The following is a 72089-nucleotide window of genomic DNA, read 5'->3' as shown; positions in this document are numbered from 1 at the left end:
TAGTCTTTCTTAGTCTGCTCCTATCTGTTATGGTACTACTAACTCCGCTAGTACTATCTTCTCTAGTACTATCCCACGCAATCACTCTTTTATGCACCTTATTCATCTTTTCTACTCCTATATGCTGGTGCCAATCCCCCTGCCAAGGTCGTTTAAACCCTCCCCAACAGCACGAACAAACCGTCCCGTGAGAATATTGATCTCAGCTCTGTTGAGGTGTAAACCTTCCGGCTTGTACAGGTACCACCTTCCCCAGAAACGGTCCCAATGCCTCAGGAATCAAAAGCCCTCCCTCTTGCACCATATCTCCAGCCATGCATTCATCTGTTCTATCCTCCTATTCCTGTACTCACCAGCACATGGAACCGTGAGTAATCCGGAGATTACTACCATTGAGGTCCTGCTTTTTAATCCCTGTCCTAGATCCCTAAGCTCTGCCTGCAGGACCTCATCCCTCTTTCTGCCTATGTCGTTGGTACTGATATGGACAAGGACCTCTGGTTGTTCACCCTCCCCCTCAGTGTGTCATGCAGCCACTCAGTGACATCCTTAAACCTGGCACCAGGGAGTCAACATACCAACCTGGAGTCACGTCTATGTCCACAGAATCCTCTATCTGCTCCCCTAACGTTTGAATCCCCTATCACTATTGCTCTTCCACACTTTTTCCTCCCACCCCCACCCCCGTGCAGCTAAGCCACCCGTGGTGCCATGGACTTGACTCTGGCTGCACTCCCCAGCGTAACCATCACCCTCACCAGTACTCAGAGCAGAACACTGGTTGGAGAGCACGATGCACTCTGGGGACTCCTGCACTACCTGCCTGGTCCTCCTCTTCTGTCTGGTGGTCACCCATTCCCTCTCTGCCTGCATACTCTCAAGCTGTGGTGTGAACACCTCGAGAAATGTGCTGTCCACATAACACTCAGCTTCGCAGATGTACCACAGTGACTCCAGCCGCCAATCAAGCTCCGAAACACGGAGCTCAAGTTGCTGTAGCTGGCGAGATTCCCCCACATATGGTCATCCAGGCTATGAGAAGCATCCAGGACTTCCTAGATGGCACAAGATGTGCACTCCACGGGACTGAGCTGCCCTGTCATGCCTCTGTTTAATAGACTAAGAACTAACCCAGCAGAAATAAACTTAAAACTTAACAAAAAACACTCCCCAGCTACTCACCAATCGGCTCGTTCCCTCTATTTAATAGGCTATTAACTAGCTTAGCAGAAATAAACTTATAAACTTAAAAAAATACACTCATGAGCTGCTCACCAATCAGCTCCTTCCCTTGTGCTGACGTCACTTTTTTTTTTACTTTGACCTCACTTTTTCCAAAAACTGCCTCTGTTGAGTTGCTGCTACTGGGGACTGCTCCTTTTAACTGTTCGGTCTCACTGTGCACCCACCAGGTCTGCTCCTTCTGGTGCTGATCCCGCTCTGGGCGCTCTGTCTGCCATTGCTCCCGCTCTGGGCGCTCTTTATACCGCTGCACCCGCTATTGGCGCCCTTTATGCCGCTGTTCCCGCTTTCGGCACTCCTTCTGCTGCTGCTTCCGCTCTCTGCCCTTTTTCTGCCTCTGCTCCTCCTCTCGGCGCTCTTTGTGAGAACCAGGCAGTTCAGTAAAGAAGTTATGAAACAGTTCTTCAAGCAAAGGGTGATAGAGATATGAAATTCTCCCCAACAAAAAGCAGTAGATGCTAGCTCAATTAATAATATTAAATCTGAGATCAATAGATCTTTGCTAGCCAAGGGAATAACGAGGATTTGGTGCCAAGGCGGGTGGATGGAATTAAGCTACAGATCAGTCATGATCTTATTGAATAGCGGAGCAGGCTCGACGGGATGAATGGCATATTCCTGTCCCCATGTTCCTGTGGGGCCTTCCTCATTTATGTGGCTCAGTACCACACCGGGCGAGATAAGCCAACTCAGCACAGGTCAAGTATCTGGATCCTTCCTTCTCCGTGTGGGCTCAGTATCATACTGAGTCCGATCAGCTAACTGAGGATGTAACCTTGGCGCTTCCTGCTCTGTGTGGGGCTCAGTACCATACTGGGCGCTTTTAAATAAATCACCATAGGCCGGAGGTGGATCCTGGTCTCTTCTTGCTCTGTGCGGGGCTCAGTTCTAAACCGGGTCAGATCAGCTAACTGAGCACAGGCCGGGGATGAACTCTCGGCCCTTCCTGCAATGTGTGGGGCGTAGAAACACACCGGATGAGATGAGATAACTTAGCACAGGCTAAGACTGGGACGTTGGCCCTTCTTGCTCCATGTTGAGCTCAGTACCACACCAGTTCAGATTATGGGAACTGAGCACAGGCCAAGGATCGAACCTGCGTCCTTCTTGCACTATGTGGCGCTTAGTATCACAGCCGATAACATCAGCTACAACAGCAAATTCCAGAGATGGAATCTGGGCTCATCCTGCTCTGTGTGGGGTCCAGTACATCTTTAAGTTTAGGGAACCAACATACCACAGGTCGGTGATGTAACCTGGGCCCTTTCTGCTTCGTCTGGTGCTCAGTACCATATTGGGTCAGATAAGCTGACTCAGCACAGGCTGCGGATGGAACCTGGGTCATTCCTGCAAGGCGTGGGACTCAGTATTTTACCGTTAAGATCAGCTAACTCAGCACAGGCCGCAGATGTTACTGGAAATCTGGAACTCTCTCCCCAAAAGGCTGCTGAGAATAGGTCAATTGAGAATTTCAAAACTGAGATTGATCGATTTTTGTTAGACAAGGGTATAAAGGAAAATGGAACCAAGATGGATAGATGGAGTTGAGAAAGCGATCAGCAATGATCTATTTGAATGGAGGAACAGGCTCGAGGGCTGATTGGTCTACTTTTGTTGAAATGTTCTTACGTACACGGTTCTCCATTAGCTTTTATTTCTTCGGGGACGGTTTAACGAATATTTTATTTACAGAAGGTCTCTGGCAGTGTTGTGAAATGCAAAGCGTGTGGTGGAGAGTATTTCAATATCTACAGGGTTTCTTTATCAGTTTGTTATTGTATAGTACAGTTTGTGTGAATCATTCTTTGTAACAGGAGTTCAGTGGCAGTATTCTAGTATGCAGCATTGTGTTTGTGTTTGAGCTGTTATTCATTATGGATCCCTGAGTGTTTGTTATATTTGAAAAGCGGCCTGTCAGTACTTTGGTTTGGAGGAGAAGACAATACTGAATCATAAATCCAATCTCTATCTCCAACATTAAACACCCATCTTTTTCATTACGTTCCTGATCAACTTTCCGATGCCTCCTACCGTAGTTCGTTGGCCATTATTTTACCATTTTATGCATTTATTTAACATCTTCTCAGTAAAGCGCCATGACATGTTTACTTTGGTAAAGGTTTTATAAGTAGAAACTATTGCTCTTGTTCAGCCGCCAATTCCAGGATGGGAGGAGAGCAGGAGGGAGCTGTGGTCACTGTATTAGAGCGTTCAGGTTGGAATTCTGATTCCACGGTCGTTCTGTCCCATTATTCAAAAAGCCAAATCCGTCACGAGTGGGGAAACTTCCGTGGGGTCAAGATTGGAGGTGGTAAAGGCAGGATAAACTTCCTTACAGACCGTCGTGAGGCTGTGCAATTCATTTACATGGTTAGAGACAGAGATTGGACAATTAGAAAAAGGAAAATGGGGGTGAAGAGATTTGGGAACAGAGCGGTTAACTGTGATTATACTTACTTGCTCAAGGGAAGGGTAAATGCTGACACAGACTGGTTGGACCGAAAGGCCTGCTTCCGTGTTGTAAATTCTAGGCATTTCTTGTGCTACCCCTCCATACACACATCTTCCAATTATGTGGGACCAGGGTACAGGGGTGTACTTGTGTACCAGGAACATATATTCGCAGCAGTGTGGTCTAAGTATGGCATTAACCAAAAACAATTGGGAATGTAGAAAGTTGAACATTGAAAATATTTTAAACATCTTTGCTTGGAATTGTCGCTGCTTAAATGTTACCATGGGCACCCGCTCTCACATTCCTGCCCAGTCCCCGCAATGGGATATAGAACCCAGTAACGCCACAGGTGATGCTGGCTCTCAACCAACTGTGCCAATGGTCATCCTGGGTATTGGGCTGGGGTCAGGGCTGCAACAGACTGCTCCAACTATGATTGTGTCCCAGATATGAAGGAGTGTGGGTCAGACAGGATGGACGTCACAGGCTGGACACGTTCAAGTTATTATAACAACAACAATAATAACAACTTGAATGTATATAGTGCCTTTAATGTAGCAAAACGTCCAAGGAGCGCTTAACAAGAGCATTATCAATTAAAATTTGACAACGAGCCACAGGGGAGATATCTGAACAGATGACCAAAAGCTACGTCAAAGTGATAGGTTTTAAGGAGTATTTTAAAGGATGAGAAAGAGGTAGAGAGGCGGAGAGGTTTCGGCAGGTAATTCCAGAGCTTAGGGCCAAGGCAGCTGCAATCCTGAATGCCACTGGTGGAGCAATTAATATCGGGGATAGCTAAGAGGTCAGAACTGGAATAGCACAGCTATCTCGAAGGCTTGTTGGGCTGGAGGAGATTACAAAGTTGAGGCGGGACAAGGTCATGGAGGGATTTGTAAACAAGAATGAACATTTAAAAATTGAAGCATTGTCCAACCGAGAGCCATTGTAGGTCAGCGAGCACAGGAGTGATGGGTGAACAGGACTTGATGCGAGTTAAGAAACATGCTGCAGAGTTTTGGATGCGCACACGTTTATGTAGGGTGCAAGATGGATGGCCAGCCAGGAGAGCGGTTTAACTATATGACTATTTTAACTATTAAAGTAAAGAGATATTTCACCACATTCTTCAACTTCTCTCTGCAATTAGTCTGGGTCACGGCATAAGATCATAATAAGATCATAAGACGTAGGAGCCGGAGAAGGTCATTTGGCCCCTTGAGCCTGCTCTGCCATTCAATAAGACCATGGCTGATCTGATATTGGTCGCAACTCAACTTCCCTGCCCACTCGTCCTCACCCTTCACTCCCTTACCTTTCAAAAACCTGTCTAACTCCACCTTAAATATATTCAATGACCCAGCCTCCACAGCTCTCTGGGGAAGAGAATTCCAAAGATTCACGACCCTCTGAGAGAAGAAATTCCTCCTCATCTCCGATTAAAATGGGTGCCCCGTTATACTGAAATTATGCCCCCTAGTTCTAGATTCCCCCACGAAGGGAAACATCCTCTCTGCATCTACCCTGTCAAGCACCTTAAGAATCTTATATGTTTGAAAATATCCCCTCTCATTCTCCTAAACTCCAATGCGTATAGGCCCAACCTGCTCAACCTTTCTTCATAAGACAACCCCTTCATCTCCAGAATCAACCTCGTGAACCCTCTCTGAATTTCCTCCAATGCAAGTATATCCTTCCTGAAATAAGGAGACCAAAACTGTACGCAGTACTCCAGGTGTGGTCTCACCAACGCCCTGTACAGTTGTAACAGGACTTCCCTACTTTTATACTCCATTCCCTTTGCAATAAAGGCCAACACTCCATTTGCTTTCCTAATTACTTGCTGTACCAGCATGCTACCTTTTTGTGATTCATGTACAAGGGCCCCCAGATCCTTCTGTATCTCAGCATTTTGTAATCTCTCCCCACTTAAATAATAATTTGCTTTTTTATTTTTCCGATCAAAGTGGATAACCTCGCATTTTCCCACATTAAGCCCCATCTGCCAGACACCTGCCCACTCACTTGGCCTATCCATATCCCTTTGGAGATTCTTTGCGTCCTCCACACAATTTACTTTCCCACCTATCTTTGGCTCATCAGCAAATTTGGCTACATTACATTCGGGCCCTTCATCCAAGTCATTAATATAGATTGTAAATAGTTGAGACCCCAGCACTGATCACTGCGGCACCCCACTAGTTACAGTTTGCCAACCTGAAAATGACCCATTTATCCCGACTCTCTGTTTTCTGTTAGTTAGCCAATCCTCTATCCATGCTAATATATTACCCCAACCACATGATCTCTTATCTTGTGTAGTAACCTTTTTTGTGACGCCTTATCGAATGCCTTCTGGAAATCCAAATACACGACATCTACTGGTTCCCCTTTATCCACACTGCTCAATACATCCTCAAAGACCTCCAGCAAATTTGTCAAACATGACTTCCCTTTCATAAAGCCATGCTGACTCTACTTGACTAGGTTATGATTTTTCTATATGTCCTGCTACCACTTCCTTAATGATGGGCTCCAGCATTGCTCCAATGACAAATGTTAGGATAACAGCTCGATAGTTGCCTGCTTTCTGTCTCCGTCCTTTCTTAAATAGGGGCGTTACATTTGCTGTCTTACAGTCCGCTGGGACCTCTCCAGAATCCAATGAATTTTGGTATATTACAACCAATGCATCCACTATCTCTGCAGCCACCTCTTTTAAGATGCTAGGATGCAGGCCATCTGGTCCAGGGGACTTGTCCAACTTTCGTCCCATTATTTTGTGTAGTACTTTCTCTCTAGTGAAAGTGATTGTTTTAAGTCCCCCCCCCCCGACCCCAGTAGCCCCTTGATTGTCCATTATTGGGATGCTTTTAGTGTCTTCTACCATGAAGACCGATACAAAATATTTGTTCAAAGTCTCCACCATTTCCCTCTTTCCCATTACTAATTCCCCAGACTCATCCTCTAGGGAATTAACGTTTACTTTAGCTACTCGCTTGCTTTTTATATACCTGTAGAAGCTCTTACTGTCTGTTTTTATGTTTCTTGCTAGCTTACTCTCATAAGCAATCTTCTCTCTCTTTATCATATTTTTAGTCGTCCTTTGCTGGTTTTTAATAATTTCCCAAACCCTCTGGCCTTCCACTATTCTTTGCAACATTGTATGCTTTTGTTTTCAATATGATACCATCCTTTACTTCCTTAGTTACAACGGATTGTTCATCCTTCTCTTAGTGTCTTTCTTTCTCACTGGAATATATCTTTGCTGAGTGTTATGAAATATCTCCTTAAATGTTTGCCACTGCTTTTCTACAGTATTACCCTATAATATATTTTCCAAGCTACATTAACCAAGTCTGCCTTCATAACATTGTAAATCCCTTTGTTTAAGTTCAGGACAATAGTTTGAGACCTTGCTTTCTCTCACTCAAACTGAATTTGAAATTCTCCCATGCTATGATCACTCTTCCCAAGAGGATCCTTTACTTCCAGGTCATTAATTAATCCAGCCTCATTACACATTACCAGATCTAAAAAAGTCTTCTCCCTGGTTGGTTCCACAATGTATTGTTCCAAGAAACCATCCTGTATACACTCTAAGAACTCTTCCTCAAGTCAACATTTGTCAATTTGCTTTGTCCAATCAGTATGAAGATTATAATCGCCCATGATTATAGCCATACCTTTCTTACATGCCTCTATTATTTCTTGATTTATACTCTGTCCTACAGTGTGGCTACTGTTTGGGGGCCTGTAAACTGCTCCCACCAGTGACTTTTTACCCTTATTATTTCTTACCTCCACCCAAAATGATTCTACGTCTTGATCTTCTAGGCCAATATTATTTCACATTACTGCACTGATCTCATCCCTCATTAACAGAGCTACACCACCTCCTTTTCCTTTCTGCTTATATTTACGAAATGGCAAATACCCCTGAATATTCAGTTCCCAGCATTGGTCAACTTGCAACCACGTCTCTGTAATGGCTTTCAGATCATACCCATTTATTTCTATTTGTGCTGCCAACTCATCTATCTTGTTAGGAATGTTGCATGCATTCAGATGTACAGCTTTTAATTTTGTCTTTTTACCATTGTTCTCTATTCTGACCCTTCTTTCTGATGCACTCTTATGTGTATAAATCCTGTCCCTTCCTGTCACACTCTCGTTACCCATATTGCTATCCTGCACTTTTGTCTTCTCATATTTCTTTTACTTTTGAAATTTCCACTCCGTGTAGCCCTCCAACACACACCCCTCCCCCCCTCCCCCCACCCCACACACTATGTAGTTTAAAGCACGGTAAGTACAAGTGCTTCTGCAGCAACTCAGGAACTGGAGCATGAATCCAATTTCTTTGGTAAAGTCGAATGGAAATACAGGACTAAATCCTAAATCCCATATTCAGTTCCATATAGGATGCATTGCAAACACCGTCCACAACAATATAAAGTTTCCTGATATACAAAACAGTAAAATGATGGATTTCCTGTGGCTCTGCATCAGTGGGTCACTGGGATTCGTCCCACTGCTGTGGCCCCGAAGTCTCCTGCGGACACTACTGACCACTAAAATGTGTCTGGCGATGAAAGCATTGAGCAGCAGAATCACAACAAATGGAACCCCTGGTATTAGAAAATGATGGACTATTTCCATTCCTGCCCACACAGGTGACATCTGAACACAGAATGTTGTATAAAAAACCAAGGTAAATTGCCCAGTACATATTCCCCTTTGAACATGAAGTACCATAAAGTGTTCTTCGAACAGCTCAGCACAATCACTATACCGAGAACTACAGTTGCAGATTTCTTGGTGCAATATTTAGTTTTCAGCTTCTGGCAACAAATGGTCATAAATCAATTAAAGGTGAAAGTGACTATGAACCAGACAGAGCCGTCTGTGGCTGCATAAATCAGGATGGCGTGGATATTGCACATGGGATTAGAGTACAGGAAAAGGAATTGTCACCGATAAACAATTGGAATCTGCCTCAATATCAGATCGGTGATAATGACCAGTAGATCCACCACTGCCATGGCCACTAGGTAGCGAGTGACAAATTTGGAGAGGCCGCACTTTCCTCGAGACAGGGTCACAATCGACACTATGTTAACTGAAAGGAGGGAAATAAATGTGGAAATTACACATCAGGCTGGGAGCAAAAGCAGCAGTTTGATGGAGTTCGATAGTGAAATTTGCAGCTTTATTGTTACTGCATCCAGTGATGGCTTTGATTATTGTACATGTGGCTGGGCTTTCTGCTGGAGATAGGGTTCAATACGTCGTGATATAATTAACTAAACCAGATGAAAATGAAACACGAGATATCAGAGAAGAACCAACAATTAAACGGGAGCTCCCATTATGCCTTAGTGACTCAAAGTTGCTCGGTTCAAGCCCTTCCCTCTGCTACACTGGCAAGTGAGATGTTGTAGTTCACCTCAGAGAGACTGGAAAGGGGATGTAAAATGAAGCTTGGGTTCCATTGCTGAACATTATCATTAAAAGTATTTTGCGGGTGAACTTGAGTTGAGCTCATTGTCTAGGCTTGAACACTGGAAATGTCATTGGTTGTGGTAATGGAGGGTGAGTGAATCCTTAAATTGAACCGCAGACATTGTCAGCACCTCGCAATAGAATGAGGTATAAGAGGATGGGAAAGTGATCAGTGTACCCCAGTGAGATTCTGGGTTGAAGCTACGGAGTGAAATAGTGGATAGGAAATGGGGATCTATATTGAGGATAGGATGAGATCAGGATTGGCAAAGAGAAAACATTTCTGAAAGCAGAATGATCACATGGAACCATAACTCAAGAGAGGCAGAGAGATGAAATGAAATGAGATGACAAAAACGAGTTGAGACGAGAGGCAGTTGGCAAGGATAGATGAATACATTGTACGTTAATAACCTCCTTCTCTAGCTCTCCGTCCCTCTCTCAACTCCCACTTCCTCTGTGCTGTCAGATGACGTGCGCTGCAGTTTAACATTGGGAAGATCAAAACCACTATCTTTGGCTGCCATAAGCTCTATATTCTTGTCTTCATCCCTGTCTGTGGCCTCTTTCGTAAGTTGAACCTAATTGTTTGCAACCCTGGATTTGTGCTTGTACCTGTGCTGACATTGCAACCCCATTGCCTCTCCATCACGAAGTCCACCTACTTTAATCTCCATAACTTTGTCCAGCTCCTCCCAGCCTCAGCCCATCTGTTGCTGAAACTTGCTTTTGTCACGTCCATACTTGACTATTCCAATGTTGTCCTGGCCGACCTCCCGTCGTCTACACTCTGCAAACCCCAGCTAATCCAAATCACTGCTGCCCATATCCTATCCCACACTAAGTCCCGACCACACATCATTCCTGTGCATTCTAAGGAGAGGTGAAAGGTGAGGAAGTGAGGAGTGGGGAGGATGCTTGAAGAATTAAATACATTTAGCATTTATTTCCAATATTTATCATTGCTTCAGAATTTAATTCTGTTTCGAAATGAGAATAAAATGAGAGAAGAGCCTAGAGGAGGGTCTAGAAGGGCTGAGAAATTAGAGGAGGCATGGGACAAGAGAGAAGAGAAGAAGAACAGAGAGTGAGAGGAGAGGAGCGAAGAACATCGTAGAATAGAATGCAGAAAAGAAGAGGAGAGGAGATGAGAGAGTAGAAGATATTTGAAGAATTGAATAAGTAATGGAAAAAGGTAACACATTTATCCTTATTTATGAATTGAATTCTGTTTTAATTGGGAATGATTAAACCTTTTGCAATAGGACCCTAACAACCAGTGAATCTGATTATAAAATAGAGTTCTTCAAAGGGAGACTCCATTAAAAATAACCTGTTAGACTCCCATATTTATTGATCTACTACTATGACGAAATGTAACATGTAGCTCCTGGGTTTCATATGTTGTCCACACACAACTGGAACAGTTACCCTGGTGCATTTCACTTCTTAGTGTGACTTGAAATGGATTCCATTGATACATGGAATAAGAGGCAGTAAAATATCTGAACGTTCACTATTATTGGAACACCAAGTGCAAACAACTGGAATCATTTACTGCAGATGATCGAAAGTTAGAGTTGACGTCATGGAGGGATCCCTTGAACTGTGTCAGAAGGTCCTAGATATAATCGTTAGTTGAAAACAGTCATTAGAAATCAATATATTCAAATATAAATAAATAAACATTTCATACTTGCAATCCTATCCTAATCATCTGGAAACAGTTTCACTGACGCACATCAGGAGATGGGGCGAAGTGATACCGCTGACTGGAGCTAAATTGGTTACCGACTCTTCTGCCAGTGGAAACACTTTCTCCTTATTTCCTCTATTAAAACCATTCATGATTTGAACACCTCTCTCAAATTTCCACTGAACCTGCTCTACCTTTTTCACAGCCTTCTCAACTTGTCCTGATACTTTCAAAGATTTGTGTACATACACCCCTTTGTCCCTCTGCTCCTGCACTCCCTTTAAAATTGTACCGTTTAGTTCATATTGCAGCTCCTTATTCTTCCAAACAAAATGTATCACTTCACACATCACTACGTTAATTTCATCTGTCATGTATCTGTCTATTTCACCAGTCTGTCTGCGTCCTCCTGGCATCTGTTACTATCCTCATCATTGTTTATTACATTACCGAGTTCGTTGTCATCTGCAAACTATGAAATTATGCCCCGTGTACCCAAGACCTGGTAATTAATATAAATCAAAAACCAGTGGTCCTAATATCGATCGTTGGGGAACAGCAGTGTGGACCACCCTCCAGTCTGAAATTCAACCATTCCCCATTACTCTCTGCTCTCTTTCCCTTAGACAATTTTGTATCCATGATTTCACTGCTCCTTGATCGATTTAGTCAAACACGATTTGCCTTTAATAAATCTGATCTGACTTTCATTTATTAGCCCACGTTGTTCCATATTCCAATTAACTTTCTCCAGGATTAGTTTCTCTAAAAGCTTCCCACTACCGAAGTTAGGCTGACTCGTCGATAATTGTCGGGTTTATCCCTGTCCGCTTTTTTAAAACAGCGCTGTAACATTTGCGATTTTGCTGCTGAATAACTGAAATATTTAGCGTTTAGAATAAAAATCCAAAAAAAGTGTGGCCATGAAATTCTGATCAGATTCTCCTGGTCTTCTGCCAGACTCCAGAAATAGGTGTAAAACAACATTGTGCTGTATCTAGGAATTGGTGTATGTTTAGTAACTGGGATATAATAAAGACATTAGCATTCACAAAGGCACACTTTCCAACTAAAATATTTAATAAATGGATTTTTTAAAACTCTATTTACATTGTACATCACCAGTTGTATTATGAGACTGCAGCAGTCTCTGTCCATCGATTACATGACGATGGAGGGATCAGTTACAATAAAGGGAGATAAAACAGACAGACCATTCATTTGACCCCCTGCTGGTTCTAAACCTTCTTTAATTGGATATCAACAAGTGAAGCGGTTACAAAATGACGTTCCTATAAAACCTTCATCAATAAACATAGGTTCTTAATCTCTGTTACAGAGTTGGTTCCTTCATGCAGAGCAGTGTATTCCAGTATTAATATAGTCAGAGCAATGATCCAAAATACATTCTTTCTGTTTTACAATTTTTAATTAAACACAACACAGACACTTTCAGGCAAAATATGGAGGAAAGCTAAATCTAGTTATTTAAACGCAAAGTAATATGGCGATCAATTAAAATAAAGTGATGTTTATATCGTGAAGAAAAGCACTTTAGCTTATTCACATTGTTGGAAAAGTAAATGGACATTCTTTCAGATTTAACACAGAACATTTCCGGCTAGTCTGTGACACGCCTTGGGACAACACATCCTGTATTTGACTTTTACCTGAAAGGAGAAAAAAAACACATTAAGAGAGAGAGGATGAAACAATTCCCACCAACACACGATAAAATACATGTAGTCTTTTATCACTGGTCAGAATATTCTCTCTGATATTTCACGACAACTAGCCTTATATTTAAATAATTAATACACAACATGTTCTCTCTGATACTTTCAGTATCTCTAACCGTTGAACACACTCCCCAGTATCACACAGCAGAAACCACCCGGATCTGGACATTCCCCCAGCACTGGGGCACATACAATGGAACGGATAATACAACATTGCTCTTACCGGCTTGATGTCGATGTTGTAAGATTTTGAGGCACGTTGCCCATCGGTCGAGGGATGTCCGGGGTTGCGAACAGGTCACAACGAATTCGTCGTTATTGGAAGGAGTGGAAGGGACCGGTAAACTGCGATCAGTGCAGGTCTGATAGCTGTATACTGTGGGGAGAGACAGATGATGTATTAAGGATGGCATTAAAACCGGGATCAGTGCGAGCCATCTATATGTGTGTCAATAGCTGAACTTTGGTGAATTCTGAGTGCAAGAGAATTGTTTCCAACTCCCACCGCCGTGCTCTGTTTACCGTTGGGTGAAAGCAGATGAGATGCATCGAAATTCGGGTCTCCACGGGTGAGTACGCAGGAGGTACTCACCCGTAAGCCCAATGGAAGTGCCGGTTTCGTGCATGCACTGCGCATGCACGGGAAACCAGCACTTCTGTTTCCCTGAAAGAAGGGGTTCAGAAGTCGAACGCGTGCGCAGAAGAGGCAGCGCGTGCACATCGAACTTACGTTTTTTTTGCAGGTTTTCCCGGGAGGGTAAGTCTCCAGGAGTTAGACCTGTAAAAAGCAGTCGCAAGGCCTGCTTTTTACAAGGTAAATGGTGAATTAATTAAAATTAAAACATTTTTTCCACAGGTTTATTATTTTTAAATACTTTAAAGAAAGGTAAGTTTATTTTTAGCCCCGTTAAAATAGTTACTTCATGTCATTTATAGTTTATTTTAAAATGTGATTTTAAAAAAAAACTTATTTGGAGATGTAGTGATGTTTTGGGGCTTATAGTATTTACAGGTTTGACAGGTTCCTGTCAAACTTATGAATGAAGCATTCCCTGCTACCATTGGCTTTCCATGGCCCACGTGATCCCAGGGGACGCATTGAACTAACTGCGCCCCTGGGATACGCAAGCACTGCGCGCCGGCAGTTGGAGGAGGCCCAGGATCGGAATCCCACGCAGGCCCACAGCACAACGGCCGCTGCAGAATGTAAGTGCAGGTCGGGGGCTTGCACCCGCGGGAAGCCCCCGACCCGAATTTCTGGGCCAGTATCCGATAATCAGGCAGTTCGGACGGAGTGCTGAAAGGATTCCCGGTGGAATTGTTAACAAGTAAAATATTACACACAGAACACCATCAGGATCTCTTTACCAGAAGAGCTAGAGCTTTGTTTAATGCATGTTTTTGTACCCTCAACATTCACTGCCTGTTGCAATGGAATTCAAAACAGCGCCAGTACATTCCTACACAGAGGGTTGATGACTGTGGGAATATCAGAGATTCAACTCACCGAGAGTGGAGAGATCACCGTCGGCACTTGTGAATGTGAGGAGATCATCAGGACCACCGTCCAGCAGCAAGTGACCGCCCTGAGTGTCGATGGCTCCAGTCTCAATGTCGCCATAATTGCTCGGAACCGGACCTGGGAGGTTATAATGAATTCCACTGAAACCAAGTAGAAACATAGAAGATAGGAGCAGGAGTCGGCCATTCGGCCCCTCGAGCCTGCTCCGCCATTTAATGAGATCATGGCTGATCATCCAAATTCAGTACCCTGTCCCTGCTTTCTCCCCATATCCCTTGATCCCTTTAGCCTTAAGAAATATATCCAACTCCTTCTTGAATATATTTAATGAATTGGCGTCAATTGCCTTGTGTGGTAGAGAATTCCACAGGTTCACCACTCTCTGGGTGAAGAAATTCCTCCTCATCTCAGTCCTAAATGGCTTACCCCTTATCCTTAGACTGTGACCCCTGGTTCTGGACTCCTCCGCCAACGGGAACATCCTTCCTGCATCTAGTCTGTCTAGTCCTGTTAGAATGTTATAAGTTTCAATGAGATCCCCTCTTATTCTTCCAAACTCTCGTGAGTATAAGCATAATAATAATAATTCAACTTTATTGTCATTGCACAAGTACATGAACAACGAAATGTGATCTTGCAAGCTCCCATGACTGGGAGAAGCAAAGCCGCTGCGTGCCGCCATTCCATTTCCACCATTCCTCCTGTCCGACAATCTTCAGCCCAACGCCTGGGCCTGCTCACCAGCCGCTCCTCCTTCTGTGACCTTCTCACCAACCACCCCTCCTCAGGGCTCTTTCCATGACCTTCTGCACCTGGTCTTCCCTGATGGTCACCCCTCCAGGCTACTAACCAGGCCTGGCCCTGCTTAGCTTCCGAAGCCTTGATCCAGTGACCCTGTCCCTAGTCCCAGGAACGACCCAATCTCTCCTCATATGTCACTCCTGCCATCCCAGGTATCAGTCTGGTGAATCTTCGCTGCACTCTCGCCATGACAAGAACATCCTTCCTCAGATAAGGCGACCAAAACTGCGCACAACACTCAAGGTGTGGTCTCACCAAGGCCCTGTACAACTGCAGCAAGACATCCTTGCTCTGGTACTCGAATCCTCTTGCTATGAAGGCCAACATACCATTCCCCTTCTTAACCGCCTGCCACAACTGCGTGCTTACCTTCAGCGACTGGTGCACAAAGACAACCAGGTCTCGCTGCACTTCCCCTTTTCCCAATCTATTGCCGTTCAGATAATAATCTGCCTTCCTGTTTTTGCCACCGAAGTAGATAACCTCGCATTTATCCACATTATACTGCATCTGACATGTATCTGCCCAATCAGCCAACCTGTCCAAATTATACTGGATTTTCTCTGCATCCTCCTCACAGTACACATGCCCACCCAGCTTTGTGTCGTCTGCAAACTTGGAGACATTACATCTAGTTTACTCGTCTCGATCATTTACATATATTGTGAATAGCTGGGGTCCTAGCACCGATCCCTGCGGTACCCCACTAGTCACTACCTGCCATTTGGAAAAAGACCCATTTATTCCAAATCCTTGCTTCCTGTCTGCCAACCAGTTCTCTATCCAAGACAGTACCTTACCCTCAATCCCATGTGCTTTAACTTTGCACGCTAATCTCTTATGCAGGACCTTATCGAAAGCCTTCTGAAAGTCCAAATACACCACATCCACTGATTCTCCCTTATCTATTCTACCTGTTACGTCCTCAAAAAATTCCAGTAGATTAGTCAAGCATGATTTACCTTTTGTAAATCCATGTTGACTTTGTCCGATCCTGTCACTGTTTTCCAAGTGCTCTGCTATTAAATCTTTTATAATGGACTCTAGCATTTTCCCCACTACCGATGTCAGACTTACAGGTCTATAATTCCCTGTTTTCTCTCTATCACCTTTTTTAAATAGTGCAGTTACATTAGCTACCCTCCAATCCATGGGAACTGTTCCAGAGTCTATAGAATTTTGGAAGATGACCAGCAATGCATCTACTATTTCTAGGGCCACTTGCTTAGTACCCTAGGATGTAGATGATCAGGCCCTGGGGATTTATCGTCCTTCAATCCCATCAATTTTCCTAACACCATTTCCCTACAAATAATGATTTATTTCAATTCCTCCCTCTCATTAGACCCTATGTTCCCCGACATCTCTGGGAGGTTATTTGTGCCCTCATTTATGAAGACAGAACCAAAGTATGTATTTAATTGGTAAGCCAGTTCTTTGTTCCCAATTATAAATTCACCTGATTCTGACTGCAAGGGACCTACGCTTGACTTCACCAATCTTTTTTTCTTCAAATATCTATAGAAGCTTTTAAAGTCAGTTTTTATGTTCCCTGCAAGCTTACTTTCATAATCTATTTTCCTCATCTTAATGAATCCCTTTGTCCTCCTTTGCTGAATATTAAACTGCTCCCAATCCTCAGGTGTGCTGCTTTTTCTGGCCAAATTATATGTCCTCTCCTTGGATCTTATGCTATCCCTAATTTCCCTTGTTAGCCATGTTGAGTCACCTTTTTGTTTCATTTTTATGCTAAACTGGGATGAACAAATTCTGTAGTTCATCCATACGATCTTTAAATGTTTGCCATTGCCTATCCACCATCAACCCTTTAAGTAACATTCCCCAATCTATTCTAGCCAACTCGTGCCTCATACCATCGTAGTTTCATTTATCTAATTTCAGGACCCTAGCCTCTGAGTCAACTAATTCACTCTCCATCTTAATGAAGAATTCCATCATATTATGATCGCTCCTCCCCAAGGGGCCTCGCACAAAATGATTGCCAATTAATCCTTTCTCATTTCATAATACCAAGTCTAAGATGGCCTGATCTCTAGTTGGTTCCTTGACATATTGGTTTAGGAAACCATCCCGTATACACTCCAGGAATTCATCCTCCACAGTATTGTTACTAATTTGGTTAGCCCAATCTATATGTAGATTAAAGTCACCCATGATAACTGTTGTGCCCTTATTGCACGCATCTCTAATTTCTCATTTAATGCCATCCCCAACCTCAGCATTACTGTTTGGGGGTCTGTCTACAGCTCTCACTAACGTTTTCTGCCCCTTGGTATTTCTCAGCTCTACCCATACAGATTCCACATCATCAGAGCTAATATCCTTCCTTACTATTGTGTTAATTTCCTCTTTAACCAGCAATGCTACCCCACCTCCTTTTCCTTTTTTCCTGTCCTTCCAGAATATTGAATACCCCTGGATGTTGAATTCCCAGTCTTGGTCACCCTGTAGCTATGTCTCCATAACCCCAATTATATCATATCTGTTTACATCTATTTGCACAGCTAATTCATCCACCTTATTATGAATGCTCCTCACATTAAGAAACAAAGTCTTTAGGCTTGATTTTTTAACACTCCTGGACCTTTTAGAATTATTATTTACTGTGGCCCTGTTTGATTTACACCCTTGATTTCTCTGCCTTCCACTTTTGCTTTTCTCCTTCCTGTCTTTTGTTTCTATCCTTGTTTCCCTTTCCTCTGTCTCCCTGCACAGGTTCCCAACCCCCTGCCATTTTAGTTTAAACCCTCCCCAACAGCACTAGCAAATACTACCAACTAGGACATCGGTACTGGTCCCGCCCAGGTGCAAACCATCCAGTTTGTACTGGTCCCACCTCCCCCAGAACCGGTTCCAATGCCCCAGGAATTTGAATCTCTCCCCCTTGCACCATTCCTCTAGCCACGTATTCATCTGAAATATCCTTCTATTTCTACTCTGACTAGCACGTGGCACTGGTAGCAATCCTGAGATTACAACTTTTGAGGTCCAATTTTTTAATTTACCTCCTAACACCCTATATTCAGCTTTTAGGACCTCATCCCGGTTTTTACCTATATCGTTGGTACCTATATGCACCATGACAACTGGCTGTTCACCCTCCCCCTCCAGAATGCCCTGCAGCTGCTCAGAGACATCCTTGACCCTTGCACCAGGAAGGCAACATACCATCCTGGAGTCTCGTTTGCAGCCGCAGAAACTCCTATCTATTCCCCTTACAATAGAATCCCCTATCACTATAGCTCTCCTGCTCTTTTTCCTCCAGTCCTGTGCAGCAGGACCACCCATGATGCCACGAAGTTGATGCTGCTGCCTTCCCCCGATAAGCCATCTCCCTTAACAATATCCAAAATGGTATATCTGTTTGAAAGGGGGATGGCCACAGGGGACCCCTGCACTACCTGCCTGCGCCTACTACTCTGCTTGGCGATCTCCCATTCCCTTCCTGCCTGTGCAGCCTTTACCTGTGGTGTGACCAACTCCCTAAACATGCTATCGAGGATGTCCTCAGCATGGCAAATGCTCCAGTATGTATCCATTCACAGCCCCAGCAGTGCAATGTGGTCTGCCAGTAGCTGCAGCTGGATACACTTCCCGCACACATGGTCATCAGGGGCACAAGAAATGTCCCTGATTTCCCACATAATGCAGGAGGAGCATGCCACGGGGCCGAGCTGTGAGTTCTCAGAATTATATTATTATAAGTCAATCTACCTGATACTTGCAGGATGGGTGAGTGGAATAATTGTGGTCTTCAGGTGAACTGGGGTTAGGTGGCAGGAAATGATTGGAAAATATTGGGCTAGTTTTTCGGGGAGCCATCAGGCGGGGTTTCAGGCATGTGGGGTGGGGGGTAATCCCAAATTTGGGAGTCCCGACACCATCCCGCAAATAACCCCGCCCCACGAAAGTTTCAGGGGTGGCGGGTACCCGCCCCGCACTGGGACCCGCTGAAACCAGGCAGGAAGGGATTAGTGCCAATTAACTGCCTGTTAACAGTTTTTAGCCTAATCCCTATTTTGAGGGGTTTCGTGTGGGTTTCCAGACGGCTCCAAACCACGCCAGGTTGGAGGGGCGGGCCGTCGGATTGAAGGAGTTGGAGGGGTCGCGATGTCAGTGTGCAGGTGAGTGATGGGTGCATGAGTGTAAAGGTAAGTGTGTTTGGTGTGTTTAAAGTGTGTAAAGAACTTTTACTTACCTGTACTTACCTTAACAGCCTTTCTTCCTGTAGCTGTCGGGAGCCCATCACTCAGCCGGAACTTAAAGCTGAACGGCTGCGATCTCTCAAAAGTGACAGCCTTCAGCTTTGAGTGCCGGTGGCAGTTCTAACTGAGTCTGTGCAGAATGACTCATGTTAGAAATCAGATTGTCAGTGTTTCACAGCTTCAAACAGCTGTGAGACACTGATATTTCATCTGACAGATGAAATTGCAATCTGTGACGTCACCTGTTGCCTAGTGGCCCTTAATTGGCCTGCTGTGCCCGCTGGTCAATCAAGGGAACATCGTGCGGATTGGCCAGACGTCGAAGTAGGCGGGTCAAGATCCCGAAAGTCCCGCCTTCTTCCCAACAGGTTCGGCAAAATCTACCCCATCGTGTCAAGATAGTTTAGCTTCCGTCTTAAAGTCAAACATATCCCAGCCAACCTGCACACGCATTTCACATTTTACGGCCCATAGAGCCGTGTGGGGAACTGAGTTTCTTTCCATTATACTGCTGGGTGCAATCGATATGATTTTGTTTCAAATCCAAAGTATTTCTACAATATTTTGTAATTAAATCACAGTCCAGTACGGCGGATGCTTGGCATTGTCATTTTTCGCCGAGTAAGCTCTGATATCTTTAATTATTGGTTTTTGGATGTAGGGAGTGTGATGTCCAAACAAGAGATTGTTGCAAGTAAAACAGTACCCACCCTGAATACTGGAGGAGTTCCCTTCAGGATTTCCTGATCCCGGATCAGTGTTACGCCCAATGTCACTGGTGTAATATTTAACCTGATTGAGGGACTCAATGGAATCAGAAACTGTCAAACACAAAAATAGATCGTTATTGGACACAATGATTGGGACATGGGAGCAGACAACATAATACCTTCATCGTCCCTGTGACAATACCCTGGAATTTGGTAACTGACACTATTGTGGGAGATCATTCACTACAAGGATTCCAGTGGGTCAAGCGGAAGTCCCACCACTAACTCATCAAGGCAACTAGGAAGGGACCAGAAATGCCACGACCCCTCCCTTCGTCAGCGAGCGGACATAATAAAACGCAGTACTGCCCGTTAGTACAGGTAATATCTCAGGTATCAGAGCAGAGAAGAGAGCATATAAAATAGGCGCTTAGTACAGAGAGATTGAGCGGGGTTTCCTGATCCAGATTACCTCCCCTCCTCTCCCCCATCTCCTTCATTTCAGAGCCTCTAAAAGCGCCGGCTGTCAGTGCCGAATCAAGCCCCCGCCCCACGTCCCCCGCCGCTCTATGTGCCAGAACAGAGTGTAAGGAGGAGAATATCAGATTGTTTCATCCGTCTGTTTTCGTAACCGACAGATGGCTGTTAACGGTTAAATCCCTCCTTAAAAATAGTGCAAGACAAAGGTTATATCAATTCGATTAAATTGGTTGCCCTAATATCGTAAAATACAACTTTTAGAATAATTTTAAATATAAGAATAAAAACAGTTAGAATAAGTCGGATAGAAGCAACCAATCGTAGGTGAGGATTTCCTGATAGGGACATGTTTCCAGATACAGGAATCCAGTCACCTCAAGAAATAGAATCTGGGACAAGGCGGCTGTCGCCTCATAAAAGCAGCGAGTAGGTTTGGGCTTGTTTAATTGGAATAAAATGAAATGCTAGTGACAGAAAGTCCAAGGTCATCAAACACAGAAAATATTATAAAGGGTAAGCGATAGCGAAGGAATGAAGATGGTTTCAGTCAGCTTGTGACTTCAGCGACTCTGTTCGCTATTTAAAACCAACCGGAAAAGTCGATCTTTGAGCAATACCGTCCAAAGGGAATCATCCCAAACCCATTGCTCGTCTCACTTTACACATGAACAGATAGTCTCACTGTGATAGGACACCTTCACATCAGGACAGTGAGCCGACTGCTGATCATGCCCAGTCGGTACATTGACAATCACAAGGGGTATTAAGGGGAGGTAACGTTTGTGCAGTGAAGTTTCGGTATCAAACGAAAAATACAGACCTGAGCCCTGGGACTGAACGGAATCCTCGCCGGGTGGAATATTCTCAATCTCTTCATAAATTGCTTGGTGCAAACCAGCAGGTGAATTCCTGCCGCGAGTGACGCCAGCTGTTGGAGGGAGGGCGGAGAGAATAACATTTTCTTTCACTCCACGCGAGTTTAACAGGAATTCTTCTGCGAATAAATCAAATCATAGAGATGGCGATAGTGAAGGGACGAAGTCAATTAGCGTGAAAGTGGAGGCGTTTAGTTCTGTGAGTGTTTCCGTGTGTGTCCGTGTCTCAGTATAGACACATGTTCACCTCCAGTAGACCAGGACCAATTGTATTGACCTCAGGAAAGACGAAAAGAGGTGGTACCAGGAGAAATGAATTGCAACTGATCGCTCGGTTACGGGGCCACATGGGGAATTCAGTTCAAGAGGGGCTGGGTGAAGTTGGCGAATCCTTGGAGAAAGCATAAGTTTGGAACCGCGAGTGAGCAGCTCAGGTATTTGGCACATCCCGTCAGTGTGAGGAGTGACGGGCTGTGCACACAGAGCAGGAGTGTGTTAGGTGGGTGAGATAGGAGTCGAATAGTTGTGTTGGGATGTAGAATAATCACTGGCGAATGCGGAAAATCCTGTGAAAGTGTCACCTCTCAAAATAACGGACAGACCTCGATCAGAGAGTTTGGCCATCCGGATCCAGAAACTGAAGGGGTGAACCAGAAATCCAGTCGCTAAAGTAAGAGTAATAGACCAATAAATAACTGAACGCACAGCCCAAAAAGTTTACTTAAACTTACTGGTTCATTGTTGCAACAAGTAAATTCATCTGAAATCTCGTGTACCGGCTGACGTACTGGGACCGTAAACGTGGACACTTTAAATAAGTCGGCATTTTAAATGTCCCATTTTACTATTTCGGGTAGCACATGGAATGGAAGAAAACGCCAAAAGCGGGTTAGTATTTATTTCTTACGAGAGCACCTGTCTCTCTAAGGAAAAGTGCAATAAACTGGAGACTCGCCAGGATATGAAGCAATATGAGATCAAATGTTAGTTCAGTGGTAAGATTTGAGCCTCACCTCTTCTTGTTGAATTTCTCTGTATTACCGCCATCAGTGCGATCAGCTTGCAGGTTAGAAGGACTCCGAGGGTTATGCAGACGGCAACAGGGATGGAGGTGGTTTTACATCGCTGTCCTAATCACAAGATAACAGAAAGATTTAACACAGACACAGCCCGCCTTGTATTTTTAAAAATGTTTCAGTCAATTTGAAACCCCTCACATTACCTTCAGAGATCGTCAAAACCAAAAAAATGTCAATAACACCAATACCACCAATACAAACGCTAACACTGATACTACTAATAGTACTAATAATGGTAAGTACCTGCAGGTGTGGACGGAGAAGCAGTAGGAGGCAAATCGAGTCATGTGGAATATATTCTACAAACATTTCATGAACTTCCAACATTAGGACTTTACATTAAAATGATAAACGTCGTTCTTAATTTCCGAAATCACTGAGTCAATTTAACAGAACGAGGAAACACCCGCTGCGACCCTTACCGGAACAAATCACACCGGCATCTTCCTTGTGATCACAGTTATGTTGACCTGGTGGTGAGGAACGACAGTCGGACAGAAAGGATTCACTTCCGGTGCACTTCACCTCATCCAGCCAGATAAGACCGTCACCCTGGGCAAATGCGGCCCCTCCTGCGGTCAATAGAGCGGAGCCGCAACCCAGCTGTCTGCAGACAACATTGGCATCGGCCATATCCCAGGAGTCATCACACACCGTGCCCCAGCTGTTATTGGACAATATCTCCACTCTCCCGGAGCAGTTGGTGTTACCTCCAACCAGGCGCAACGGTTGTCCCGAGTCTATCAAAGAGAATCATTTATTGTTATTTATTTAGTACAAGCCTGGAATACAAGTCAGATAGTTGGTATAATGAAGAGGAAGAAGCACCTGGTGAATGTTCATGCTCAGAACCAGATTTTCGAAGGCAGACCCTTGAACTGTAGAACTTCTCCAGCATTTTGGCTTCTGTTGAGATGAAAAACTTGCTGACTGTATTAAACATCAATGTTTGAAATGACACCCGCACATTGAGAGGTTCGTTGTGTTACCTGAACAAACAACACCTGCATCCTCCATGTGATGACAGTTGTGTTCACCCCACGGATCTGACTGACACTGCCAAAGTGTCGACTCGTGTGATTTACACTCCATCTCATCGAGCCAAATGGGTCCGGATCCCGCTCCGAATAACCGAGTGTTATGCTCAATAGATATGAGGGGGCCGCACTGTAACTGTTTACAGATCACTTCTGCATCATGTCGATCCAGTTTCTCCAAGCACACTGTTCCCCAGGCCCCATTGTAGAACACTTCCACTCTTCCCTCACAGCGATGCTTCCCTTTCAACAGCCGCAACTTGTTCTGCTCTGTCAATTGAACAAGAAATATCCTTGTGTGTTCATACTGTACAGCACATATTGCACCGGTCGTGTTCACTGGTTGTCAGCAATTATTTCAGAATTGTAATAGAAAACATCTATAAATGGAACATACAATAAAGAATATAAAGAGAAAATGCTGGAAAATCTTAGGAGATCAGGCAACATCTGCGGTGAGAGAAACAGATTTACCGTTTGAGGTCGATGACCTTTCATCAGAACTGGAATTAAGTTAGAGATGTAACAGGTTTTAAGCAAGTACATAAGTGGGAAAGCGGGAAGGGGAGGAAAGAAGAAAAGGGAAGCTCTGTGGTAAGGTGGAAGGCAAGGAAAATTTATTGACAAATTGGATGATGGTGCAAGGCAAAAGGGATGGTAATGGGCCAAGTAAAGAAAGAAAAGATGAGTCTAGAGGAAGTGTTAATGGGAATAGCAGAATCAGTAGCAGCAGCTGCCATCCGAAAAAATGGGGAGAGGTTATGATCTGAAATTGGTGAACTCAATTTTGAGTCAAAAAGGCTGTAAAGTGCCTAATGAGAAGATGAAGTGCTGTTCCTTGAGCTTTCTTTGGGCTTCATTTAACAGTGTAGGAGGCTGGAGACAGGGAGCTCTGTGTGGGAGTGGGGCAGAGAATGTAAATGACAGGTGAACGGAAGCTCGGGGTCTTGCTTGTGGACTGAAAAGAGGTATTCAGCAAAACGGTCTCCCAAACTACATTTGGTCTCCCCAATGTAGAGGAGATTGCATCGTGAGCATCGAATATGGTATACTAAATTGAAAGAAGAACAAGTAAATTGAAGTTTCGCTTGGAAGGAGTTCCTGGGGCACTGGATGGTGGGAAGGGAGGAGGTAAAAGGGCAGCTGCTGCTTCTCCTGTGCTTGCATGGGAAGATGTTGTGGAAAGTGGAGTGATGTTGGTGTGGATTGAGGAGTGAACCAGTGAGTTGCAGAAGGAACGGTCCCATTGGAATGCTGAAAGGAGGGGGGGAAAGATGTGTTTGGTGGTGGGATTATGCTGGAAGTGGCAGAAATGTCAGAGCATGATCCTTTGAATGTGGAAGCTGGTGGGGTCGAGCTGAGGACAAGGGGATGCCTATACTGGTTCTCGGAGGGAGGGGATGGGGTGAGAGCAGAAGTGCAGGAAATTTAATAGACATGGTCGAGGATCCTGTCAAACACGGTGAAGGGGAATCCTCGGTTGACGAAAAAGTTAGGCATATTGGAAGCATGGGTATTGTAGGTGGAATCATCAGAAGAGATACGATGGACTTGGAGAACCTGGAAAATGGAACAAACTCCTTACAAGAAGCGGGGTGGGATTAAGTGTAGTCAAGTTAGCTGTGGGAGTCTGTGGGCATATAGTGGATATTGGTCGATAGCCGATCCCCAGAAATGGAGAAAGAGAAGTCGAGGGATGGAAAGGAAGAGTCAGAGATGGACCAGGGAAGGGTGGAAATTGTAAGAAAAGTTGATGACATTTTCCAGTTCAGGGCAAGTGGAGGAAACCAATACAGTCATCAATTTGCCAGAAACCAGTGAGGGAGGAGACCTGAGCAGGATTGGAACGAAGAATGTTCCACTGATCCCACGAAAAGGCAGGTAAAGCTAGGACCCATATGGATTCCCATAGCAAAACCTTTTATTTGGAGGAAGTGACTGGAGTCAAAGGAAAAGTTGTTCGACGTGAGAACAATTTCAGCCAGGAGGAGCAGAGTAATGGTGGATGGGGATTGGTTGGGCGTCCATTCAGTGAACAAGTGGAGAGCCTTCAGGCCGTCCTGGTGGGGGATGGACATGTAGAGGGATTGGAGGTCCATGGTGAAAATGACATGGTTAGGGCCAGGAAACTGGAAACCATTAAAGTGTCAGAGGGAATAAAAACAGAAAATGCTGGAAATACTCAGTAGGTCAGGCAGCATCTGTGGAGAGAGAAACAGAGTTAACGTTTCAGGTCGATGACCCTTCATCAGAACTGGCGAAGGGTCATCCAGCTGAAACGTTAACTCTGTTTCTCTCTCCACAGATTCTGCCTGACCTGCTGAGTATTTCCAGCATTTCTGTTTTATTTCAGATTTCCAGCATCCGCAGTATTTTGCTTTTGTAAAGTACCGGAGGGCATTCGAAGAGTCGCAGATGTAGGTGGGAAGAGACTGGATGGGGGGGGGGGGGGGGGAAATAGAATTCAGATAGGAAGAGATCAGTTCCGTGGGCCAGAACAGGTTGAAACGATGGGTCTACCAAGGCAGTCCTGTCTGTGGATCTTGGGAATGAGGTAGAAGTGAACTGTGGTTCGTTGGTGGTGTCGTGGTCCAGGGAGGTGTAGGAGGAGGTGTCAGACTGTTGGCGTTCAGCCTCTGCAAGGTGGAGGCCAGTTCACCAAACAACAGTGCCACTCTTGTCAGCAGCTTCACCGGCAATGTTAGGGTTAGATCTGAGAGAACGGAGTACTGTAAATTCAGAAGGAGGTAGGTTAGAGTGAGTGAGGGGAACAGGGAAATTGAGATGATCGATGTCACGATGACAGTTTCTCAATGAAAAGACCTAGAAAAGGTAAGAGGCCAGTGGGAGTGGTCCAGGTAGAACGAGAATTCTGAAGACGGGAGAAAGGTTCCACTGTGCGTGTGGAAGACTTCTGGCCTAAGAAGTGGGCACGGAACTGAACGCCACAGAAGAAGAGCTCAGCTTCATGCCAACCACGAATTTCATTGAGGTGGGAGGGTAAGGGGACGAAGCTGAGGTGTTTGCTGAGGGCTGATCGTTCTGGGTCAGAGCAGGGAAGGTCAGATGGGATAATTAATACACAGCAATGGGTGAGATTGGAAGCTCAACATAAGCTCGAGGAGCAGTACCTTATATTTTGTTTAGGCACTTTTCAGCCTTCTGGACTCTACATTGAGTTCAATAATTTGAGATCATAAGCTCTGCCTACATTTCTTCAGATGGCAGCCGTTGCTGATGATTCTGCTATTTCCAATTACACCTTCTCTAGACCGATCTTGTGTTTCTCTACTTGTCCCATTACCATCCCATTTTGCCTTGCACCATCATCCATTTTGTCATTTAATCTCTCCTGCCTTCCCTTTTGTTCTTTCCTCCCCTCCCGCTTTCCAACCTGTGGTGATTATTTCCTATGTTTAATAAGAAGTATTGTGATTGGTGAATGGGGTGGTTGTTCTCTGTGTTAGTAAGAAGTATTGTAATTGGTTGTTTGTTTCTACCTTGAGATATATGCTGTAAACTCATTGGTAGTGGATGTCAGGTGATTTGTGGTGGCCATCTTAAATTCAGTTCTCTCCAGTCATGGTTGGAGACTGGTGTTGAAAGATGTGCTACTGGATTTTTACAGTTAATAAAGCCTAGATTAGAAAGGCAAATCTATTCTTTATTTCAATTTATTAACTTTTTATCAGAATGGAGCGATATCTTCAACCAGAACGATTCAATGCTGACCCTAATTCTGCAGGAGTGGATGATAAATGGAAACATTGGTATTGTACATTTACAAACTTTTTGGGTGTGTTGGAACAAGAGTCTCTGAATGAGCTGAATATGCTGATCAACTACATTGCTCCGGATGTGTATAAGTATATTTTGGACTGTAAAACTTACGAATTGGCTATTTCTACATTGGAGAAGATTTTTGTTAAACGAAAGAATGAGGTATTTGCACGTTATCTTCTATCTGCCCGTAGGCAGCAGGCGGGAGAATCTTTGGATACTTATTTACAAGCACTTCGACACCTTAGTGCTAACTGTAATTATAAAGCCGTGACGGCCGAAGAATATAAGGAAGAATCGGTACGGGATGCTTTTATTAATGGACTACTGTCTAGATCAATTCGTCAGCGGTTGTTAGAAAATAAGACTTTGGATCTCAAGAGTGCTTTTGAGCAAGCTTCTACATTGGATATGGCTCAGAGAAGTTCGGATTCTTATGCTCTTTCTAATCGACCTGCGACTGTGGTTTCGGCAGTTCCGGACAAAAAAGAATTAGGTGGACTTAATGGGAGTGGTTTACTAGATTCTGAAACAGTTTCTACTTCGGCGGCTGTTGCCTCTAGGATTCAGAAGTGTTATTTTTGTGGGAACGTCCGGCATCCTCGTTTGAAGTGTCCTGCCTGGGAGGCTGTGTGTAGTAAATATGGAAAGAGAGGTCATTATGCACGTGTCTGTAAATCATTAGGTTCAATTACCTCCTCTTCTGCGACTATTCAACCTGTAGAGAGGGCGTTTATTGCATCAATTTCTGCTGCATTTGCTCATGGCCTAAACAAAGCTATAGTTATGGCCCAAGTTAATGGGTTAGAAGTGAAGGCTCTCATAGATATGGGCAGTACCGAGAGTTTTATAAGTCTTCACTTTGCGAAGGAAAAGTGTTTGAAAATCTTGCCTGTTACTTATCAGGTGTGTATGGCTCAGACGACCCTTACTTCACAAGTAGCTGGTTGTTGCCTTGTGAAAATGATTCTTCTAGGTAATACGTATACTGATATATGCCTATCTGTTTTGCCTAATCTTTGTGCAGATATTTTGATTGGTCATGATGTGCTTAAATTACACGAGTCTCTCAGTCTTTCGTTTGGAGGGACTAAGCCACCCTTATCCATTTGTGGATTAACTTCTTTATCCATTTCTCCATTATCTTTTTTTTCCAATTTGATGCCGGATTGTAAGCCAATTGCTACCAAGTCAAGAAGGTATAGCAGTCAGGATAGAGAATTTATTAATTCTGAAGTCCAACGTCTTTTATTGGAAGGAATCATTGAACCTAGTTGTTCGCCTTGGCGGGCTCAGGTAGTTGTCACCACTAACGAGAGACATAAGAAACGAATGGTGATAGACTACTCTCAAACTATTAATAGGTATACTCAATTAGATGCGTACCCTTTGCCTAAGATTGATGAGCTTATCAACAAAGTATCTCAGTATAAGTTTTTTAGCACTATTGATTTAAAGAGTGCTTATCATCAGATTCCTATTGTTAAGAGGGATCAACCATATACAGCCTTTGAGGCTGGTGGAAAGCTGTATCAGTTTTGCCGAATACCATTTGGTGTTACTAATGGTGTTGCTTGTTTTCAACGGGCAATGGATGCTTTTATAAGTGATAACTCTCTCTCTGACACCTTTTCATATTTAGATGATATCACGGTGTGTGGTAAATCAAGGGTGGAGCATGATTCTAATTTAGAAAGATTCCTTCAAGCTGCGGAAAAAGTTGGTTTAACTTTTAATAAAGAGAAGTGTATCTTTTCGACTACTGAGGTAAATCTACTGGGGTATATTATCTCGGGAAATAAGATTAAACCAGATCCAGAATGTTTGCGACCATTGATCGATTTACCTTATCCTACTAATTCTAAGGCTTTGCAACGAGTTGTTGGACTGTTTTCTTACTATTCTAATTGGATTGCAAACTTTTCACAGAAGATCCGGCCCCTTATTCGGGTTACGACATATCCTCTATCATCGGAGGCCAGGACATGTTGTGATAATTTTAAAAAGGATATCTTAGGAGCAGTTGTGCATTCTATTGATGAGCAGGTTCCCTTTGTGATTGAGACGGATGCTTCTGATTTTGCAATTGGGGCTACTCTGAACCAGGATGGAAGGCCTGTGGCCTTTTTCTCACGTACCTTGAACAATAGTGAAAAAAGACATTCTTCAATAGAAGAAGAGGCATATGCAATAGTAGAAGCACTGCGTAAATGGAGACATTATTTATCGGGGTGACATTTCACGTTGGTAACAGATCAAAAATCTGTGTCCTTTATGTTTGATGTTAAACATTTTGGAAAGATCAAAAATGATAAAATAATGAGGTGGAGGATTGAGTTGGCATGTTACCATTTTGATATAGTTTATCATCCGGGGAAGGATAATGTTGCTGCTGATGCGCTGTCGAGGGCTTATTGTTCTGTGATTCACGGAGATACGCTTATTAATCTTCACAATGCCTTATGCCATCCTGGGGTTACGAGGATGATACACTTCGTACGCAGTAAGAATTTGCCCTTTTCAGTTGAAGACGTCAAGCGGATGACTTCATCATGTTCTATCTGTGCTCGGTGTAAACCGAATTTCTTTAAGCCTCAACGAGCTCATCTTATAAAGGCTACTTCTCCTTTTGAATGCCTGAGCGTTGATTTTAAGGGGCCTCTTCCTTCAACGACTCAAAATCGATACATATTTACTGTTGTGGATGAGTTTTCAAGGTTTCCTTTTGCTTTTCCTTGCGCAGATGTATCAGCTGCTACAGTTATCAAATGTCTGACTCAACTTTCTGTCATCTTTGGGATGCCTGCGTATATCCATTCGGATCAGGGAAGTTCTTTTATGTCTTCCCAGTTGAAGGAATACCTTCAGAGTCGGGGAATTTCTACTAGTAGAACTACCCCGTATAACCCCCAGGGTAATGGACAGTGCGAACGATACAATGGGGTGATCTGGAAGGCAGTTATGTTGGCTTTGACATCCCGGAACCTTAAGAATACACAGTGGGAAATGGTACTGCCTGATGCCCTGCATTCCATTAGATCATTGCTTTCAACGGCTACTAATGTGACCCCCCATGAAAGGCTCTTTAATTACCCGCGGAGATCTACTATGGGATATTCGGTACCTTCATGGTTTACTATGCAGGGACCTGTGCTGCTTCGACGCCATGTTAGACTGTCAAAATATGATCCTTTAGTGGAGGAGGTGGAGCTGTTGGAGGCAAATTCCCAATATGCTCATATTCGATTCCAAGATGGGAAAGAAAGTACTGTTTCAATTAAAGATTTGGCTCCTTGTGGTGGCCAGCCCTCTTCTGAGGATATTAATAATAGTCACGATTCAGATAATGTGGATGTTGTTATAGATACTACAAATATTTCCAATCCTACTGCAGATAATTATACTTCTATTAGTCAGCCTTTGATGGGTGTTCATGACCGTCCTAGTTTACTTCCTGATGGGATTTCCAATCCGGAAACCGTTGATAATCGGGATATGGATAGCCTTCCTGCAGTAGATACTTCGGTGTCTCCGGGTGTGGGAGGGCAAGGAATTTCACCAAGGATAAGAAGGTCAACATGAACAAGATATCGGTCGACTGATTGAAAATGGACTTTTAAATTGATAGTAATGTTTTAAAATTGTTGAAATATTATATTTGTATTTTAGTTGTAAATAAATTAATTATAAATTGTAAAGGTTGTTTTAGGTTGGAGCATGTTTTAAAACGAGGGGTGAATGTGGTGATTATTTCCTATGTTTAATAAGAAGTATTGTGATTGGCGAATGGGGTGGTTGTTCTCTGTGTTAGTAAGAAGTATTGTAATTGGTTGTTTGTTTCTACCTTGAGATATATGCTGTAAACTCATTGGTAGTGGATGTCAGGTGATTTGTGGTGGCCATCTTAAATTCAGTTCTCTCCAGTCATGGTTGGAGACTGGTGTTGAAAGATGTGCTACTGGATTTTTAAAGTTAATAAAGCCTAGATTAGAAAGGCAAATCTATTCTTTATTTCACAACCTCTGTACTTGCTTAAATCTTGTTACATTTCTAACTTTTTCCAGTTCTGACAAAAGGTCATTGTCCTGAAACGTTAACTCTTTTTCTCTCTCCACAGATGCTGCCTGATCTGCTGAGTATTTCCAACATTTCCTGTTTTATTTCAGATTTCCAGCATCCACTGTATTTTGCTTTTACATATAATAAAGAATAATCAATGCAGATTTCAAAGGGAAGTTCATGCTTGACCAAGCTAATTCAGTTATTTGAAGAAGTTACAGATATTGTAGACAAGGGTAATGTAGTAGATGTAATATACGTGGATTTTAAAAAGGCCTTCGATAAGGTACCACTTAGTAGAATCGTGACTTATGTCAGAGGCTGAGGAGTCAGAGGACAAGTGGCAGAAGAGATTGCTAGCTGGCTACAAAACAGAAAACAGAGTGTAGTGGTTAAAGGTAATTACTCAGACTAGTGGAACGTGGGAAGTGGTATTCTGCATGGATCGGTGCTGGGACCACGGCTGTTCATTATTTACATTGTACGAGTCGCTGGAAATCAACAGACTGTGAGACTTTCGTAGCAGCAAAGAAAAACACGTGTTAGCTTTATTAACTCTCCGCATGGACTGAGGGACTCGGCCTCATCGCAGGGCTATGACGTCATCACACAATCGATGACTCTTAAAGGGACCCTGCCCCGATAACCCAACCAAGTTCTGTACATAACGTGGAGCGATAACAACATTGGCTATACATAGTGAATTGTGTTACTGTCCCTATGTGGTCTCCGCCACAACATAAACAATTTGGACTTGGGATCGGAAATACAATTTCAAAATGTATGGATGACACTACATTCGGGGCTATAGTTGACAGCGAGGAATATGATTAGGCAGAATCTACATGATTTTATGAAAGGGAATTTATTTTTAACACATTTATTAGAGATTTTATGGATGTAACTAGCAGGGTAGATAAAAGTGAATCAGTGAGTGTAGTTTATTTGAATGACCAAAAAGCACACAATAAGTGCCACATAAAAGATTGATACACCAGATAAGGGGGTTGGGCGCAATATATTAGCATGGATAGAGGATTGGTTCATGGATAGAAAACAGAGAGTAGCGATAAACGGCTCGTTTTCAGATTGGTAGGCTGTAGGTAGCGGGGTGCCACAAGGATCAGTGCTTGGACCTCAGCTATTTACAATTTATATTAATGAATCAGATGAAGGGACTGAGTGCAATGTGTCTAAGTTGGTTGATGATATAAAGCTAGGTGGGAAAGTAAGCTGCGAGGAGGATAAAAAGGGATATAAACTGGATAAGTCAGTGGACAATAAGGTGGAAGATGGACTAAAATGTGGGGAAATGTGAAGTTATTCACTTTGGTAGGAACTAGAAAAACAGAATAGTTTTTAAATGGTGAGAAGCTTTAAATGTTGTTGCTCAGAGAGATTTAGGTGTCCTACAGGAAACACGGAGTGTTAGCATGTACGTACAGCAAACAATTAGGAAGGCAAATGGCATCTTGGCATTTATTGCAAAGGGGTTGGAGTACAAGAGTAAAGAAGTCTTACTACAATTGTACAGACCTTTGGTGAGACCACTCCTGGAATACTGTGCACAGTTGTGTTCTCCTTATCTGAGGATAGACTTGCCTTAGAGGTGGTGTAACGATGGTTTACTACATTCATAGGATGTGGGCGTCGCTGGCAAGGCCAGCATTTATTGCCCATCCCTGATTGCCCTTGAGGAGGTGGTGGTGAGCTACCTTCTTGAACCGCTGCAGTCCATCTGGTGAAGGTTCTCCCACCGTGCTGCTAGGAAGGGGATTCCAGGACTTTGACTCAATGATGATAAAGGACCGGCCATATACTTCCAAGTTAAGATGGTGCGTGACTTGGAGGGGAACTTCCAGGTGGCGGTATTCCCATGTGGCTACATTGTCCTTGTCTTTCTAGATGGTAGAGGTCGTGGGTTTGGATGTGCTGTTCAAGAAGTTTGCGTGGATTGGGCCTATACTCTCTGGCGTTTCGAAGAATGAGAGGTGATCTAATTAAAACGTATAACATTCTGAGAGGGCTTGACAGGGTAGATGCTGAGAAGTTGTTTCCATTGGAAGGGGGGCCTAGAACTAGGGGCCATAGTCTCAGGATAAGGGGTCGGCCATTTCAGACTGAGTTGAGGAGGGATGTCTTCACTCAGAGGGTTGTGAATATTTGGGATTCTCGACCCAAAAGGGCTGTGGATGCTGAATCTTTGAGTATATTCAAGCCTGAGATAGATAGATTTTTGGAATCCAGGGCAATCAAGGGATATGTGGATTAGGCAGGAAAGTGGAGTTGTGGCCGGAGATCAGCCATGATCTTATTGAATGGTGGAGCAGGCTCGATGGGCCGAATAGCCTATTCCTGCTCCTAATTGTTATGGTCTTATTGCGACAAAATAAAACTGACATTAATAAAATTGCAGAATGGGCGTGTAAATGGCAAATGAATTTAAATTTAGGTAAGTGTTATGTAATGCATAAAGAGGCCACATACTTATTGGAAAATCAAATTTTAAATGGGATAGAGGAGCAAAGGGATCTAGTGGTACACTTTAACAAATCATTAAAAGTAGCAACGGAAGTAAACAAGGCCATAGAAATGCAAACAGTGAACTGGGGTTCAATTCTAGAGGATTATAATTGAAAAGCAGGGAAATTATCTTAAACTTATTTGGAACCTTGGTTAGAACACACTTAGAGTACTGTGCACTTTTATGGTCACCATATTACAAAAAGGATAGAGAAGCACTGGAGAATGTGCAAAAAAATGATTTACAAGGAAAATGTCAGAAGGTTACAACTATCATTTAAGACTGAACAGGCTGCGGCTATGTTCTGTAGAAAAGAGAAGGCTGAAGGGTGACCTAATAGAGATCTTTAAATTTATGAAGGAGACAGATAGGGTAGACATAGATAAGATGTTTCCATTTGTGGGCAGTCCAAAACTAGGTGTCATATACATAAAGTAGTCACTAATAAATCCAATAAGGAATTGAGGAGAAACCTCTTTACCCAGAGAGTGGTTAGAATGTGGAACTTGCTACAACATAGAGTAGTTGAGGCGAATAGCGTAGCTGCCCTTTAGGTGAAGCTATATAAGTACACGAGGCAGAAATTAACAGAAGGATATGGAGAAAGGGTTAGATGAAGTACGGGGGGACGAGGCTTGTGCCAAGCATAAACATTAATGGCCGAATGGCCTGTTTCTGTGCTGTAGGTTCTATAAGAAATCTCCCGAGTAAAGCCTCGCGTATAACACTGAAGCAAATGAGCAAATTGAAAGCGCCCTGACCTGAACAGACAACCCTCACATCTTCTTTATGAGCACAGTCGTGCTGCCCCCACTGTGCTGAGGGACAGTCCCAGATAAACGATTCGTTACCCGTACAGTTCAGTTCATCCAACCAAACCGGGCCTGAGTTTTCTCCACAAGAAGCATGAAGAGCCGCCTCCAAAGCATTTCCGCAACCGAGCTGCCTGTAAACCACATCAGCGTCGGCCAGGTCCCAGGAATCATCACAAATTGAGCCCCAGGTCCCACCGTAATAAACCTCCACTCGCCCAGCACACGCGCTTCCACCGTCGGACAGCCGTAATTGCATCTGTTCTGTTGGACAACAATACAGGAGGATTATACTTGCAATACACATTTATCTCATCAGTCAACACCCAATTGCTGCTTCTCCAGTTAAAACAAACCTTGTTTTTAATGGGCCTGTGACATATCCCAGAACGTCTGTCTGCACTTAAATATTACATAGAATTACGTAGAATGATATGGCACAGAATCAGCCTACTCGGCCCAAATGGTCCAATCGGTATTTATGCTCCACACGAGCCTCCTCCCATCCCAAGTTTATGGTGGGGGTTTCAACGATAGTTTGCCGCTGAATGTCAAGGGGCGGTGGTTAGACTCTTGTTGGAGATAGTCATTGCCTGGCACTTCACTGACGCGAATGTTACTTGTCACTTATCAGCCCAAGCCTGAATGTCGTCCACGTCTTGCTGCATGCAGGCATGGACTGCTTCATATCTGAGGGGCTGTGAATGGAACTGAACACTGCAATCATCAGCGAACATCCCCACGTTTCACCTTATGATGGTGGGAAGTTCACTAAGGAAGCAGCTGAAGATGGTTGGGCCTAGGACACTGCCCTGAACAACTCCTGCAGCGATATCCTGTGGCTGAGATGATTGGCCTCAAACAACCAAAACCATGTTCCTTTGTGCTAGCTATGACTGCAGCCAGTGGAGAATTCTCCTCTGATTCCCATTAATTTCAATTTTACTAGGGGTCCTTAATGCCACACTCGGTCAAATTCAACCTTGATGTCACGGGCAGTCACTCTCACCTCACCTCTGGAATTCAGTTCTTTTGTCCATGTTTGGATCAAGGCTGTAATGAGGTCTGAAGCTGGGTGGTCCTGGCTGAGCATCGGTGAACAGGTTACAGCACTGTCAACGATTCCTTCCATTACTTTGCTAATGATTCAGAGTAGACTGATGGGGCAGTAATTGGCCGGATTGGATTTGACCTGTTTTTTGTGGGGCAGGAAATACCTGGGCTTCTGTATTGCTGGGACCCTCAGGAGGTCTCCCAGATGGATCATCCACTCAGCACTTCTGACTGAAAATGATTGCAAACGCTTCAGCCTTGTCTTTTACATTCGCAGGTTGGGCTTCATCATCATTGAGGATGACGATGTGCATAGAGCCTCCTCCTCCCTTTAGTTCTTTAATTGTCCACCACTATTCACGATTGGATGTGACAGGACTGCAGAGCTTTGACCTGATCCGTTGATTGTGGGATCGCTTAGCTCTGTCTATAGCATGCTGCTTCTGCTGTTTAGCATGCATGTAGTCCTGTGCTGTAGATTCCCTAGGTTGGCACATCATTTTTAGTTACGCCTGGTGCTGCAACTGGCATGCTCTTCTACACTCCTCATTGAACCAGAGTTGGTTACCCTGCCTTTATGGTAATGGTACAGTGACGGATATGCCGGACCACATGTTTACAGATTGTGGTGGAATAAAATTCTGTTGTGGCTGATGCCCACAGCGTCTCATGGATGCCCAATTTTGAGTTGCTACATCAGTTCTGAATCTATCCCATTTAGCACGGTGGTATTACCACACGATGGAGGGTATACTCAGTGTGTAGACAAGACTTCGTCTCCACAAGAACTGTGCGATGGTCACTGCTACAAAAACTGCCATGGACAGATGCAACTGCGACAGGTAGATTGGTGAGGATGAAGTGAAGTCGGTTTTTCCCTCACGTTGATTCTTTCATCAGCACCCATCAGTCTACTCTCAATTATCAGCAAAGCAGTGGAAGTTGTCGTCAACAGTGCAATGACGCAGCACTTACTCACCAATAACCTGCTGACCAATGCTCAGGTTGGGTTCTGCCAGGACCACTCAGCTCCAGACCTTATTACAGCCTTGGTTCAAGCATGGAAGAAAGAGCTGAATTCCAGGGGTGAGGTGAGAGTGCTTGTACTTGACATCAAGGTAGCTTTTGAACGTGCGTGGCATGAAGGAGCCCTAGTAAAATTGAAGTCCATGGGAATCAGGGGGAAACTCTCCACTAGCTGGAGTCATACCTAGCACAAGGAAGACAGTTGTGGTTGTTAGAGGCCAGTCATCTCAGCCTCAGGAAGTCGCTGCAGGAGTTCTTCAGGGCAGTGTCCTCGGCCTAACCATCTTCAGTTGCTTCATCAATTACCTTCCTTCCATTATAAGATCAGAAGTGGAGCGGTTTGCTGATGATTGCACAGTGTTCAGTTCCATTGACCAGAAACTTAACTGGACCAGCCACATAAATGCTTGGCCACAGGAGCTGGTCAGAGACTTGGTATTCTGCGTTGTGTATCTGACTTCCTGACTCACCAATGCCTTTCCACCATCTACAATGCGCAAGTCAGGAGTGTGCTGGAATACTATTCACTTGCCTGGATGAATGCAGCTCCAACATCACACAAGAAGCTCTAAACCATCCAGGACAGAGCAGCCCGCTTAATTTGGCACCCCATTCATCAACTTAAACATTCTTTCCCTCCACTACCAGTGCACCATGACTGCAGTGTGTGCCATCTACAACATGCACTGCAGCAACTCGCCAAGGCTTCTTTGACAGCACCTCCCAAACCCGCGACCACTACAACCTAGAAGGACAAGGACCACAGGCGCATGGGAACACCACCACCTCCAGGTTCCCCTGCAAGTCACACACAACCCTGACTTGGAAATATATCTCTCTTCCTTAGTACAATAGCAAAATACTGCAGATGCTGGAAATCCGAAATAACAGCAGAAAATGCTGGAAAAACTCAGCAGGCCAGGCAACATCCGTGGAGAGAAATTAGAGTTGACGTTTCGGGTCGAAACCCTTTTTCAAAACTGGGAAGAAAAGAAAATAGATCGAAGGCAGGGCTGCGATAGAACAACAGAAGTAAAAGAGACATTAAGAGGTATTCAAATGGTAATAGGACAGTGGAGACAAAAGACGGCTGAGATTAGGTGTGAAGTGTACTGGCAGGATGAGAAACAGCTGCCATGTGGTCGCCTGTCATTTTAATTCACCGCTCCATTCCCACTCGGACCTCACCGTCCTTGGCCTCTTGCATTGTTCCACGGAAGCTCAACGTAAACTCGAGAAAAGCACCTCATCTTCCGATTAGGCATTTTGCAGCCTTCCCGACTCAATATCGAGTTCAACAATTTCAGATCATAACCTTGGCCCCTATTACATTTTTACTTATATTTTTTTCCACCCCTTTGTTTTGGGTCTTCCCTGCCCACCCCCCCCCCCCCCCCGACTTTCCTTTTTTTTTCTCTCTCCCACATGGCAGCTGTTTCTCATCCTGCCAGTACACTTCACACCTAATCTCAGCCGTCTTTTGTCTCCACTGTCCTATTGCCATCTTGTCTGGTTTTGAATACCGCTTAATGTCTCGTTTACTTATTTTGTTCTATCGCAGCCCTGCCTTCGATCTATGTTATTTCCTTTCCAGTTTTGAAAAAGGCTTTCGACCTGAAACGTCAACTCTAATTTCTCTCCATGGATGTTGCCTGGCCTGCTGAGTTTTTCCAGCATTTTCTGTTGTTATCTCTCTTCCTTCATCATCGCTGGTTCAAAATCCTGGAACTCCCTCCCTAACAGCACTGCGGGAATACCTTCACCACACGGACTGCAGTGGTTCAAGAATGCGGCTCACCATCACCATCTCAAGGGCAATTAGGGATGGGCAATACATGCTGGCATTGCCAGCTCCGCCCACACACCAGGATTGAATTTTAAAAATACCTACCGCAGGCTGAGTCTGGCAGCTATGTCCATCAAGACTCGGCCAGCCCGGTCAGTATTGATGCTACTGGGCGACTCTTGGTGATGGACATTGAAGACCCCAACCCAGAGTATATTCTGTGCCCTTGGTACCCTTAGTGCTTCTTCCAAGTGCTTTTCAAAATGGAAAAGTACTGATTGATTGGCTAATAATCATCAATTACCTATTGCATAATGGATCCTACACCAGTATATGCCAAAGCATCTGTCCACACTGTTACACAGCATACTGAAAGTTACACCAGTACATCTCCAGCACATCTGTTTACACTCATAGGCTACATAATGTAACTAATCTGCAACCTTGGCGTCGCATTTGACCCTAGAACGGAGCTTCCAATCCTTTCTGCTCTCAATTACAAAGGCCGCCTATTTCTAGCTCTGTGTCATTGCTCACCTCTGCCCCTGCCTCAGCCCATCTGCTGCTGCAACGCTCATTTATGCATTTGTTGTCTCCAGAAACAAATATTCCAATGCTCTCTGGACCATCCTTACATCCTACACCCTCCATAATCTTCAGCTCACGAAAAATTCTGGTAGCCTGACCCATGGCTGTCCCACTCAACCAGTAGCCCTGTGCTCGCTGATCAATTTTGGTTTCCTGTGCGCCAAAGCCACCAGTTTTAATTATCATCCTCATGTTCAAATGAATTCATGGACTCACCCCACCCTGTCAATAAAACCGCCTCCAGTCTTAATCATTTTGAGAATTCTACTGTTCTCCAAATTTTGCTTCTTGTGCATCACCCACTTCCTTCGCCCACAATTGGAGGCCGAGACGTTTGCCGTCTAGGATCCAAGATCGTGAATTCCCTCCTTAAACCTACCGTCTCTTCAAGTTTAAGATCACTTCTTGAAACCTGCCCCACTGACCAAGCTTTTAGTCACATGTCCTAATATCTTCTTCTTTGGCTCTGTGTCCGTTTTCTGCCTGAGTACGCTCCTGTGAAGCACCTTGCGACATTTGTCTTTCGTTAAAGGCGCTATATAAATGCAAGTTCTCGATGTTGTTCAGGTCTGCCCATGTTCTCTTGCTTCGCACTCACTCCCTTTGTTAAATAACTGGTTGGAGATACACCGAGCAACAAGTAACCTATATTACCACAGTTCTCAGCAGATTACAAATTCCCCTTATTGGTTCTGTAAAATTGAACCATTTGTTCACCTGAACACAGGACCCCTACGCCCATGTTGTCATTCAGAGATGAATTCAATGTGAATGAGCTGCAGTTCTGGAGCTGCGACTCGTTTCCTTCACACTGGACATCATTCACCCACACGGGCCCTTCACTCGCTCCGTACTTTGAAGACTTTTCAGCGGCTGTCGCATAACCGCAGCCCAGCTGTCTGCAGACCACGTTGGCATCATTTAGGTCCCAGAGGTTGTCCCGCACGCTCCCCCAGCTGCCCTTGTAGTAAATCTCCACTCGCCCGTCACAGCGGCTTCCCCCATTAGTCAGTCTCGGCGGTAAACCTTCATCTACAAAAAGAAACCTATTGAGAACAACGGTTAAACTAAGGCAAACATATCTCATCATTTACTAATTCTCAATCGGACATTCATTATTACGTTTCATGATTAAAGTTTTTGTAATAATTACAAGGCTTTTAGGCAGTTTCTCTCCGTCATTACCTTTTCTCAGTGAATATATTTTACAGAGATGTCCAGCAGCTTCCAATGGCTAATCTGGGGAAAGGGGAGAAAAAACTGGAGGGCGAGCGGCCCAGGCCGGCTATTGATATTGATCAAAGGCAGGAGCAGGGGCTTAAAATGGCTCCTCACTGCTCATATTATCTCATATTGCCTCATCTTATCCAAAATGGAGAGAAGCAGTCAGAAGTTTAAACTGATATTGGCCCGTATTTTCCGATCGCATACCTCCCGCGGGCGGAGGTCTGCGATCTGGAAAAATCTGCGGGTTCCCGGGACGCACACGCTTCCACCCCTGGGCCTCAACAAACTTGAAGTGCGCAGGGCCCACGTATCCCAGGGGCGCAGGTAGTTCGCAGCGTCCCTGGGATCACGTGGGTCACAGAGATCCAATCACAGAAGGGAATCTCCCTTCATACACTTGACAGGAAGGCCTATCACCCCCCAAAACATAGTAAAACTTTAAGTAATTTTTTTTTTAATCACATTTTTAAAATGATCTAAAATTACAGCAAATTAAGTATTTTAAACAAAAATTTAATTTTTTGAAAGAAATAATTAAAGTTTTTTACGGGGCTAAAAATAAACTTACCTTTTTTAAAGTATAAATCGGTGAAAAAAAATTATTTTTATTTTTTGGAACTCTTATCCTGGTAAAAGCAGGACTTATGTTTTTACCAGGCGTAAGAATTGTAAGTGTTTTCTGCAAGCGGAGGGTCTTCAAAAAGGGGAACTATCCGCCCGCAGAGGCCCTTCTCCCGGGCAGCCGGAGGATCTGTCAAGAGCATTCTTGACAGATCGGAAATGCTGGTTTTCAGCGCATACTATCTCATATTATTTCATATTGTCTCATCTTATCCAAAATGGAGAGAAACAGTCAGAAGTTTAAACTGATATTGGCCCGCGTTTTCCGATCGCATACCTCCCGTGGGCAAGGCCTGCGATCTGGAAAAATCTGTGCCCTTACCTCAGGGCTCCCGGGAAACCTGAAACCGGCATTTCCGATGTCCCTACGGGTGGATTCACAGCGCGTACACACCCGCAGGGATCGGAATAGCTGGGCCATGTGTTTCAATGCGGTTCGCCGCCAATGAAGTACTTTTGATTTGCAGTAACTGCTATGATGGCGGGACAGGCCGAAGAATTGGTGGGCCTCCTTCTGTCTCTAATGTTCCTATGCAATTGTATGAAACGCGGGAGCGAATCTGCGCTGAAAACAGCACTGAGATAATGGACCAAATGGTGGCGCTGGTGAGGGTTAAGTGTTATTCAGGACACTGGGAGAAATGCAAACTCCATGAAATAATCAGAGGTCCTGCAAACTGATGTATATCATGAGATATTTCAATCTCTAATCATTATATTACACTCAGTGTAATGGATATTAAAACTCATTTCGCACTATTTATTAGGCAATACATTAACACTTAGACTTTTCAATGAAAATACAACTGATCTCTGCGGGGAATTGTACATTAATTAATATTTTAACCTGGTAGCATTTATAACGGTTTCAAGGCATAGTGTTACACTGTATTATATATTATTTACAGCACAGGAACAGCCCAAATGGCCCAACAGGTCTATGCCGGTGTTTATGCTCCATAGGAGCCTTGCGCTCCTCACTTCATCTAACCCTATCAGCGTATCCTTCGATTCTGTTCTCTCTCTTAGCTGGCTTCCTCTTAAATGCATCTATGTGATTCGTCTCAACTATCCAATATGGTAGCGAGTTCCAAATTCTTACTACTCTCTAAGTAAAGAAGTTTCTCCTGAATTCTTAATTGGCTTCATTAGTGACAATCTTACATTGATGGCCCCTACTTTTGGGCTTCCAAAGAAGAGGAAAAATCTTCTCTACATGTAACATATGAAACTGCTTCATAATCTTATAATGTTGATTCATATTTTATTGCTAACTTTTATAGCGGTTTCAATATAATTGCAGCATTTCATTCTGCAACAGTGCTCCCGGTTTAGCTGTTTGAACGTTTCTGCCAATAGATCTTGGTGGTGCATTCTGGGTAATGCTCTGGCTTCACCCGGATAGAGATAAACACCGTAACACAAGACATGCATTGATTAAACATGTGCTGCTTTGAAACCCTTTGGTTCAGTACTAATTCACTTGAGACAAATCGACCGACATACACAAATCTGTCTAGCTTAGTGTCAAAGGAAACGTCAACAGATGTTGAATTGCAGTTCAATAGACTGAGGGGACTCACCCGAGCAGATGACACTGACGTCATTTCCATGTGAGCAGCTAAACTGATCCCAGGATGAAACCGGACAATCCCACAATCGGGACTCGTTCCCCTGGCACCTGTAGTTCTCCTTCCAAACTGGGCCGGTTCCCTCCCCAAAATGAGCTGCTCCCGGGGTTGCGGTGACTGCCCCGCACTGAAGATGCTCACAGGCTACGCTGGCGTCTTCTAAACCAAAGTAAACATCACACAGCGTCCCCCACTGCGCTCCGCATTGAATTTCGACCCGGCCGGAGCATCGCGTGCCCCCAGGTACCAGCCTGAGACCTCTGTGACCTAAATTGTAATAATAAAAATAATAACTATTATTATATTAATAAATACTAATAACGTCGTAATTATCATAGTTAATATGAAAACACTTTCAGATGGATTCACACCTCATACGGTTACAATACAATAAAAACCACTATTACTAATACCACCATTACTACTTTTAGGAAAACTTCTGCTGTCATTACTACTGCTGTTTACACTACTTTTATACTATTACTGCTGATATTACTACTGCTAATTCTATTCCTACTAGGACACCTGTTAGCACTAGGATTACTTCTGCTACTGCTACTATTGCTGCTGCTACTACCACTATTAATACTAACTGGAATATAGGTACAGAAGCAAACCATTCAGCCCCTTGAGCCTGTTCCTCCATTCAATTAGGTCATGGCTGATGTGTACTGCAACTCAATTTTCCCAACTTTGCTCCATGTCCCTTGATACCATTACCTAACAAAAATCTGTTGATCTCAGTCTTGTAATTTATAACTGCATTTTGGTGGAGGGAATTCCAGATTTCTGATTTAACTTCTGAATGCCCTAGCTCTAAAGTTAAGATTGTGCCCTTTGTTCTGGATTCCCACATCAGGGGAAATATTTTCTCCGTATCAATTAATTTAACCTTTTATAATTTTAACCATCCCAATTACACAAACCCTCCACTTTCTAAACTCAAGGGTATACAAACCAAATGTGTTTACCTTGTCCTCACTACTCCAGATGGGGTCTGACCAAAGCTCTACACAATGAATCATCACTTCCTCACATTTGTATTCCAGACTCCTTGATATGAAGACTGATATTTAATTAGCCCTCTTCATTATTTTTTGCACCTTTGCACTAGATTTTCGTTACTTGTCTGCCTGGGCAGACAAACCCTTTTGCTCCTCCACAAATTCTAGTCTCTCACCATTAACACAATATTCCAATTGGTCTTTTTCCCATGGCCTCATATTTTCCCACATTGACCTACACCTGCCACGGACTCGCCCACTTAATTGATCTGTTTGTGCCCCGTTGTAACTTTTTAATCCCATTCATATAACGTACTGTGCCTCCTAACTTAGTGTCATCTGCAAACTTGGTTCGAAACTCTCAATTCCTTCATCCAAGTCAGTACTAAATATGGTGTAAAGGTGAGGCCCCAGTACAGATCTCTTAAACTACAACACTTGCACCATCCCGGTAATCATATTAATGGCCCAGAAATTCGGGTCTCCATGCATGAGTACACACTGGGAAACCGGCGTTTCCATTCCCCTGAAAGGAGGGGTTCAGAGGTGGAACACGTGCGCGGGAGAGGCAGCGCGTGCGCATCAAACTTACGTTTTTTTTCCCAGGTTTCTCCTGGAGGGTAAGCCTCCAGGTGTTACACTTTTAAAAAGCAGGCACAAGGCCTGTTTTTTACAAGGTAAGTGGTGAATTAATTAAAATTAAAACATTTTTTCCACAGGTTTAATATTTTTAAATACTTTAAAGAAAGGCAAGTTTATTTTTAGCCCCGTTAGAAAATGTAATTAAATTTTTCAAAAATTTAAATTATTGTTTAAAATAGTTATTTCATGTAATTTATAGTTTATTTTAAAAATGTTACTTTTTTTTAATTTATTTGAGGTTTTAGCGATGTTTTGGGGCTTATAGTATTTACAAGTTTGACAGGCCTCCCTGTCAAACTTATGAATGAGTCATTCCCTGCTACCATTGGCTCTCCATGGCCCACGTGATCCCAGGGGTGCCTCGAACTAACTGCGCCCCTGGGATATGCAAGCTCTCCGCGTCAGCAGTTGGAGCAGGCCCAGGATCGGAATCCCACGTGGGCCCACAGCACAACGGCCGGCGTGCTAGGTAAGTGCAGGTCGGAGGCTTGTACCCGCGGGAAGCCCCCGGCCCAAATTTCTGGGCCAATCTCTTTGCGGAACCTTATCTAATTTCTTCTGGAATTCCATATAGACGACATCCAAAGAAACCCTCCTTCTTTGGGACCTCCTCAGAAAATCAAGTACACATGACCTAGAATCATAGAATAATACTGTACAGAAGGAGATCATTCGACCACCGTGCCAATGCCAGCTATTTGAAAGAGATATGCTATTAGTATCACTCTCCTTCTCCATAGCCCTGCAATTTTTTCCTCTTCAAGTATTTCTCCAATTCCCTTTTGAAAGGTATCATTGACTGCTTCCACCATCCACAGAAATGATATTGAAGGACTAGAGAACGTGCAGAAAATATTTACAAGGATGTTAGACGAATCGAGAGGATACAACTATCAGAAAGGTTGGGTAGGCTGGGGCTGGGGCTAACAGGAGACATGATAGAAATCTTCAAAATTACGAAGGAGTCCGTTTGAGTGAATGAGCAGAAACTCTTTTCACTTGTGGGTAAGCCTAGAACAAGGAGGCACATTTTAAAATAGCCACTAACAGATCAAAGTAGTTGGGAGGAGTTTTTTTTACATAGACAATGGTGATAATGTAGAACTCGCAGCCACATGGGGTGTTTGGAGCAGATAACATTGATGCATTCACGAGTAGGCTTGATACTTAAATGAGGGAGAAGGTAATTGATGGATACGGGGCCTGGTGGGATGAGGTTATTAGAGTTGGAGGAGGCTTGTGCAGAATATACACATCGGCACAGTCCAGTTGTGCAAACTGACTTCTTTTCTGTACTGTAGATTCCATGAAGTTCTATGCAAGTAATGTCATTGCATGTTCATATGGTTTAAACCTAGTCTTTGAATCATGCACTTTGAAGAAATACTGTCCAAATAGAGTCTCTATCCAACCAGGCCCCATTACAAGGATCACGGGACTGAATGATTGTTCATTTATGTTCCCTGATGATTTCCTCTTGGTACATTCTGTTTATTTGGTTACTGATCATTTCTTGATAATATATATTGTGTTTCCTACAATTTTGATTACTTTTTAACAGTTTTGTACTGGAGCTGACCCTGCTCTGACTATTTTCACTGACTGTACTGATTCTACATTCACCCACTGTGCAGGGGCCCATATTGATTATCGCCCAGTTTTGCTGCACTTACCAATTGCACAGCGACCCCTTTGTTTATTTTTACAGTTTTGTACTGAAGCCAACCCTGCTGTGACTATTATCACTGACTGTCGTGTTTCTAAATTCACCCACTGTCCAGGGACCACAATTGATTCTTTCGCAGTTTTGCTGCACTTATCCAGTGTAAAACGACAGAATGTGTCTGAGCCGTGCCGCTGAATACTGCTTCGCAGTCACAGTCCATCAATGGGCTTTGCAACTTTATCGGGTAACTTGCCAAAGATCTGAGGAAATGTCTTACGATCAGTCAGTGAGACTGTCAGAGAGGCACAGAGCTCACAGACACATTTACTGATAATCAGAAGTTGTAAATTTTCACCATCGATGAACTGTACCAGTGATGTGTTCCCTGTAATCAAAACGACAAGTCTTTTATAAAAGGTGACCACTTGGAATCGAGGATAACTTTCCATAGCCCTAGTGTGTGAAAATCCGCTCGAAGTCTGCAGTGCCTCAGAACAGTCACGGTGTGCTTTCCTGTTCTGTTGAACTGACAGGAAGCACCTGGCGTTGTGGTGATTTCTGTGCTCGCGTTTTGTTGGCTGCTGCTGGCCATTTCACCTCGCAATTTGAGCATAGGCTGCATATCACCCAGCTGGTTAATGTGTCAGCGGGAAGCATATCTATGTAATGTCATTAATTCTCTGGAAACACAGGACACTTAGTGTGTGCAAATAAACTTAGCCCTTATCGCAACGATTGAATCAGACTACAAAATGATGGTAATCTGTGTACACGTTCCGAAATCCATTAAAAAATATCAATAGGTCAGGATAAATAGATTATTTCTGCGTCCAAATCTATCAGGAAATTCAGGTAGGACATGAGCAGCAATTCTCCCTATGGTATTGAAGTGAATAGAAGATTCCAGGAGAAGTTTAAGCTGACTTCTGTATCTCTAAATATGTAGGTCAATGAAACATTAACGCTGTAAAGAATCTAATACAATCAGGGAGAATGCAGCCTGTATCAATGTAAATGGTTAAATCTCTGTGAGCCACTCAGGCGGAATGCAACCTCTGTCAATGGAAATAGTTAACTCACTGCGATCCAATCGAAAGAGGGGATCCGAAGGTCGACTGTTATTTATATAAACTGCCCATTGTATCGCAATAAATTTAAATGTGGGTCTCATTTCTCCGGGAGTCAATGTAGATCTGCAGAATGAAAGGAGCTTGGAATCAATAAATGAACACAGCTGAGATGTTACTATAAAGTTACCACGAGTCTAAAATGAAAGATTCCCCGGATGTCACATAGAATTAAACGGCAACACACCAGAAATGGATATTTAACTAAAAAAATTCACAACCTCTATTGTCAACCGAGATGAAAATCAGTTAAAACAGGGTAAAGACCCTTATTACTCTCCCGCCCTCTCACTGGTTTCCACAGTTGTATCCGGGCCTGCCCCGATCTGATAGACTGGGCCCCCTGAGGTGTATTTTGTGGATATCAAACAGACTTGCAATAGTGTGAGTGTAACCGGTTGTCACAGCAACTTGAAGCACTCGCACAGAAAGATGGAAGTTGAAGATATTTGGGGCCGCTCTCGTGTATTTCCGAGGAGCCAGTCACCTTCCTGCTCTTATGGGAGGCAAATGCGGCACTTTACGTGAAGATGGAGGCACAAAAATAGGCGAAGTTTTCTAGCGTGCGCGTATATCGCCGTTTCTTCATCGCCACTTGGACAAAATACGGGAATTCTCTACCTTACAGCATCATGGGAACACCATTAAAGCAACGACTGCATGAATCAAAAGGAAGATGCAGCACCACCTTTTAAGGGTATCTAGGAATGGGCAATAACTGGGTCCAGAATACCATCACCAACGGCGGGTCAAAGGGAAGGCTCGTCACCACCTTCTTAGGGCAAAGATTGATGGCAAAAAAATTGGAACACAGCACGGGATTAAATGGAAAAATGCAGCAGGGAAAGATTATTCGATTCCGCCACACACACATACAAACACATTCGAGCAGTAAAGAACAGGGGAATATCCTGTGGTCAATCTAGCATGTCCCACGCAATTGTGATACCATTTCCATCGTAATATATACACTTCTCACTGCATGCCCAACCATGTGATCTCCTGGGAGAGGTGAAATCCAGATAAAACCGTGGCCAAATTGGGAGCAAAAATTCTGGGAAATTCCTCTCCGACACCCCAAGCCCATCGATACTAGTCCAGCAGATCACTCTGGCCCTGATAATTCAATACTCTACCAACCTTTTGTACGAGGTGATCTCCAGCCCAGCCAAAATACAGGTCCAGCTCCTGCTTTAAGGAAGTCAGCGAATCGGCGTCCAAACCATGAACCGGCAGACAGTTCCAAAGTCCTAATATTCTTTGGGAAATATACCAGCTTCTGACATCTAAGCTAGATGTGGCCTTGTATAACTTGAGTGCTTCAAACTTGAAACTAATCTAGTGGCCCTCCTGTGCACCCTTTTGCAAAGGCTGAGAATCACCCACCATGTGAGGCGACCAAAACTGGACACCGTATTCTAACTCAAGCCTGACCACCGTCCTGTATAAGGACAAAATAATATGCTTTGTCAGAAAATCAATTGCCGAATAATTATACCCAACATTTGCTCCAGCTATAGCTTTACGTTACTCCTCATGAACCTTTAGATCTATGCACTGCAACGCCCAATTCTCTTCCTTTCTCCACCTGCTTTAATGCATTTCCCTGGAGGGCATATGTATGATCAGCATTCACGCTACACATAGAAACATAGAAACATAGACGATAGGAGCAGGAGAAGGCCATTCGGCCCCTCGAGCCTCCTCCGCCATTTAATGAGATCATGGCTGACCATCCAAATTCAGCACCCTGTCCCTGCTTTCTCCCCATATCCCTTGATCCCTTTAGCCTTAAGAAATATATCTAACTCCTTCTTGAATAAATTTAATGAATTGGCCTCAACTGCCTTCTGCGGTAAAGAATTCCACAAGTTCACCACTCTCTGGGTGAAGAAATTCCTCCTCATCTCAGTCCTAAATGGCTTACCCCTTATCCTTAGACTGTGACCCCTGGTTCTGGACTCCCCGGCCATCGGGAACATCCTTCCTGCATCTAGTCTGTCTAGTCCTGTTAGAATTTTATAAGTTTCAATGAGATCCCCTCTCATTCTTCTAAACTCCAGCGAGTACAAGCCCAACCGACCCAATCTCTCCTCATACATCATTCCTGCCATCCCAGGTATCAGTCTAGTGAATCTTCGCTGCACTCCCTCCATGGCAAGAACATCCTTCCTCAGATAAGGCGACCAAAAATGCACACAATACTCAAGGTGTGGTCTCACCAAGGCCCTGTACAACTGCAGCAAGACATCCTTGTTCCTGTACTCAAACCCTCTCACTATGAAGGCCAACATACCATTTGCCTTCTTAACCGCCTGCTGCACCTGCATGCTTACCTTCAGCGACTGGTGCACAAGGACATGCAGTTCTCATTGCACTTCCCCTTCTCCCAATTTATTGCCACTCAGATAATAATCAGCCTTCCTGTTTTTGCCACCAAAGTGGATAACCTCGCATTTATCCACATTATACTGCATCTGCCATGCATCTGCCCAATCACCCAACCTGTCCAAATCATACTGGAGTTTCTCTGCATCCTCATCACAGCGCACACGCCCACCCAGGTTTGTTTCGTCTGCAAACTTCGAGATGTTACCTCTAGCTCCCTCGTCTAGATCATTAATATATATTGTGAATAGCTGGGGTCCTAGCACCGATCCCTGCACTACCCCACTAGTCACAGCCTGCCACTCGGGAAAAGACCCATTTACCAACCCTTTGCTTCCTGTCTGCCAGCCAGTTGCCTATCCAATTCAGTACCTTACTCCCAATCCCATGTGCTTTAACTTTGCATGCTACTCTCTTTTGCGGGAACTTATCGAAAGCCTTCTGAAAGTCCAAATACACCACATCCACTGGTTTTCACTTATCTATTCCATAAGTTACATCCTCAAAAAATTTCAGTAGATTAGTCAAGCACAATTTAGCTTTTGCAAATCCATGTTGACTTTGTCCGATCCTGTCACTGTTTCCCAAGTGCTCTGCTATTGCATCTTTTATAATGGACTCTAGCATTTTCCCCACTACCAATGTCAGGCTTATCGATCTATAATTCCCTATTTTCTGTCTACCACCTTTTTTAAATAGTGGGGTTACATTAGCTACCCTCTAATCATTAATAATGCACAGCTTGGGGGAACATCATGATGGGGTTGCAAAGCTTTGTTTTTGTACCAGGGAATCTGGGGTTAATAGATTACAACAGGTTTTAAAGCAGTCTTTGAAACTGTGCCAGAATCTATAGAATTTTGGAAGATGACCAGCAATGCATCTACTATTTCTAGGGCCACTTCCTTATATACCTTAGGATGTAGATCACCAGGCCCTGGGGATTAATCAGCCTTCAATCCCATCAATTTCCCTAACACCATTTCACTACAAATACTGATTTCATTCAGTTCCTCCCTCTCATTAGACCCTATGTTCCCCAACATCTCTGGGAGGTTGTTTGTTTCCTCCTTTGTGAAGATAGAACCAAAGTATGTATTTAATTGATCAGCCATTTCTTTGTTCCCCATTTTATAAATTACCCTGATTCTGACTGCAAAGGACCTATGCTTGAGTTCAACAATCTTTTTCTCTTCAGATATCTATAGAACCTTTTACAGTCAGTTTTTATGTTCCCTGAAGACTTACTCTCTCATACTCTATTTTCCCCCTCTTAATTAATCCTTTTGTCCTCCTTTGCTGAATCCTAAACTGCTCCCAATACTCAGGTTTGCTGCTTTTTCTGGCCAATTTATATGTCCTCTCCTTGGATCTTATGCTATCCCTAATTTCCCTTGTTAGCCATGGTTGCGCGACCTTTTTTGTTTTACTTTTATTCCAGACAGGGATGAACAAATTCTGTAGTTCATCCATGCGATCTTTAAATGTTTGCCATTGCCTATCCACCATCAACCCTTTAAGTAACGTTCCCCAATCTATCCTAGCCAACTCACGCCTCATACCAATGTAGATTCCTTTATTTAAATTCAGGACCCTTGTCTCTGAGTCAACTACTTTACCCTCCAGCTTAATGAAGAATTCTATCATATTATGATCGCTCATCCCCAAGGGGCCTTGCACAACAAGATTGCTAATCAATCCTTTCTCATTACATAATACCCAGTCTAAGATGGCCTGATCTCTAGTTGGTTCCTCAACATATTGATCCAGGAAACCATCCCGTATACACTCTAGGAATTCCTTCTCCACAATATTGTTACTAATTTGGTTAGCCCAATCTATATGTAGATTAAAGTCACCCATGATAACTGCTGTGCCATTATTGCACGCGTCTCTATTTTCCTGTTTAGTGCCATCCCCAACCTTAGCATTACTGTTTGGGGGGGTGTATACAACTCCCACTTACGTTTTCTGCCCCATGGTATTTCTCAGCTCTGCCCATACAGATTCCACATCATCAGAGCTAATATCCTTCCTTACTATTGTGTTAATCGCCTCTTTAACAAGCAATGCTACCCCTCCTCCTTTTCCATTTTGCCTGTCCTTCCTGAATATTGAATACCCCTGGATATTGAACTCCCAGCCTTGTTCACCCTGGAGCCATGTCTCTATAATCCCAATTATATCATATCTGTTTACATCTATTGTGCAGCTAATTCATCCCCCTTATTAGAAATGCTCCTCACATTAAGACACAAAGGGCTAGATTTTCAGTATAGACAGTTTTGGGGCGCTAACCTTAGCGCCCGCCCGAAGTTAGCGCCCGCCCCAAAGTAGCGCCCCGTTGCCGGAAATTCAGTGGCTTCGCCCTAAGAGGTTGGTGGAGCGCTAAAAGAGGCGTTCCACTACTATCTTTAGGCGCTAAGCCGGCGGTGCAGAGCGCGACACCCGAGCTCGGGCGCAGCGCACGGCAGACACTCTGGTGCCAGTGAGCTCTTAAAGGGGAAGGGTGCATGTGTTTTTTTCAAAGGCAGAGTCTGGGGGAGGAGGAGGAGGAGGAGGAGGAGGAGGAGGAGGAGGAGGTGGTGATGATGATACACCGCTAACAACAACACACTGGATCCTTCCACACAACACATGCAGACTGCCTTTTATAGTGCAGGAGGAGTGCCCTTTAATTTGCGCTCCCCAGGGTGTGTTGCGTTACATTTTACAAATGCTCTGGATGCCAGCCGCACAATGGGGTGGTCCAACTGAAGTTTGGATTCGGGGCGGCCAAAGGGCATTGCACGAGGATGTGACATCATTTTCTGCGCGCGCATCTGGGCGGCTGCTAAACTTTGCGCTGGCGCTAACGGGCAACTTAATTTGGGGCGGGGCGCAAACTGCGCTGCGCCCGGGCGCTACACGCATAGCGCCCGAAAATCACTTCTCTTAAGGCACTAACTGCTGGCGCAAGCAACTGAAAATCTAGCCCAAAACCTTCAGGCTTGTTTTTTTAATACTCTAGTCCTTTTCTAATTATTATTTGCTGTGGCCTTGTTTGATTTACACACTCGATTTCTCTGACTTCCACTTTTGCTTTTCGCCTTCCTGTCTTTTGTTTCTATCCTTGCTTCCCTTTCCTCTGTCTCTCTGCGCAGGTTCCCAACCCCCTGCCACTTTAGTTTAAACCCTCCACAACAGCACTAGCAAACACTCCCCCTAGGACATCGGTCCCAGTCCTACCCAGGTGCAGTCTGTCCAGTTTATATTGTTCCCACCTCCCCCAGAACCAGTTCCAATGTCCCAGGAATTTGAATCCCTCCCCTTTACACCATTCCTCTAGCCACGTATTCAGCTGAAATATCCTTCTGTTTCTACACTGACTAGCACGTGGCACTGGTAGCAATCCTGAGATTACTATGTTTGAGGTCCTACTTTTTAATTTACCTCCTAACTCCCTATATTCAGCTTTTAGGATCTCATCCCGTTTTTTACCTATATCGTTGGTACCTATATGCACCACGACAACTGGCTGTTCACCCTCCCCCTCCAGAATGCCCTGCAGCCACTCCGAGATATCCTTGACCCTTGCACCAGGGAGGCAACATATCATCCTGGAATCTCGTTTGCAGCTGCAGAAACACCTATCTATTCCCCTTACAATAGAATCCCCTATCGCTATAGCTCTCCCGCTCTTTGTTCTTCTGTCCTGTGCAGCAGGACAACCCATGGTGCCAGCAAGTTGGCTACTGCTGCCTTCCACTGATAAGCCATCTCCCCCAACAATATCCAAAGTGATATATCTGTTTGAGAGGGGAATGGCCACAGGGGACCCCTGCACTACCTGCCTGCACCTACTACCCTGGTGGTCACCCATTCTCTACCTGCCTGTGCAGACTTTACCTGCGGTGTGACCAACTGATTAAATGTGCTATCCACAATGTCCTCAGCATCGTGAATGCTCCAGTATGTATCCATTCACAGCTCCAGTGCCGCAATGCGGTCTGCCAGTAGCTTCAGCTGGATACATTTCCCGCACACATGATCATCAGGGACACAGGAATTGTCCCTGATTTCCCACATAGTGCAGGAGGAGCATGCATACATGCATAACACTGCACTTGTCCAAGTTAAGCATCATTTGCCAGTCACAAGCCCAATCCCCCAACACATCAAGATCCGCCTGAAGCAATCGAGCATGGTCTACAGTCCTGACACTCGCCTAAATCTTAGTACCATCTGCCAATTTGCTGATCAGGCCCCCAACACCTACATCTAGATCATTAATAAATATGGTAACGAACAAAGTTCCCAACAATGATCCCTGCGGGAGACCACTGGTGATTGGTCTCTAAACAGATGCAAATCCATCTATAACTGCTTTCAGGCTACGGCCTTCCAACCAGTTCTCGATCCAGCTCAATATATTACCATTAATACCAAAGGCTTCGATCTTGTACAAACCAATTCCTAACTGAACCAAATGTTATCTACCTTCTATGGATGATGCGATCTCTGTCCCAGTCAATAATCGGTGCAGCTCCCTCTTGAAAGCATCAGCACCCAAAACACCAGTTTGCAATGTATTCCACAGGCTCACGACTCGCTGGGAAAAGAAGAACTCCTAAAACCCAGTCGATTCCTACTCTTAAACTTACACTCGTGTCCCTTGGTCATTTCAAAGCTGTTAAAGTAAATTAATCTCTCAATAGACATGCTATCCAGCCCCTTGATTATTTTATAGAACTCTATCAGGTCACCTCTTAGCCTACGCTGCTCCAAATAAATAGATCAAGACACTTGAGACTATCTGAGTAGCTGAGGTTCTTTCAGCTAGGAATCATTCTCGTAGCTCTCCTATGGATATTTTCCAAGGCCACTACATCACCCACCATGTTGGTGGGGGGTGGGGGGGAACTGGGCACAGCACTCCAGATGCGGTCTGAACAGTGACCTGTCTAATGTCAAAATACCATCCTTTGAATCATACGGAAGTGTTCAATTAGTACAGCCCAATACCCCATCAGCTTTAGCTACACTTTCTCTATGTTGAATTCTCTATATGAATGGTGGTGGACCATTAAACAACTAACGGGAGGAGGAGGCTCCCTGAATATCCCCATCCTCAGTGACGGTGGAGCCCAGAACGAGAGTGCAAAAGAAAAGGCTCCCACGTTTGAAACCACCTTCAGCCAGAAGTGCCGAGTGGATGATTCATATCGGCCTACTCCTGAGGCCCTCACCATCACAGAAGACAGTCTTCAGCCAATTCAATTCACTCCACGTGATATCAAGAAATGGCTGAGCGCAATGGATAAAGCAAAGGCTATGGGCCCCGACAACATCCCGGCTGTCATGCTGAAGACTTGTGCTCCAGAACTAGCCGCGCCTGTAGCCAAGCTGTTCCAGTGCAGCTACAACACTGGCATCTATCTGACATATGGAAAACTGCCTAGGTATGTCCTGTCCACAAAAAGCAGGACAAAATCAATCCAGTCAATTACCGCCTCATTAGTCTACTCTCAATCATCAGCAAATTGATGGAAGGTGTCATCGACACTGCTATCAAGTGGCACTTACTTTCCAATAACCTGCTCACTGATGCCCAGTTTGGGCTCTGCCAAGACCACTCGGCTCCCAACCTCATTACAGCCTTGGTCCAAACATGGACAAAGGAGCTGAATTCCAGAGGTGAAGTGAGAGTGACTGCTCTTGACGTCAAGGCAACATTTGACCCAGTGTGGCATCAAGGAGCCCTAGTTAAACTGAAGTCAATGGGAATCAGGGGAAAACGCTCCACTGACTGGAGACATACCTAGCACAAAGTAGGTTGTGCTTGAAGTGGGGCTTTCGAGTTCTACTATAATTAAAGGGTTAAGAATGGGAATCGAATGAGCTAATAGGCCTTTGCAGTAGTAAGCTTTTTCTAAGTTGCTGAACTGGCAGTTGAGATAACTGATTTTGCAGTAGTGTTAGAATGATTGACGACTGCAAACTGTGTAACTTGGAGACAATTGCAAATAGCAGAACAATGAGCCAGAAGTAAAAAGACCTAGAGGGGCAGGAAAGCAGAACAATGAGTAGGAAGTACAACGTTGGTGTAACCCCACCTGACATGAACAAAGGTCATAGGTGCAACAACAGCTTGCAGTAATAACAGACATATATTTTCTGGTAATAAAGGCGGCACCTTAATGTGACGCGGCATAGGCAACCAATCAGTGAATGTGCACACGGGGTAAAACCCAATCAGTTGGTCAGATGGATCGTGCACGAGGCTAATTATGTACCTATATTTTGTATAAAAGACTGCTTAAAAATTTGTATCATCAGAGAGAAGCCTGGCTAGACCGATAACAGGTTGTCTCCCCACCGGTGCGAAGAAAGACTGCTTGAATCTTCAAATGCAGACCTGGTGTTGAATGTTTATTTCAAATACTCCACTTCATGGTGACGGAAGGCCAATCATCACAGCCCAGGACATCGCTTCAGGTGTTCCTCAGGGCAGTGTCCTAGGCCAAACCATCTTCAACTGCTTCATCAATGACCTTCCCTCCAACATAAATTCAGAAATGGGGACTGCACAGTGTTCAGTGCCATTCAAAACTCCTCAGATAATGAAGCAGTCCATGCCCACATGCAACAAGACCTGGACAACATTCAGGCTTGGGCTGATAAGTGGCAGGTAACACTTGTGCCACAGAAAAATCCAGACAATAACTATCTCCAACAACCCAGTCTAACCACCGCCCCTTGACTTTCAATGGCATTACCATCATCGAATCCCCCACCATCAACATCCTGGGGGTCGCCATTGACCAGAAACTTTACCGGACCAGCCACATAAATACTGTGACAACAAGATCAGGTCAGATGCTGGGTATTCTGCTGCGAGTGCCTCACCTCCTGACTCCCCAAATCCTTTCCACCATCTACAAGGCAGAAGTAAGGAGTGTGATGGAATACTCTCCACTTGCCTGGATGGGTGCAGCTCCTACAACACTCAGCACTGTGGGAGTACCTTCACCACATGGACTGCAACTGTTCAAGAAGGTGGCTCACCACCACCTTCTCAAGGGCAATTAGGGATTGGCAATAAATGCTAGTCTTGTAAGCGAGGCCCACATCCCATAAACGAATAAAAAAAAACATTAGTCATAAACCAGATTTTGGTGTCGTCTGCAAACTTGCTGACCAGACTCCCAACACCACTCGCCAATTCATTAATGAGCAGCGGCAGGCCAAACACTGATCCACGGGGGACATGACTAGTAACCTGCCTTCAGGCTGATCCACACCCGTTAAATACAACGTTTTGTCTGAAGGACTGAAGCGCATCCCTAATCCAGCATTTCAAATTCCTATTGATAGCACAAGAGAGCACAGAAGGCATTAATAGAATATGAGAGGGACTTGATTTCTGAATCTCAGACATGTGTAGCATCTCAGGACCTGGAACATAAGCCCGAATTGCTGTTGCAACACAGATGTAAATTTGTTTCCAAAGTAAAATACTACGGATGCTGGAAATCTGAAATAAGAGCATAACGTGCTGGAAACACTCAGGAAGGCAGGCACAATATGTGGAGAGAGAAACCGAGTTAACGTTTCAGGTAGATGATCTTCCATCAGGCTGCTCTCCCAAATCATACATTGGTGACCACATCGATTCCGCCATCAACACAATGACAGATCCTGTTAGTACATAAGAAGTAGGAGTAGGAGCAGGAGTAGGCCATACGGCCCCTCGGGCCTGCTCCGCCATTCAATAGGATCATGGCTGATCTGAACCTAGACTCACGTCCACTTCCCTGCCCGCTCCCCGTAACCCCTAATTCCCTTATCAGCTAGGAAACTGTCTATCTCCGTTTTAAATTTATTTAATGTCGCAGCTTCCACAGCTCTCAGGTAGCAAATTCCATAGATTTATTACCCTCTGAGTGAAGAAGTTTCTCCTCATCTCAGTTTTGAAAGGGCGGCCCCTTATTCTAAGATTATGCCCCCTAGTTCTAGTCTCACCCATCAGTGGAAACATCCTCCCCACATCCACCCAATCAAGCCCCCTCACAATCTTATATGTTTCGATAAGATCGCCTCTCATTCTTCTGAATTCCAATAAGTAGAGGCCCAACCTACTCAACATTTCCTCATAAGTCAACCCCCTCATCTTCGGAATCAACCGAGTGAACCTTCTCTGAACTGCCTCGAGAGCAAGTATATCTTTTCTTAAATATGGAAACCAAAACTGCACGCAGTATTCCAGGTGTGGCCTCACCAATACCCTGTATAACTGCAGCAAGACTTCCCTGTTTTTATACTCCATTCCCCTTGCAATAAAAGCCAAGATTCCATTGGCCTTCCTGATCACCTGCTGTACCTGCATACTAACCTTCTGTGTTCCATGCACCAGGACCCCCAGATCCTGGTACGACAAGTAACCCGATGGATTTCCTTCGGGCCGCCACCTCTGGGTCACCGGGACTCTCCCCACTGCTGTGGCCCCGGAATCTCCTGCGGGCTCGGCTGGCCACTCAAATGTGTCTGGCGTTTGAGGCATTGGCCGAACCAGAAATAATCAAAACGGCTCGGAACATGTCAAAGAAATTTGACTGCTGCTCACATACATAACAAAACTAGGGATTATTATTAAGCCTGTATTTACTTGTATACAAGACATTCCCGAAAATATTCTTTAAACAAATACTGCTCCTCGAACCACAATCGTCATTTGTTCGGAGCAATATGTCCTTTCCCGCTTCTGGAAACTAATGGCCACATATCGACCAAACGTGAAAGTGACTGTGGACCAGACAGAACAGTCTGTGGCTGCGGAAAGCAGGTCGGCAATCTGAATGTGCCTCAATATCAGGTCGGTGATAACGAGGAGTTGATCCGCCGCTGCCATGGCCACGAGGTAGCGAGCAACACATTTGGAGAGACCGCACTTTCCCGAGACAGGATCAAAATCATCACTGTTAATTGTAAGGAAGGAAACAAAGAGGGAAATTATACGTCAGGATTGGAGCAAAACCAACAGTTTAATAGAGAGCGGGGTGGAATGTGTAGTTTTGATAATGCATCGAATAATTTGACCTTTGACAGGACTGTGTGCTGCAGACCGGGGGAAATAAATGAACGGCATAAAATAAAGCGTCAGAAAAGCCTAAAAAGTTACTGGACACATTTAAATTAATATAAAGAGAAGTCGATAGCAATCCCGTTTTATTAACATTTCGCTTACACCGGTGTCTGTTATAGAGTTCATTTGTTTAAATATTGCCTATCATTCAATTTGTATGGAAACAGTGGCTCCTATACTAAAGGGAAGGCGGGAAGGGAGCGGAGGGGCAGTTTTGCATTCGGGAAACCAGGAAGAACGGGTTTCCCTCAGGTCGTGCCGAATTTCACGGGATGATTAACATTAACAGGGTCTGATCGCAGTCGGTTAATATTTACTGGGGTGTGTGGTAATGTTCCATTGTGTGCAGGGAGTCCTTAGCCGTGTATTCGTGTGGATAGTGGCGCTCTGTGAGTCTACTACTCAGTACACCGTGTCAGTCAGTCTGTTTATATGATACAGTGTCAATTTGTTCCTTTTATCTATGTTTTCCACTCAGTAAAGCCCCATGACATATTTCCTTTGGTAAAGGTGCTTTGTAAATATAAGTTGTTGGTTTCGCAGAGAACAGAAAATACAGAGTAGACTGGGGCTGAATTCCGTGCCCGGGGTGTCGATGCAGCAGATTAATTGAGGCGGGCAGTGTACCAGTTGGTTTGGGACACAGTTCTGATGAATCTCATATTTTAACCTGGTCACTGCCACCAGAAGTAAATACGTGCTGCTTGTTTCTGCGTCCTGTCCCGAGCGGACAACCCGGTGAGATGACAGGACAAGATCCTGGTGGGAGTGGGCCGATAAATGTAGGGCCACCGACTGCTGGGTTAAGGGGAGAGAATTGTAATTTTACTTTAAATAATTTTAAACAATATCAGACAGAACGGCCATTCCCACTGTGGCAGTGAACAGTTCTGAAATTCCTGGTCCCATATGGACAGCACCCAAGGTAACCTGGAGATGTTGCTGGGCTCACATCTCCATTCAATTGGACCAGGATCAGGGACAAAGGTCTGGGGACAGTAGACTGTGCCTGTATCAGAGACACTAGGGGAGATCAGACAGGCCCCACTGAGTCTGTATCACTGAGCCCGGGGGAGAGCAGACGGTTCCTACTGTATCTATATCACAGACCCTAGAATGGAGCAGACCTGCTCTACTCTGTCTGTATCACAGACCCTGGGAAAGACTAGGCCGGCCCCAAGCTGACTGTATATCTGACTGCAGCGGGAGAGCAGCCCGGCCCCACTGTGCCTGTATCAAAAACCCCAGAGGAGAGCAGACCAGTCCCATTGTGTCTGAATCACAGACCATGGGACAGAGCTGGCCGGTCCTATTGTGACTGTATCACAGGCTCTGGGAGAAAGTGGGTTAAACAGAATATGAGGTAAGATTGCGTTCTGATGCTGGAGAGTCTCCAGTTCATCTCATCATTTAATTATTTTTTTTATTCGTTCATGTGATGTAGGTGTCGCTGGCAAGGTCAGCATTTATTGCCCATCCCTAGTTGCCCTTGAGAAGGAGGTGGTGAGCCGCCTTCTTGAACCGCCACAGTCCATGTGGTGAAGCTACTCCCACAGTGCTGTTAGGAAGGAAGTTCCAGGATTTTGACCCAGTGATGATGAAGGAACAGTGATTTACTTCCATGTTAGAATGGTGTGTGACTTGGATCGGAACTTGGAGGTGGTGGTGTTCCCATGCGCCTGCTGCCCTTGTCCTTCTAGGTGGTAGAGGTCGCAGGTTTGGGAGGTGCTACCGAAGCAGCCTTGGCAAGTTGCTGCAGTGCATCTTTTAGATGGTACACACTGCAGCCACGGTACGCCAGTGGTGGAGGGAATGAATGTTTAAGGTGGTGGATGGGGTGCAAATCAAGCGGGCTGCTTTGTCCTGGATTGTGTCGAGCTTCTTGAGTGTTGTTGGAGCTGCACTCATCCAGGCAAGTGGAGAGTATCTCACCATACTCCTTACTTTGTCTTGTAGATGGTGCAAAAGCTTTGGGGAGTCAGGAAGTGAGACACTCATCGCAAAATACCTAGCTTCTGACCTGCTCTTGTTGCCACAATATTTATGTGGCTGGTCCAGTTAAGATTCTGGTCAATGGTGAAACCTAGGATGTTGATGGTGGGGGATTCAGCGATGGTAATGCTGTTGAATGTCAAGGGGCGGTGGTTAGACTCTCGCTTGTTGGAGATAGTCACTGCCAGGAACTTCTGTTGCGCGAATGCCACTTATCAGCCCAAACCTGAATGTCGTTCAGGTCTTGTTGCATGCAGTCATGGACTGCTTCATTATCTGAGGAGTTGTGAATAGCACTGAACACTATGCAGTCATCCACGAACATCTCCATTTTTGACCTTATGATGGAAGGGAGGTCATTGATGAAGCAGCTGAAGTTGGTTGGGCCTAGGACACTGCACTAACCTAGTGTGATGCCCTTTTAAATCTATTTCTACATCCTGAATAAAATCAGTGTATTAACTGAGAGAGCGTGTGGTTTACAGTTTTTACTGTCAGTCGCAGACTGCAGGGTCTTTAACCGAATGTTAAACAAGCCATTAAACACACAGACAAAAACTGACCTGAACCATTCAGACCTGTTGTACAGTGGCCTATATATCATGTTAGAAAATGACAGCGATAAGCAGCTGAAAAACCTACTTAAAGTTTTTATTTCTACTCTCGATGACTTTAAGGGCCCTTAGAAAAGGAACATTTGTGCGGGTATTGATAATGTATTGTTTGGACTGGGATTTGTGTGTTTGATTATTGTAGAAGTCAGTGGATTCTCAACAATCCGAAATCCGTTTTGTTAGTGAAAGAAACCGAGGAATATGGAGAATTTCACAACTAAGTTCTACAGAGATGCTCATATCATTTAATTTGCATTTCAGGGAGGGCAACCACTCTAACAGGGGAGCTTAAGCAAGCTGTTGGGTTTGAGATGACCTTCAGTCTCAATATCATCTGAAGCGCAGATGGTTTAGTTTTAGCTTTAGCTTAGAACAGCCGATGTCTGTTTTTTTTGAGTATTTGGTTCTTGTTGTTAAATTGTGAGTGACAGTTCAGTACAGTGATACAGCTCGTGTCGCTTGCTCTCTTTCCATCTTTCTGCATCGATACATTTATGATCCAAAGAGAATTTCAAACACATCTTCAGCCAGGAACAAAACCTCCCATCAACTATCCTGTCAATCCCCTTCAGTATCTTATATGTTTCAATGAGATCACCTCTCATTCTTCTAAACTGCAGAGATTATAGGCCCAATCTACTCAATCTAGTGAATCCTCGTTGCACCAGCTGCAAGGCAAACATATCCTTCCTTTGATAAGGAGACCAAAACTGTGCACAGTACTCCAGGTGTGGTATCACCAAAGCCCTGTATAATTGTAGCAAGACTTCCTTACTCTTGCACTCCAAACCCCTTGCAATAAAGACTGACATGCCCAATTGCTTGCTGCACCTGCATGCTAACTCTCTGTGTTTCTTATACTAGGACACCTAAATCTCTCTGAACACCAACAGTTAACAGTTTTTCACCATTTAAAAAATATGTTGTTTTCCTATTCTTCCTACCAAAGTGAATAACTACACATCTCCCCACATTATACATCATCTACCACCTTATTGCTCACTCACTTAAACTGTCTATATCCCTTCACAGGCTCGCTGGTTCCTCCTCACAGCTTACTTTCCCTCCTAGCTTTGTATCATCAGCAAATTGGATATATTACACTCGGTCCCTTCATCTAAGTCATTAATATAGATTGTAAATAGCTGAGGCCCAACCACTGATCCTTGCGGAACCCCACTAGTTACAGATTGCCAACCTGAAAATGACCGGTTTATCCTCTCTGTTTTCAGTCCATTAACCAATCCTCTATCCACGCTAATATAATACCCCTAACCCATGAGGCCTTATCTTGCATAAAAGCCTTTTATGTGGTTCCTTATCGAATATCTTTTGGAAATCCAAATATACTACATCCACTGGTTCATCTTTATCTACCCTGCTAGTTACATCCTCAAAAAACTAAAATAAATTTGTCAAACACGATTTCCCTGTCATAAAACTATGTTGACTCTGCTTAATCATATTATGATTTTCTAAGTGCCCTGTTACCACTTCCTCAATAATGGATTCCAGCATTTTCCCAACGACTGATGTCAGGATAACTGGCCTGTAATTCCCAGTTTTCTCTTTCCCTCCTTTCATTAAGTATGAAATAAAACTGTCAAAGAATATGAAAAAGAAAAAAAGAGTGCAGATAATTGGCAATTCAATTTCAATATAGCGAACTGTGAGGTGGTTCATATTGGGCTTATTCCTTGGATGGTAAGAAACTAAATGGGATAGAGGACCAAAGAGATCTGGGAATATAGATACATAAATCACTAAATGTATCAAAAAAGAAAGAAAGACTTGCATTTATATAACGCCTTTCATGACCTCGGGACGTTCCAAAGTGCTTTGCAGCTAATGAAGTACATTAAAAATGCAGTCACTATCATAATGTAGGAAACGGAGAAGCCATTTTGCACACAGCAAGTTCACACAAGCAGCAATGTGACAATGAACAGACAATTTGTTTGTTTAGTGATGTTGATTGAGGGATAAATATTGGCCAGGACACCGGGGATAACTCCCCTGGTCTTCAAAATGGTGCCATGGGATCGTTTGCATCAATCTGAGAGAGCAGACGGGGCCTCGGTTTAATGTTGCAGCTGAAACACCATGCCTCTGACAGTGCAGCACTGCCTCAGTACTGCACTGGGGTGTCAGCCTAGATTTCAACCAGTGTTAGCAAAGTCATAAAGAGTCCTGGGGTTCATTTCTAGAGAAAGAGAATACAAAAATAGGGAGGTAATGTTGAATTTATATAGCACATTGGTTAGACTACACTTGGATTCATATGTGCAGTTCTAGTCTCCTTAGTACAAAAAAATATATTGAAGGAATAGAGAACATGTAGAAAAGATTTACAAGAATTTACGTGAATTGAGAGGCTACAATTATTGGAAACATTGTGCAGGATGGGGATCTTCTCTCTGGTAAAGAGAAGACAAAAAGCAAACCTGAGAGAGTTCTTTCAAATTATGAAGCAATCCCATTGGGTGAATATGGAGAAACTGCTTTCGCTTGTGGGTGAGTCCAGAACAAGGGGCATAAATGTAAAATAGCCACTAACAGATCAGATAAAGTAGTTAGGAGGATTTTTTTTTACATAGACAGTGGTAAGAATATGGAACTCGCAGTCACATGAAGTGTTTGAAGCAGATAGCATTGATGCATTCAAGGGATGGCTTGATACATCAATGAGAGGGAAGGTAATTGACGGATATGGGGCATGGTGGGATGAGGTCATTAGAGTGGGAGGAGGCTTGTGTGGAATATACACACCAGCACAGTCCAGTTGTGCAAAGTGCCTTTTTTCTATGTTGTAGATCCTATGAAGTTCTATGCAAATAATATAGTTGTATGTTCATGTGGTTTAAACCCAGTCTTTGAATCAGTGCACTTTGAAGAAATACTGCCCTAAAAGAGTTTCTATCCAACACGGCCCAAATCACAAGGATCACAGTACTGAATTATTGTTCATTTATGTTCCCTGATGATTTCCTGTTGGTACATTTGTTCCATAAAATTAATTGTTTATTTGGTTACTGATCATTACCTGATAATATATATTGTATTTCCTTCAATTTTTGATTATTTTTAACAGTTTTGTACTGGAGCTGACCCTGCTCTGGCTATTCTCACTCACTGTGGTGATGTTGAATTTACCCGCTGTACCAGAGCACCATTGCATATCGCCCAGTTTTGCTTAATTTACCCTCTGTGCAGTGACCCCTTTATTTATTGTCCAGTTTTGTATTGGAGCTGACCCTGCTCTGACTATTATCACTGACTGTACTGATTCTACATTCAACCACTGTCTAGGGGTCACCATTGTTTCTTGCGTAATTTTTTCTGCATTTACCCACTATACAGCAACGGAGTGCATCGGAGCCATGCCGCTCAGAACTGCTTCATAGTCACAGTCTTTGCAACTTTTTAGGGCAAATTGCCAAAGATTTCAGAAATCTATTACAATCAGTCAGTGAGACTGTCAGAGAGGCACAGAGACCACAGACAAATTTACTGGTAATTATAAGTTGTAAATTTTCGCCATCGATGAACTGTACCAAGGAGAGATATGATGTGTTCCCTGTAAACAGAAAGGAAATGTGTTTTATAGAAGATGATCTCTTGGAATCAAGGATGACTTTCCATAACCCAATGTGTGAAAAGCTACTCGCAGTCAGCAGGGCCTCGGAGCAGTCGCTGTGTGTTTTGCAGTTCTTTTGAGCTGACAGGAAGCACCTGGCGTTGTGGTGATTTTTGTGATAATATCATTAATTCACTGGAAACAGATGACAGCTTAGAGTCTGCAAAAAAAAACTTGTCCATTATCGCAAAGATTGAATCTGAGTACAAAATAATGGTAACATGTGTACACTTTCCCAAATCTACGACAAAAAATATCAACAGGTCTAGATAAATAGACTCTTTCTGCATCCAACTGAATCAGGAAATTCAGGTACAACAGGAGCAGAAATACGCTCTGTGGTTTTGTAGTGAAATAGAAGAATCCAAGAAAAGATTATTGACAGCACGGCTGCGGTTCCTCGGGACAGTTGCCTTGGCCCAACAAACTTCAGCTGCTTCACAGATGACCTTCCCTCCATCATAAGGTTAGAAGTGGGGATGTTCAGTTGCACAGTTTTCAGTACCAATCACAACACCTCAGATAATCAAGAAGCCCGTGCTCACATGCAACAAGACCTGGACAACATTCAGGCTTTGGGCTGATAAGTGGCAAGCATCATTTGCGCTATGTATGTGCTAGGCAATGACCATATCCAACAAGAGAGAGCCTAACCACCTACCCTTGATATTCAACGGCATTACCATCGCCGAATGCCCCACCATCAACATCCTGGGGGGTCACCATTGACCAGTATCTTAACTGGACCAGCCACATAAATACTGTGGCTACAAGAGAAGGTCAGGGACTGGGTATTGTGCAGTGGGTGGCTCACCTCCTGACTCCCCAATACCATTCCACCATCTACAAGGTACAAGTCAGGAGTGTGAAGGAGTACTTTTCACTTGCCTGGATGAATGCAGCTCCAACAATAATCCAAAGGCTTGACACTATCCAAGAAAAAGCAGGTGCTTGATCAACACCCCATCCATCACCTTAAACATAAAGTCCCAGCCCCACTGACGTACCATGGCTGGAGTGTGTACCTTCTTCAACATGCAATACATCAATTCGCCAAGGCTTCTTCAAAAGCTACTCCCAAACCTGCTGCCTCTACCAATTAGATGGAGAAGGGTAGCAGGTGCATGGGAACACAACCACCTCCAAGTACCTCTCCAAGTCACACGCCATCCTGACTTGGAAATATATCGTCATTCCTCTATCGTCGTTGGGTCAAAATCCTGGAAACCCCTCCCTAATATCACTGTAGGAGTACCTTCACCTCACAGACTGCAGCAGTTCAAGAAGGATGCTCATCACCACCTTCTCAAGGGCAATTTAGGATCGTCAATAAATGATGGTCTTGCCAGTGACGCCCACATCCCATGAATTAATTAAAAAAACAATTTCAATAAATTCCCTCTCAGGGCCTGACTATTTCCGTTGAAGTTTGAAATTCCCGAGATTAAGACATGGCATTCATAGAATGATATACACTGTATAAGGTTGCCATTCGGCCCATCGTGCCAGTGGAGGCTCTTTGGTAGAGCGATCCAATTAGTTCCACTCCCCCGTTCTTTCTCCATAGCCCTGTAAATACTTTCCTTTCAAGTATTTATCTAATTCCCTTTTGAAACTTACTACTGAATCTGCTTCCACCAACCTTTCAGGCAATGCATTCCAGGTCACAACTATTCACGACAGAAAAAAAGTTTTCCTCATGTCGCCTCTGGCACTGGAAACTATCAAAACTCTTCATGATTTTGAGCATCACTATTAAATCTGCTCTTAGCCTTCTCTGTTCTAACGAGAACAACCCCATCTTCTCCAGTCTCGCCACATAACTGAACTCCCTCATCCCTGGTACCATTCTCGTAAATCTCTTCTGCAGCCTCTCTAAGACTTTGACATCCTTCCTAAAGTGTCGTGCCCAGAATTGAATACAATACTCCAACTGAGGCCATTCAGTGCTTTATAAAGCTTCATCTGTCTTATCGTCTCCCACAAAACTGCACTAGCTTCTGTTTCATTATTTGATGTCTTATAGATGTCCCTATTACTAACTTTAGAAACATAGAAACATAGAAGATAGGAGCAGGAGTAGGTCATTCGGCCCCTCGAGCCTGCTCCGCCATTCAATGCGAACATGGCTGATCATCCAAATTCAATACCCGGTCCCTGCTTTCTCCCCATACCCCTTGATCCCTTTAGCCTTAAGAAATATATCCAACTCCTTCTTGAATATTATTGTGTCTCAAGGGGTTTTATACCCTTACCTATATAACAATTAAGAAGGACTCCGGGGTGGAGAGTTTAGTTAACGGCCATTTTATTTACAATGTGCATCTTCACTCAATGCACTACATTTCCCATAGTGCATTGCAAATCACCACTATGGTATCCCATGTGGGACAATTCTAATACACATTCAAAATACACAACATATTTCCTCCCCCTTAAAATAGAATGTCCACAAAACAGAATAACTGAAAATGACTATAACTTTGGAGGAGAGGGTAGACTGCCTCTACACTCCACTAACCCTGGGGATTATTCTGCCCCATGCACACCGGTTAGCACTAACTGTAACTAAGGCGCTCTGGAGGCTGCCTTTCTCTTTGGGGGTAATAAGAACATAAGAACATAAGAAATAGGAGCAGGAGTAGGCCAATTGGCCCCTCGAGCCTGCTCCACCATTCAATAAGATCATGGCTGATCTGATCCTAACCTCAAATCTTCTATCACTCTGCATCCACCCGAACCCATGTGATCTCCCAGGAGAGGTGAAAAACCAGATAAAGACCCAATGGCCAATTTGGGAGAAAAAAATCTGGGAAATTCCTCTCCGACCCATCTAGGTGATCGAAATTCTTCCAGGAGATCACTCTGTCCCTATATTTTCTACAGTACTTACCTTCTGTAAAGGTGATCTCCACCCCAGCCAGGAACAGGAATAAAACCATCTCCTGAAATCTAACAGAATTAGAACACAGTAGGAGCAGAACAAGGCTACACGGCCCCTGGGCCCGCTCCACTACCCACAGGGCCATGACCATTCCGAACCCAGACTCATGTCCAATTTCCTGCCCGTTCCCCGTAACCCTTTATTCCCTTTACTTCTAGGAAACTATCCATTTCTGTTTTAAATTTATTTAATGATGTAGCTTCCACAGCTTTCTGGGGCAGCAAATTCCACAAACCTACCACCCTCTGAGTGAAGAAGTTTCTCCTCATCTCAGTTTTGAATGAGCAGCCCCTTATTTTAAGATTATGCCCCCTAGTTCTAGTTTCACCCATCATTGGGAACATCCTCACCGCATCCACCCGATCAAGCCCCTTCACAATCTTATATGTTTCAATAAGATCGCCTCTCATTCTTCTGAACTCCAATGAGTAGAGTCCCAATCTACTCAACCTCTCCTCATATGACCACCCCCTCATCCCCGGGATTAACCGAGTGAACCTTCTTTGTACTGACTCGAGAGCAAGTATGTCTTTTCTTAAGTATGGACACCAAAACTGTATGCAGTATTCCAGGTGCGGCCTCACCAATACCTTGTACAACTGCAGCAATACCTCCCTGTTTTTATATTCCAACCCCCTAGCAATAAAAGCCAACATTCCATTGGCCTTCTTAATCACTTGCTGCACCTGCATACTAACTTTTTGAGTTTCGTGCACCAGGACCCCCAGATCCCTTTGTACTACAGTACTTTCCAGTTTCTTGCCATTAAGATAATAACTTGCTCTATGATTTTTCCTGCCAAAGTGCATAACCTCACACTTTCCAGTATTGTATTCCATCTGCCAAATCTCTGCCCACTTACTTAGCCTGTCTATGTCCCTTTGCAGGTTTTTTATGTCCTCCTCACTCACTACTTTCCGTCCCATCTTTGTATCATCTGCAAACTTTGATATGTTACACTCGGTCCCCTCCTCCAAATCGTTAATATAGATTGTAAAGAGTTGGGGACCCAGCACTGACCCCTGCGGAACACCACTAGTTACTGGTTGCCAATCTGAGAACGAACCATTTATCCCAACTCTCTGCTTTCTGTTAGAGAGCCAATCCTCCACCCACGCCAGAATATTACCCCCAATCCCGTGATTTTTTATCTTGAGCAATAATCTTTTGTGTGGCACCTTGTCAAATGCCTTTTGGAAGTCTAAATACACTACGTCCACTGGTTCCCCTTTATCCACCCTGTATGTTACTTCCTCAAAAAACTCAAGCAAATTTGTTAAACATGACTTCCCCTTCATGAAACCATGCTGAGTTTGCCCTATTAAATTATGTTTATCCAAATGTCCCGTTACTGTCTCCTTAATAATGGACTCTAACATTTTACCAACCACTGATGTTAGGCTAACAGGTCTATAGTTTCCAGCCTTCTGCCTACTACCCTTTTTAAATAAGGGTGTTACATTAGCAGTTTTCCAATCTGCCGGGACCTTTGCTGAGTCCAGTGAGTTTTGGAAAATTATTACCAATGCATCCACAATCCCTACCGCTACTTCCCTCAAGACCCTGGGATGCAAGCCATCAGGTCCAGGGGATTTATCCGCCTTGAGTCCCATTATTTTACCAAGTACCACTTCCTTAGTGATTTTAATTGTATTTAGTTCCTCCCCCCCTAGAGCCCCCTGTTTGTCCAGTGTTGGGATATTCTTAGTGTCCTCTACTGTAAAGACTGATACAAAATAATTGTTCAGTGCTTTTGCCATCTCCATGTTTCCCACCATTAATTTCCCGGTCTCATCCTCTAAGGGACCAACATTTACTTTAGCCACCCTTTTTCTTTTTATATAACTATAGAAACTTTTACTGTCTGTTTTAATATTTTTTGCTAATTTACTTTCATAATCTATCTTCCCTTTCTTAATCAATCTTTTTGTTATTTTTTGCTGTCTTTTAAAGACTTCCCAATCTTCCATCCTCCCACTAGATTTGGCTACCTTATATGCCCTTGTTTTTAGTCGGATACTATCCTTAATTACTTTACTTAGCCACGGATGGCTATCTTTTCTTTTACACCCCTTTTTCCTCAGTGGAATATATTTTTTTTGGAAGTTGTAAAATAACTCCTTAAATGTACACCACTGGTCATGTACCGTCTTACCCTTTAATCTATTTTCCCAGTCCACTGTAATTAATTCCGCTCTCATACCTTCATAGTCTCCTTTATTCAAGCTCAGCATGCTTGTTTGAGATCCAACCTTCTCACCCTCTAATTGAATATGGAACTCAACCATGTTATGGTCACTCATTCCAAGGGGATCCTTTACTAGGACATTTTTAATTAATCCTGTCTCATTACACAGGACCAAATCTAAGGTTGCTTGCCCCCTGGTCGGTTCAGTTACACACTGCTCAAGAAACCCATCCCTAATACACTCAATGAACTCTTCCTCAAGGCTGCTCTGCCCAATTTGATTTGTCCAGTTAATATGATAATCAAAATCCCCCATAATTATAGCTGTTCCCTTATTACAAGCCTCAACTATTTCCTGATTAATACTCTGTCCAACAGAGTTGCAACTGTTCGGAGGCCTATAGACTACACCCACTAGTGTTTTTTTCCCCTTATTATTCCTTACCTCCACCCAAACTGTTTCACTATCCTGCTCCTTTGACCCAATATCATTTCTCTGTATTATAGTGATTCCTTCCTTTATTAACATAGCCACCCCACCTCCTCTCCCTTCCTGCCTGTCCTTCCTGATTGTTAAATAACCTGGTATGTTTAATTCCCAGTCATGGTCACCCTGCAGCCATGTTTCTGTAATGGCCACAAGATCATACCCATATGTCATTATTTGTGCTGTTAACTCATTCATTTTGTTACGAATGCTACGTGCATTCAGATAAAGAACTTTCAAATATGTTTTGTAACACTTAGTTCCTGTTTTTTCCCTTTTTAGTACTTTACTTTTTACTCCATACCTTCTGTCCCTTCCTGACACATTCTGTTTTTTAATTCCCCCACTGCTACCTAAGTCTATGACCTTCTCTGTTGTCATTTCTATTATTTGCTCTCTAGAAACCTCCCCCCCACTAATTAGTTTAAAGCCCTCTCTACAGCCCTAGTTATATGATTCGCCAGGACTTTAGTCCCAGCACTGGCCAAGTGGAGTCCATCCCAACAGAACAGCTCCCTCCTGTCCCAGTACTGGTGCCAGTGTCCCAAGAAGCAAAACCCATTTCTCCCACACCAGTCTTTGAGCCACGCATTTAACTCTTTAATTTTATTTATCCTAGCCAAATTCGCTCGTGGCTCAGGTAATAACCCAGAGATTATTACCCTTGAGGTTCTGTTTTTTTATTTGACCCCTAGCTGCTCATACTCCTTTAACAGAACCGTCTTCCTTGTCCTATCTACGTCGTTTGTACCAACATGGACCACGACAACTGGATCCTCCCCCTCCCACTGCAAGTTTCTTTCCAGCCCAGAAGAGATGTCCTTAACCCTGGCACCAGGCAGGCAACACAGCCTTCGGAACTCCCGCTCTTGACTGCAGAGAACCCTATCTATCCCCCTAATGATACTATCCCCTACCACTACAACATTTCATTTTACTCCCTCCACTTGAATGGCCCCCTGTACCACGGTGCTGTGGCCAGGTTGCTCATCCTCCCTGCAGTCCCCGCTCCCGCCCTCACAGGGAGTAAGAAACTCGATCCTGCTGGACAAGAACAAGGGCTGCGTCTCCTTCAACACTACATCCTGGATCCCTGTACCTTCCTCACTCGTAGTCACACCGTCCTGTCCCTGACCACGGACTACATCTGCAGTAATTAACTTCATAGGTGTGACCATCTCCTGAAACATAGAGTCCAGGAACTTCTCCCCCTCCCTGATGTGTCGCAGTGTCCGAAGCTCGGTCTCAAGCTCCATAACATGGAACTTGAGTTCCTCTAGCAGCAAACACTTGTCGCAGATGTAATCACCGTTAGCCTCAATGGGGTTCAACGGCTCCCACATCTCGCAAGAGTAACACATCACCTGCTCCATTCTATATAATTAATTAAATTTCTTATTATTAGTTATGAAGACCCTGCCCGGATATATATGATAATATCACACCACTATTCAATAGGACTTACCAACTTAAAGGTATGAAAGAGAAGAGAAGGAAGAAAACCAACCAACCAGCTGATCACCAACCTCCTCCTTGAATAGTGTCTGTGGAGCCTGTTTGATTGACTCGTCTCGCTGCTCCGCCTCCGCAGTGCTGTCTAAGCCTGGGAGTGGGGAATAAAACAGAGCAAAAAACACACCCTCACCTCCTACTTATCCGAACTCTCCCACTTAGCAAAACTCCAACAGCACTCAATGCACAAAGCACTCCGTGCACTGCACTAGCCCCTCCCCTTTTATACCCGGATTCTACTTCCTGTTTAAACTGCCCAAGAGTTTAAAAAACCCTTAAAAAATTAAACT

At 44.0% G+C, this 72089-nt stretch overlaps 1 protein-coding gene across 1 annotated transcript; it reads right to left on the bottom strand.

Moving 5' to 3' along the window:
* Window positions 1–22233: 22233 nt before the first annotated feature.
* On the bottom strand, window positions 22234–46235 carry LOC147097991 (antigen WC1.1-like). Its single transcript, XM_085970796.1, has 8 exons — window positions 46040–46235; window positions 42427–42741; window positions 34492–34806; window positions 23320–23637; window positions 23159–23236; window positions 22753–23070; window positions 22574–22615; window positions 22234–22381 (listed from the first exon to the last, which is right to left on the bottom strand). The coding sequence occupies exons 1-8, from the start codon at window positions 46233–46235 to the stop codon at window positions 22236–22238; spliced, it is 1728 nt and encodes a 575-aa protein (XP_085826922.1). The 3' UTR covers window positions 22234–22235.
* Between the last annotated feature and the right edge of the window lie 25854 nt (window positions 46236–72089).

The sequence above is a fragment of the Somniosus microcephalus genome, chromosome 30, assembly GCF_052327205.1.
Source record: "Somniosus microcephalus isolate GS21.2 chromosome 30, FLI_Smic_1.0, whole genome shotgun sequence".
NCBI classification, from domain to species: domain Eukaryota; kingdom Metazoa; phylum Chordata; class Chondrichthyes; order Squaliformes; family Somniosidae; genus Somniosus; species Somniosus microcephalus.
This window is presented reverse-complemented; position numbering and strand designations above follow the sequence as displayed.

What these genes read in the sequence shown, in the direction of transcription:
- LOC147097991 (XM_085970796.1), bottom strand. Translation starts at nt 46,235, where the DNA reads ATGGAAAGTTATCCTCGATTCCAAGTGGTCACCTTTTATAAAAGACTT. An exon ending in TGCAGGTGTTGTTTGTTCAG is followed by an intron (nt 23,237 to 23,319) that starts GTAACACAACGA and finishes TCATCTCAACAG; the next exon opens with AAGCCAAAATGCTGGAGAAG. An exon ending in TGAGCATGAACATTCACCAG is followed by an intron (nt 23,071 to 23,158) that starts GTGCTTCTTCCT and finishes TCTCTTTGATAG; the next exon opens with ACTCGGGACAACCGTTGCGC.